At 46.4% G+C, this 72089-nt stretch overlaps 1 protein-coding gene across 2 annotated transcripts; it reads left to right on the top strand.

Moving 5' to 3' along the window:
- The first annotated feature begins 17378 nt into the window (after positions 1–17378).
- MFN1 (mitofusin 1) lies at positions 17379–62313 on the top strand. 2 transcript variants are annotated; one of them, XM_069727271.1, is made up of 18 exons: positions 17379–17449; positions 23737–23856; positions 33682–33817; positions 34765–34927; positions 35806–35930; positions 36236–36344; positions 36718–36825; positions 36974–37127; positions 39824–39891; positions 44026–44147; positions 45968–46094; positions 51837–51941; positions 54976–55078; positions 55438–55664; positions 55744–55896; positions 56407–56603; positions 56747–56881; positions 61073–62313. In XM_069727271.1, the coding sequence occupies exons 2-18, from the start codon at positions 23742–23744 to the stop codon at positions 61140–61142; spliced, it is 2217 nt and encodes a 738-aa protein (XP_069583372.1). In that variant the 5' UTR covers positions 17379–17449; positions 23737–23741; the 3' UTR covers positions 61143–62313. The 2 variants fall into 2 exon arrangements, with proteins under 2 accessions (XP_069583372.1, XP_069583374.1); XM_069727273.1 differs by having other exon boundaries at positions 17421–17449; positions 23740–23856.
- Positions 62314–72089: the final 9776 nt, after the last annotated feature.

Here is a 72089-nt window from a genome sequence, read left to right as displayed (position 1 = left end):
GCTCTTTTTCTCCCGTTTTGATTTTGTGGTTTCATACCTTCCGGGATCTAAGAATGTGAAGGCTGATGCCCTGTCAAGGAGTTTTGTGCCTGATTCTCCGGGTGTTCCGGAGCCGGCGGGTATTCTTAAAGAGGGGGTAATTTTGTCTGCCATCTCCCCTGATTTGCGGTGCGTGCTGCAGAAGTTTCAGGCTGATAGACCTGACCGTTGTCCTACGGAGAAACTGTTTGTCCCTGATGGATGGACTAGTAGAGTTATCTCTGAGGTTCATTGTTCGGTGTTGGCTGGTCATCCTGGAATCTTTGGTACCAGAGATTTGGTGGCTAGATCCTTTTGGTGGCCTTCTTTGTCACGGGATGTGCGTTCTTTTGTGCAGTCCTGTGGGACTTGTGCTCGGGCTAAGCCCTGCTGTTCTCGTGCCAGTGGGTTGCTTTTGCCCTTGCCGGTCCCGAAGAGGCCCTGGACGCATATATCCATGGACTTTATTTCTGATCTCCCTGTTTCTCAAAGGATGTCGGTCATTTGGATGGTTTGTGATCGCTTCTCTAAGATGGTCCATTTGGTACACTTGTCTAAATTGCTTTGCTCCTCTGATTTGGTGCCATTGTTTTTCCAGCATGTGGTTCGTTTGCATGGCATTCCGGAGAACATCGTCTCGGACAGAGGTTCCCAGTTTGTTTCGAGGTTTTGGCGGTCCTTTTGTGCTAAGATGGGCATTGATTTGTCTTTTTCTTCGGCTTTCCATCCTCAGACTAATGGCCAAACCAAACGAACTAATCAGACTTTGGAAACATATCTGAGATGCTTTGTTTCTGCTGATCAGGATGATTGGGTGTCCTTCTTGCCTTTGGCTGAGTTCGCCCTTAATAATCGGGCCAGCTCGGCTACTTTAGTTTCTCCTTTTTTCTGTAATTCTGGTTTCCATCCTCGTTTCTCTTCAGGGCAGGTTGAGCCTTCGGACTGTCCTGGTGTGGATACGGTGGTGGACAGGTTGCAGCAGATTTGGACTCATGTGGTGGACAATTTGACATTGTCCCAGGAGAAGGCTCAACGTTTCGCTAACCGCCGGCGCTGTGTTGGTCCCCGACTTCGTGTTGGGGATTTGGTTTGGTTGTCATCTCGTCATGTTCCTATGAAGGTTTCCTCTCCTAAGTTTAAGCCTCGTTTCATTGGGCCATATAAGATTTCTGAAGTTCTTAATCCTGTGTCATTTCGTTTGGACCTTCCAGCTTCTTTTGCCATCCATAATGTGTTCCATAGGTCGTTGTTGCGGAGATACGTGGCGCCTATGGTTCCCTCCGTTGATCCTCCTGCCCCGGTGTTGGTCGAGGGGGAGTTGGAGTATGTGGTGGAGAAGATTTTGGATTCTCGTGTTTCGAGACGGAAACTCCAGTACCTGGTCAAGCGGAAGGGTTATGGTCAGGAAGATAATTCCTGGGTTTTTTCCTCTGATGTTCATGCTGCCGATCTAGTTCGTGCCTTTCATTTGGCTCATCCTGATCGGCCTGGGGGCTCTGGTGAGGGTTCGGTGACCCCTCCTCAAGGGGGGGGTAATGTTGTGAATTCTGTTGTCGAACTCCCTCCTGTGGTCGTGAATGGTACTTCGGCGAGTTCTGTCCATGGACACCCTCTGGTGGCTGTGAGTGAAGCTGCTGCTTCTGAGGTTCCTTACACAGGTGACGTGGTTTATCCTTTGGTTGGCTGCTCTATTTAACTCCACTCAGATCGTTACTCCATGCCAGCTGTCAATGTTCCTGCATTGGTTCAGTTCGCTCTTGGATCTTTCTGGTGACCTGTCTACTCCAGCAGAAGCTAAGTTCCTGATAGTTATTATTTGTTCATTGTTTCCTTGTCCAGCTGGTTATCATGATTTTGTCTTGCTTGCTGGAAGCTCTGGGATGCAGAGTGGCACCTCCGCACCGTGAGTCGGTGCGGAGGTCTTTTTGCACACTCTGCGTGGTCTTTTGTAGTTTTTGTGCTGACCGCAAAGATACCTTTCCTATCCTCTGTCTGTTTAGTAAGTTTGGCCTCCCTTTGCTGAAACCCGTTTCATTTCTGCGTTTGTGACTTTCATCTTTACTCACAGTCAATATATGTGGGGGGCTGCCTTTTCCTTTAGGGAATTTCTCTGAGGCAAGGTAGGCTATATTTTCTAGCTCTAGGGCTAGCTAGCTCTTAGGCTGTGAAGAGGCGTCTAGGGAGTGTCAGGAACGCTCCACGGCTATTTCTAGTTGTTGTGATAGGATTAGGGCTTGCGGTCAGCAGAGCTCCCACATCCCAGAGCTTGTCCTGTGTGAGTTTAACTATCAGGTCGTGCCGGGTGCTCCTAACCACCAGGTCCATAACACACATACCCTTATAGCCTGGGAAGCTGCATGGGTATTACCACCTTCCCAGGCTATAAACATCGGCCCCAGCCGTCGACTTTCCCTCTGCTGGTTGCGAAAATTGCATGGGAGCCATTTATTTTCCCCAAAAAGAATATTTTATTAATTACATACATGTCCCATAATTTGCACACACTGTACTAATTGGATTGATCACTGACATCTATATACAGTATCTACCCATTATGCATCTATTTACTGTAAGTAAACCATGTCTTATACCCTGTCGGATCCCGCAGTGATTTTACAGAAGCCGACAGATGCATTACCGGCTAATCTTCTATCTTCCTTTGCAAAATAAATACATATATATGTGTGTCACTGACGTATATATATATATATATATATATATATATATATATATATATATATATTCTATGTGTATATATCTATTCTATTCTAACCTGTCATTCTGTGATTAAAGGGAACCTGTCACCCCCAAAATCGAAGATGATCTAAGCCCACCAGCATCAGGGGCTTATCTACAGCATTTTGGAATGCTGTAGATAAGCCCCCGATGTATCCTGAAAGATGAGAAAAAGAGGTTAGATTATACTCACCTGGGCGGGTGGTCCGATCCGATGGGCGTCACGGTCCAGTCCGACAACTCCCATCTTCTTACGATGACGTCCTCTTCTTATCTTCACGCTCAGGCGCAGGCGTACTTTGTCTGCCCTTTCGAGGGCAGAGCAAAGTACTGCGTTCGCAGGTGCCGGGCCTCTCTGACCAGACAAAGTATGCCGGAGCCGCAGCGTGAAGACAAGAAGAGGACGTCATCATAAGAAGATGGGAGGCCCTGGACCGGACCGCGACGCCCATTGAACCGGACCGCACTGGACCTTCCCTGGGTGAGTATAATCTAACCTCTTTTTCTCATCTTTCAGGATACATCGTGGGCTTATCTACAGCATTACAGAGTGCTGTGGATAAGCCCCTGATGCCGGTGGGCTTATATCATCTTCGATTTTGGGGGTGACAAGTTCCCTTTAGGCCGGCGTCACACTAGCGAGTTTTACGGACGTATGAGAGGTGCAGAAAATACGGATTGCATACGGTACAATAATTCTCTATGGCCCAGCTCCTATCTACCGTATTTTACTGATCCGTATTATACGGTCTTCTACCGCCGTAGAAAATCGCAACATGCTGCGTTTGTCAGCGTATTGTGCAAAAAAAAAATCGCCAATGAAAGTCTATGGGGCGAGAAAAATACGGATTACACATGGACCAGCAGTGTGACTTGCGAGAAATACGCAGCGGTGTTCTATAGAAAAGCCGGCAATTCAGTGCGGTGTACAGTAAAATCACACTGACAGGTTAGAATAGAATAGCTAAAATAAATGTCTACACTTAGTATAGGGGTATATATATATATATATATTATATATATATATGTCAGTGAGACATCTATATACAGTATATATTTATTAATATTTCATACAGAGCTAGATAGCAGAAAAGCCGGTAATTCAATTGACGGCTTTTCCTATCTCCTTCTCAAACTCGACATGATATGAGACATGGTTTACATACAGTAAACCATCTCATATCCCTTCTTTTATTGCATATTCCTCTTTAGTAATGTAAGAAGTGTCTTGGTGTAAAATTTGGTGTGTCTAGCTATTAAATTAAAGGGTTAAATCCCGGAAAAAAATTGGTGTGGGCTCCCGTGCAATTTTCTCCGCCAGAGTGGGAAAGCCAGTGACTGAGGGCAGATATTAATAGCCTGGAGAGGGTCCATGGTTATTGCCCTTCCCCCCCCCCCGGCTAAAAATATGTCTGCCCCCAGCCACCCCAGAAAAGGCACATCTGGAAGATGCGCCTATTCTGGCACTAAACCTCTCTCTTCCCACTCCCTTGTAGTGGTGGGATATGGGGTAATGAAGGGTTAATGTCACCTTGCTATTGTAAGGTGGCATTAAGCCAGATTAATAATGGAGAGGCGTCAATTATGACACCTATCCATTATTAATCCAATAGTACGAAATAGTTAGTAAAACACACACATTATTACAAACTATTTTAATGCAATAAAGACACAGGGTGTTTTAATATTTTATTATACTCTTAATCCACCTGAAGACCCTTGTCACCTGGAACAAAGTTAAAAAAAAAAAAACAATATTCCATACCTTCCGTCATTCAGTCTTGTCCCATGCTGTAAATCCATCTGAAGGGGTTAAATCATTTTACACCCAGGTGCTCTGCTAATGCAGGTGTGCTCCTGGCTGTAAAAACCCCGGGGAATCAATGGAATGCAGGGGAATGTACTGTAGTTACCTCGAGTTGCGGTGATGCGCCCTCTGCTGGATGTCCTCATATGAACTCGAGCATGGGAAAATATTTTGAAAAGTTCTCAGGCTCGAGTTTATATGAGTTCATCCAGCAGAGGGTGCATCACCGCGACTCGTGGTAACTACAGTACAACTATATGACCATAACCCTTCCACTTGACCAGGTACTGGAGTTTCCGTCTCGAAATACGAGAATCCAAAATCTTCTCCACCACATACTCCAACTCCCCCTCGACCAACACCGGGGCAGGAGGATCAACGGAGGGAACCATAGGCGCCACGTATCTCCGCAATAACGACTTATGGAACACATTATGGATGGCAAAAGAAGCTGGAAGGGCCAAACGAAATGACACAGGATTGAGAACTTCAGAAATCTTATACGGACCAATGAAATGAGGCTTAAACTTAGGAGAGGAAACCTTCATAGGAACATAACGAGACGACAACCAAACCAAATCCCCAACACGAAGTCGGGGACCAACCCAGCGCCGGCGGTTAGCGAAACGTTGAGCCTTCTCCTGGGACAATGTCAAATTGTCCACCACATGAGTCCAAATCTGCTGCAACCTGTCCACCACAGAATCCACACCAGGACAGTTCGAAGGCTCAACCTGCCCTGAAGAGAAACGAGGATGGAAACCAGAATTACAGAAAAAAGGCGAAACCAAAGTAGCCGAGCTGGCCCGATTATTAAGGGCGAACTCAGCCAAAGGCAAGAAGGACACCCAATCATCCTGATCAGCAGAAACAAAGCATCTCAGATATGTTTCCAAAGTCTGATTAGTTCGTTCGGTTTGGCCATTAGTCTGAGGATGGAAAGCTGAAGAAAAAGACAAATCAATGCCCATCTTAGCACAAAAGGACCGCCAAAACCTCGAAACAAACTGGGAACCTCTGTCCGAGACGATGTTCTCCGGAATGCCATGCAAACGAACCACATGCTGGAAAAACAATGGCACCAAATCAGAGGAGGAAGGCAATTTAGACAAGGGTACCAAATGGACCATCTTAGAGAAGCGATCACAAACCACCCAAATGAACGACATCCTTTGAGAGACAGGGAGATCTGAAATAAAATCCATGGAAATATGCGTCCAGGGCCTCTTCGGGACCGGCAAGGGCAAAAGCAACCCACTGGCACGAGAAAAGCAGGGCTTAGCCCGAGCACAAGTCCCACAGGACTGCACAAAAGAACGCACATCCCATGACAAAGAAGGCCACCAAAAGGATCTAGCCACCAAATCTCTGGTACCAAAGATTCCAGGATGACCAGCCAACACCGAACAATGAACCTCAGAGATAACTCTACTAGTCCATCCATCAGGGACAAACAGTTTCTCCGCTGGACAACGGTCAGGTCTATCAGCCTGAAACTTCTGCAGCACCCGCCGCAAATCAGGGGAGATGGCAGACAAAATTACCCCCTCTTTGAGAATACCCGCCGGCTCAGGAACACCCGGAGAATCAGGCACAAAACTCCTTGACAGGGCATCAGCCTTCACATTCTTAGAGCCCGGAAGGTACGAAACCACTAAATCAAAACGGGAGAAAAACAGCGACCATCGAGCCTGTCTAGGATTCAACCGTTTGGCAGACTCAAGATAAGTGAAATTCTTGTGATCCGTCAAGACCACCACGCGATGCTTGGCTACTTCAAGCCAATGTCGCCACTCCTCGAATGCCCACTTCATGGCCAACAACTCTCGATTGCCAACATCATAATTGCGCTCAGCAGGCGAGAATTTTCTAGAAAAGAAGGCACATGGTTTCATCACCGAGCCATCAGAACTTCTTTGCGACAAAACAGCCCCTGCTCCAATCTCAGAAGCATCAACCTCGACCTGAAACGGGAGCGAAACATCTGGCCGACGCAACACAGGGGCAGAAGAAAAAAAACGACGCTTCAACTCCTGAAAAGCCTCTACAGCCGCAGAAGACCAATTGACCACATCAGCACCTTTCTTGGTCAAATCAGTCAAAGGTTTAGCAACGCTAGAAAAATTAGTGATGAAGCGATGGTAAAAATTAGCAAAGCCCAGGAACTTCTGCAGGCTCTTCACAGATGTCGGCTGAGTCCAATCATAAATGGCCTGAACTTTAACAGGGTCCATCTCGATAGTAGAAGGGGAAAAAATGAAACCCAAAAATGAAACCTTCTGAACTCCAAAGAGACATTTTGACCCCTTCACAAACAAGGAATTTGCACGAAGGACCTGGAACACCATTCTGACCTGCTTCACATGAGACTCCCAATCATCCGAAAAGACCAAAATATCATCCAAATATACAATCATGAATCTATCCAGGTACTTTCGGAAGATGTCATGCATAAAGGACTGAAACACAGATGGAGCATTAGAAAGCCCGAATGGCTTAACCAGGTATTCAAAATGGCCCTCGGGCGTATTAAATGCTGTTTTCCAGTCATCGCCCTGTTTAATTCGCACAAAATTATACGCCCCTCGAAGATCTATCTTGGTGAACCAACTAGCCCCCTTAATCCGAGCAAACAAATCAGACAGCAGCGGCAAAGGGTACTGAAATTTGACCGTGATCTTATTAAGAAGGCGGTAATCAATACAAGGTCTCAAAGAACCATCCTTCTTGGCCACAAAAAAGAACCCTGCTCCCAAAATTTTTTTTTGTTAGGGAGTTATATGGGTTAAAAGTTGACCAGCAATTTCTCATTTTTACAACACCATTTTTTTTTAGGGACCACATCACATTTGAAGTCATTTTGAGGGGTCTATATGATAGAAAATAATGAAGTGTGACACCATTCTAAAAACTACACCCCTCAAGGTTCTCAAAACCACATTCAAGAAGTTTATTAACCCTTTACGTGCTTCACAGGAACTGAAACAATGTGGAAGGAAAAAATGAACATTTAACTTTTTTTTGCAAACATCTTAATTCAGAACCATTTTTTTTATTTTCACAAGTGTAAAAACAGAAATGTAACCATAAATTTTGTTATGCAATTTCTCCTGAATACGACAATACCCCATATGTGGGGGTAAACCACTGTTAGGGCGCACCGCAGAACTTAGAAGTGAAGGAGCGCCGTTTGACTTTTTCAATGCAGAATTGGCTGGAATTGAGATCGGACGCCATGTCACGTTTAGAGAGCCCCTGATGTGCCTAAACAGTGGAAACTCCCCACAAGTGACACCATTTTGGAAACTAGACCCCTTAAGGAACTTATCTAGATGTGTGGTGAGCACTTTGAACCCCCAAGTGCTTCACAGAAGTTTATAACGTAGAGCCGTGAAAATAAAAAATCGCTTTTGTTTACACAAAAATGATCTTTTCGCCCACAAATTCTTATTTTCACAAGGGTAACAGGAGAAATTAGACCACAAAAGTTGTTGTGCGATTTCTCCGGAATACGTCGATACCCCATATGTGAGGGTAAACCACTGTTTAGGCGCACCGCAGAGCTTGGAAGTGAAGGAGCGCCGTTTTACTTTTTCAATGTTGAATTGGCTGGAATTGAGATTGGACGCCATGTCGCGTTTGGAGAGCCCCTGATGTGCCTAAACAGTGGAAACCCCCCACAAGTGACACCATTTTGGAAACTAGACCCCTTAAGGAACTTATCTAGATGTGTGGCGAGCACTTTGAACCCCCATGTGCTTCACAGAAGTTTATAACGTAGAGCCGTGAAAAAAAAAAATCGCATTTTTTCTACAAAAATGATCTTTTGGCCCACAAATTTTTATTTTCACAAGGGTAACAGGAGAAATTAGACCACAAAAGTTGTTGTGCAATTTCTCCTGAGTACGCTGATACCCAATATGTGGGGGTAAACAACTGTTAGGGCGCACCGCAGAGCTTGGAAGAGAAGGAGTGCCGTTTAACTTTTTCAATGTAGAATTGGCTGGAATTGAGATTGGACGCCATGTCGCGTTTGGAGAGCCCCTGATGTGCCTAAACAGTGGAAACCCCCCACAAGTGACACCATTTTGGAAACTAGACCCCTTAAGGAACTTATCTAGATGTGTGGCGAGCACTTTGAACCCCCATGTGCTTCACAGAAGTTTATAACGTAGAGCCGTGAAAAAAAAAAATTGCATTTTTTCTACAAAAATGATCTTTTTGCCCACAAATTTTTATTTTCACAAGGGTAACAGGAGAAATTAGACCACTAAAGTTGTTGTGCAATTTCTCCTGAGTATGTCGATACCCAATATGTGGGGGTAAACCACTGTTTGGGCGCACCGCAGAGCTTGGAAGAGAAAGAGTGCCATTTTACTTTTTCAATGTAGAATTGGCTGGAATTGAGATCGGACGCCATGTCGCGTGTGGAGAGCCCCTGATGTGCCTAAACAGTAGAAATCCCCCACAAGTGACCCCATTTTGGAAACTAGACCCCCCATGGAACTTATCTAGATGTGTGGTGAGAACCTTGAATGCCCAAGTGCTTCACAGAAGTTTATAATGCAGAGCCGTGAAAATAAAAAATATTTTTTTTTCCACAAAAAAGATTTTTTAGCCACCAAATTTTTATTTTCACAAGGGTAACAAGAGAAATTGGACCCCAAAAGTTGTTGTCCAATTTGTCCTGAGTATGCTGGTACCCCATATGTGTGGGTAAACCACTGTTTGGGCGCACGGCAGAGCTCGGAAGGAAGGAGCGCCGTTTTGGAATGCAGACTTTGATAGAATGGTCTGCGGGTATTATGTTGCGTTTGCAGAGCCCCTGATGTACCTAACCAGTAGAAACCCTCCACAAGTGACCCCATTTTGGAAACTAGAACCCCCAAGGAACTTATCTAGATTTGTGGTGAGAACTTTGAATGCCCAAGTGCTTCACAGAAGTTTAGAATGCAGAGTCGTGAAAATAAAAAGTATTTTTTTTTTCACAAAAAAGATTTTGTAGCCCCCAAGTTTTTATTTTCACAAGGGTAACAAGAGAAATTGGACCCCAGAAGTTGTTGTCCAATTTATCCCGAGTACGCTGATGCCCCATATGTGGGGGTAACCCACTGTTTGGGCGCACGGCAGAGCTCAGAAGGGAGGGAGCACCATTTGACTTTTTGAGCGCAAAATTGGCTGTCGTGTTTGGAGACCCCCTGATGTACCTAAACAGTGGAAACCCCCCAATTCTAGCTCCAACCCTAACCCCAACACACCCCTAACCCTAATCCCAACCTGATCCATAATCCTAATCACTAACGCTAACCATAATCACAACCCTTACCCCAAAACAACCCTAATGTCAACCCTAACCATAACCCTAATCAAAACCCTAAATCCAACACACCCCTAATCCTAATCTCAACCCTAACCTCAAACCTAACCCTAATCCCAATACACCCCTAATCACAACCCTAACCTTAACCCTAATCCCAAACCTAACCCTAATCCCAAGCGTAACCCTAATGCCAACCCTAACCCTAATACCAACCCTAATCCAAACCCTAACCCTAATCCCAGCTCTAACCCTAACTTTAGCCCCAACCCTAGCCCTAACTTTAGCCCCAACCTTAACCCTAGCCCTAGGGCTACTTTCACACTTGCGTCGTTTGGCATTCCGTCGCAATCCGTCGTTTTGGACAAGAAACGGATCCTGCAAATGTGCCCGCAGGATGCGTTTTTTGCCCATAGACTTGTATTGCCGACGGATCGTGACGGATGGCCACACGTCGCGTCCGTCGTGCACTGGATCAGTTGTGTTTTGGCGGGGCGTCGGCACAAAAAAAACGTTCAATGAAACGTTTTTTTGTACGTCGCATCCGCCATTTCTGACCGCGCATGCGTGGCCGTAACTCCGCCCCCTCCTCCCCAGGACATAGATTGGGCAGCGGATGTGTTGAAAAACTACAGCTGCTGCCCACGTTGTGCACAATTTTCACAACGTGCGTCGGTATGTCGGGCCGACGCATTGCGACGGCCCCGTACCGACGTAAGTGTGAAAGAAGCCTAACCCTAAGTTTAGCCCCAACCCTAACCCTAAATTTAGCCCCAACCCTAACCCTAAATTTAGCCCCAACCCTAGCCCTAGCCCTAACCCTACCCCTACCCCTAACCCTACCCCTAACCCTAACCCTACCCCTACCCCTACCCCTAACCCTACCCCTAACCCTACCCCTACCCCTAACCCTACCCCTAACCCTACCCCTAACCCTACCCCTAACCCTACCCCTAACCCTAATTTTAGCCCCAACTGCTGTTCTCCTGCCGGCCGGCAGATGGAGACAGATGGCGGGCGCACTGGGCATGCGTCCGCCATGTTCTGCTGCCGGCGGCCAGGAGGAGCAGCAAGAGGACCCAGGGACCTAGGTGAGTATGCTAGGGTCCCCGAATCCCCCTATTTCTCTGTCCTCTGATGTGCGATCACATCAGAGGACAGAGAATTGCACTTTACTTTTTTTTTTTTTTTTTTTTTGCGGTCGCCGGTAAACAGTTAATTACCGGCGATCGCAAAACAGGGGTCGGTAATACCGACCCCGATCATGCTCTTTGGGGTCTCGGCTACCCCCGGCAGCCGAGACCCCAAAGATTCTCCCGGTGCCGGCCGGCGGGCGCACTGCGCATGCGCCCGCCATTTTGAAGATGGCGGCGCCCACCGGGAGACACGAGGAGCATCGGGGGAGCTAGGTGAGTATTGGGGGGCCACCTGGGACCCCTTTTCTCTGTCCTCCGATGTGCGATCACATCGGAGGACAGAGAAATTAAAAAGAGATCGCTTTTTTTTTTTTTTTTGCGATCGCCGGTAAACGGTTAATTACCGGCGATCGCAAATGCGGGGTGGGTTAAAAACCCCCCGAATCATGTTCTCCGAGGGTAGCCGAGACCCCGGAGAAAATCGGCCTCTGGGGGGCGCTATGGACTTTTTCCACAGCGCCGTTAATTAACGGCGCTGTGGTTTAAGTACCCTTAGCGGCCGACGTTAAAAGGCGTATCGGCGGTCGCTAAGGGGTTAAACAAAACAATTCAGATGTAGTTGAAGTACAGACTTTCAGCTTTCATTTGAGGGTATCCACATTAAAATTGGATGAAGGGTTTAGGAGTTTCAGCTCCTTAACATGTGCCACCCCTGTTTTTAAAGGGACCAAAAGTAATTGGACAGATTCAATAATTTTAAATAAAATGTTCATTTTTAGTACTTGGTTGAAAACCCTTTGTTGGCAATGACTGCCTGAAGTCTTGAACTCATGGACATCACCAGACGCTGTGTTTCCTCCTTTTTGATGCTCTGCCAGGCCTACACTGTGGTAGTTTTCAGTTACTGTTTGTTTGTGGGCCTTTCTGTCTGAAGTTTAGTCTTTAACAAGTGAAATGCATGCTCAATTGGGTTGAGATGAGATGACTGACTTGGCCATTCCAGAATATTCCACTTCTTTGCTTTAATAAACTCCTGGGTTGCTTTGGCTTTATGTTTTGGGTCATTGTCCATCTGTAGTATGAAACAACGACCAATCAGTTTGGCTGCATTTGGCTGGATCTGAGCACACAGTATGTCTCCGAATACCTCAGAATTAATTCGGCTGCTCCTGTCCTGTGTCACATCATTAATAAACACTAGTGACCCAGGGCCACTGGCAGCCATGCAAGCCCAAGCCATCACACCGCCTCCGCCGTGTTTTACAGATGATGTGGTGTGCTTTGGATCATGAGCTGTACCACGCCTTCGCCATACTTTTCTCTTTCCACCATTCTGGTAGAGGTTGATCTTGGTTTCATTTGTCCTAAGAATGTTATTCCAGAACTGTGCTGGCTTTTTTAGATGTTTTTTAGCAGAGTCCAGTCTAGCCTTTTTCTTCTTGATGCTTATGAGTGACTCGCACCGTGCAGTGAACCCTCTGTATTTACTTTCATGCAGTCTTCTCTTTACGGTAGATTTGGATATTGATACACCTACCTCCTGGAGAGTGTTGTTCACTTGGTTGGCTGTTGTGAAGGGGTTTCTCTTCACCATGGAGATTATTCTGCAATCATCCACCACTGTTATCTTCCGTGGGCACCCAGGTCTTTTTGCATTGATGAGTTCACCAGTGCTTTCTTTCTTTCTCAGGATGTACCAAATTGTAGATTTTGCCACTCCTAATATTGTAGCAATTTCTCGGATGGGTTTTTTCTGTTTTCGCAGCTTAAGGATGGTTTGTTTCACCTATATGGAGAGCTCCTTTGACCTCATGTTTACTTCACAGCAAAACCTTCCAAATGCAAGCACCACAACTCAAATCAACTCCAGACCTTTTATCTGCTAAATTGAGAATGACATAACGAAGGGATTGCCCACACCTGTCCATGAAATAGCCTTGGAGTCAATTGTCCAATTACTTTTGGTCCCTTTAAAAAACAGGGTGGCACATGTTAAGGAGCTGAAACTCCTAAACCCTTCATCCAATTTTAATGTGGATACCCTTAAATGAAAGCTAAAAGTCTCAACTTCAGCTGCATCTGAATTGCTTTGTCTAAAATTCATTGTGGTAATTTCTATAACCAAAATTAGAAAAATGTTGTCTCTGTCCAAATATATATGGACCTAACTGTAAATTTAACAGTCGGCTCTTAGGAAACTTACTACCAGGAATCAAATTAATAGCACAATCGCAATCCCTATGAGGAGGTAGGGCACTGGATTTGGGCTCATCAAATACATCCCGGTAATCTGACAAACACTCAGGGACTTCAGAAGGAGTGGAAGGCGAAATTGACAGCAATGGAACATCACCATGTACCCCCTGACAACCCCAGCCGGACACAGACATAGATTTCCAATCCAATACTGGATTATGGACCTGTAGCCATGGCAACCCCAAAACGACCACATCATGTAGATTATGCAACACCAAAAAGCGAATATCCTCCTGATGTGCAGAAGCCATGCACATGGTCAATTGAGTCCAGTACTGAGGCTTATTCTTGGCCAAAGGCGTAGCATCAATTCCTCTCAATGGAATAGGATACTGCAAGGGCTCCAAGAAAAAACCACAGCGCCTGGCAAACTCCAAGTCCATCAAATTCAGGGCAGCACCTGAATCCACAAATGCCATAACAGAATAGGACGACAGAGAGCAAATCAGAGTAACGGACAAAAGAAATTTAGACTGTACCGTACCAATAGTGGCAGACCTAGCGAACCGCTTAGTGCGCTTAGGACAATCGGAGATAGCATGAGTGGAATCACCACAGTAAAAACACAGCCCATTCCGACGTCTGTGTTCTTGCCGTTCAGCTCTGGTCAAAGTCCTATCACATTGCATAGGCTCAGGCCTATACTCAGAGAATACCGCCAAATGGTGCACAGCTTTGCGCTCACGCAAGCGCCGATCGATCTGAATGGCCAAGGACATAGACTCATTCAGACCAGCAGGCGTGGGAAATCCCACCATGACATCCATAAGGGCTTCAGAAAGACCCTTTCTGAAAATTGCCGCCAGGGCACACTCATTCCACTGAGTAAGCACAGACCACTTTCTAAACTTCTGACAATATACCTCCGCTTCATCCTGACCCTGACACAAAGCCAGCAAGATATTCTTTGCCTGATCCACTGAATTTGGTTCATCATAAAGCAATCCAAGAGCCAGAAAAAATGCATCTACATCACGCAATGCAGGATCTCCTGGCGCAAGGGAAAATGCCCAGTCTTGAGGGTCACCACGCAACAAAGAAATAATGATTTTTACTTGTTGAACGGGGTCACCAGAGGAGCGGGGTTTCAAAGCTAGAAACAGTTTACAATTATTTTTGAAATTCAGGAACTTAGATCTATCCCCAGAAAACAAATCAGGAATTGGAATTCTAGGCTCTAACATCGGATTCTGAACCACAAAATCTTGAATGTTTTGTACCCTTGCAGTGAGATGATCCACACAAGAGGACAGACCTTGAATGTCCATATCTACACCTGTGTCCTGAACCACCCAGAGGTTAAGGGGAAAAGAAAGACAAAACACACTGCAGAGAAAAAAAATGGTCTCAGAACTTCTCTTATCCCTCTATTGAGATGCATTAATACTTTGGGCCAGCTGTACTGTTATGGACCTGGTGGTTAGGAGCACCTGGAACGACCTGATGGTTAAACTAACACAGGGCAAGCTCTGGGAAGTGGGAGCTCTGCTGACCGCAATCCCTAATCCTATCACACAACTAGAAATAGCCGTGGAGCGTACCTAACATTGCCTAGACGCCTCTTCACAGCCTAAGAGCTAACTAGCCCTAGAGATAGAAAATAAAGCCTACCTTGCCTCAGAGAAATTCCCCAAAGGAAAAGGCAGCCCCCCACATATATTGACTGTGAGTTAAGATGAAAGTCACAAACACAGAAATGAAACAGGTTTCAGCAAAGGGAGGCCAGACTTACTAAACAGACTGAGGATAGAAAAGGTAACTTTGCGGTCAGCACAAAGAACTACAAAAGACCACGCAGAGTGTGCAAAAAGACCTCCGCACCGACTCACGGTGCGGAGGTGCCACTCTGCATCCCAGAGCTTCCAGCTAGCAAGACAAAATCATGAAAGCAAGCTGGACAAGGAAACAACGAACAAATAATTAACTAGCAGGGACTTAGCTTCTGCTGGAGTAGACAGGTCACCAGAAAGATCCAAGAGCGAACTGAACCAGTACAAGAACATTGACAGCTGGCATGGAGTAACGATCTGAGTGGAGTTAAATAGAGCAGCCAGCCAAGGAATAAACTACGTCACCTGTGGAAGGAACCTCAGAAGCAGCAGCTCCACTCACAGCCACCAGAGGGAGTCCATGGACAGAACTCGCCGAAGTACCATTCATGACCACAGGAGGGATTTCGATAACAGAATCCACAACAGGGGACGCAGGATGGGCGCAGCACATACCAGGATGGGGACGCAGGATGGGTGCAGCACATGACAGGATGGGGACGTAGGATGGGTGCAGCACATACCAGGATGGGGACGCAGGATGGGTGCAGCACATGACAGGATGGGGACGCAGGATGGGGACGCAGGATGGGTGCAGCACATACCAGGATGGGGACGCAGGATGGGTGCAGCACATGACAGGATGGGGAGGCAGGATGGGTGCAGCACATACCAGGATGGGGACGCAGGATGGGTGCAGCACATGACAGGATGGGGACGCAGGATGGGGACGCAGGATGGGTGCAGCACATGACAGGATGGGTGCAGCACATGACAGGATGGGGGCGCAGGATGGGTGCAACACATGACAGGATGGGGACGCAGGATGGGTGCAGCACATACCAGGATGGGGACGCAGGATGGGTGCAGCACATGACAGGATGGGGACGCAGGATGGGTGCAGCACATACCAGGATGGGGACGCAGGATGGGTGCAGCACATGACAGGATGGGGACGCAGGATGGGGACGCAGGATGGGTGCAGCACATGACAGGATGGGGACGCAGGATGGGTGCAGCACATGACAGGATGGGTGCAGCACATGACAGGATGGGGACGCAGGATGGGTGCAGCACATGACAGGATGGGGACGCAGGATGGGTGCAGCACATACCAGGATGGGGAGGCAGGATTGGTGCAGCACATGACAGGATGGGGGCGCAGGATGGGTGCAGCACATGACAGGATGGGGACGCAGGATGGGTGCAGCACATGACAGGATGGGGGCGCAGGATGGGTGCAGCACATGACAGAATGGGGATTCAGGATGGGTGCAGCACATGACAGGATGGGGGCGCAGGATGGGTGCAGCACATACCAGGATGGGGACGCAGGATGGGTGCAGCACATACCAGGATGGGGACGCAGGATGGGTGCAGCACATGACAGGATGGGGGCGCAGGATGGGTGCAGCACATGACAGGATGGGGGCGCAGGATGGGTGCAGCACATGACAGGATGGGGATGCAGGATGGGTGCAGCACATGACAGGATGGGGATGCAGGATGGAGCAGCACATACCAGGATGGAGACCATATACCAATATAAATGCTTGCCACCCGGGCGTAGAACGGGTTCAATAGCTAGTTAATATATAAACATATATGTGTCTGATATATATATACATATATATATATATACAGTATGTTTTATTGATTATTTGAGCCCATGGATCCATTGTATGTACGTTTTGCAAACCTGCGAGAAAATCTTGCAGTACGGATGCCATATGGATTACATACGGAGATTTACATGCGCAAAATACGCTGACACACCCTGCCTACGGATGACATACGGATCACTATTTTGAGAAAATTTCTGCGTATTACGGCTGCAAAAAACTGACCATATTTCCCTATGCTGAGTGTGACGCCGGCCTTAAATTGTACACGGCAGATGATTTGCCGGCTTTTAATCTATTAAATATATATATGTGTGTGTTTTGTATGTAAAAACTCATGTTAAAATCGCATTGCATACTGATGACATACATAGATGCAAGGAAATCGCATCATCACATTGCAAATGGATTACACACGGATGACCATACGGAGAACACTGGTGCGACTCTCGGCCAAGAGAACGTGACGCGGGTCTAAGGGACAATTCTGCATCACTGACTCTGTCTCCACAAAGGGGGCACTTGGGATATAGATACTATGCACAGGCAGAGCCCAGTGTTACTATGGAAACACCACTGTGTGACAGAGCCCGCTAGACTTCGTGTCTCTACTGCAGACAGGAAGTCACTGTTTTGCCTGCTCTAGGAACAGACTCGGTTTCCCTGGGAAGTGACGTAGGGCACGCCCCCAGCTCTGATTGGCTGCGGGCGGGTCAGGTTACCAGGGTCATCACACCGGCCGGGGAGAACTGCAGCTCCTGAACTCCGGCACAGCAGCGGAGGACGAGGTAGGGGCGTGCGGGAGCCTGTGTTCCACTCGTGAGCGGGTCACCCGCGGGGTCTCCTCATTGCTGTGTCTAGTGTTGTCATGAATCAGTGCAGCATTACACTGTCGGTGCAGTACTACCCGCTTATCACACCCTCCACATGCACGGACAGTCGGGGCGCACTGGGGGTTGGTTTCACTTCACTGCTAGTTACAGACTATTATTTGCTGCTGCTTGATTACTAGTAAGTGATGGATGCCCCACCACTGCTGACCCTTCACCCCTCTCCGAGCCCAACCACCCTTGACATTTCACCCCTCTTCCATCCCCTACCCTGCTGACCTTTCATCCCTATTCCATTCCCCCTCCGCTGACCTTTCATCCCTATTCCATTCCCCCTCCGCTGACCTTTCACCCCTATTCCATTCCCCCTCCGCTGACCTTTCATCCCTATTCCATTCCCCCCGCCGCCCCTGCTGACCTTTCATCCCTATCCCAGTTTGCCCCCGCTGACCTTTCATCCCTATTGCATTCCCCCCGCTGACCTTTCATCCCTATTGCATTCCCCTCCGCTGACCTTTCATCCCTATTGCATTCCCCCCGCTGACCTTTCATCCCTATCCCAGTCCCCCGCTGACCTTTCATCCCTATCCCAGTCCCCCGCCCCCGCTGACCTTTCATCCCTATCCCAGTCGCCGCCCCCGCTGACCTTTCATCCCTGTTCCAGTCCCCCCGCTGACCTTTCACCTCTCCCAGACCTTCCCCTCCCCTGCTGACCTTTCACCCTTCCATCTATCCTGCCTTATTCTGCATTTTTAGCAGCAGATTTTGTTCCAGAATTAAAGATTTAAAACCCAGTGACTGCAATAAGAGGCGACATGACCGATCTTGAGGCTAAAAACCTCCCAAACGACTAAGAGTAGCTGTTCTCGCCCCTCTTTTCCTGGAGTCGTTCTATAAGAAGCTTCTGAATAATATAATGTACTGTTATATCTATCAGTATTTGTGTAACTAACAAAGGAGATTTCCATAAAAGTAACATTCTGGAAGCTTCTGATTGCCGGGGTATCTGACTGCTGTGACCACCTGTGTGGCAGGTGAATGAAGGGGATGCACATGCTCAGTCTGCTCCATTCATTGTCTATGAGACTGGGGGATATGGCAGATCCAGCGACAATAGAGCGGAGGAGGAGGATGTGCATGTCCTCTCCATTCCGGGGATCACTAGTGGTCACTAGGGTGAGGCATAACTTGGTATTCTGTGTAAATATTACCTGTGGGCACCATGGTGGCTCAGTGGTTAGCACTGCAGCCTGGCAGCACTGGGTGTCACTAGACTGCTTCCTGCCTTCGCCTCTGCTGTTACTTTCATTTTCTATACCTCTTATAGTTTGTGGTAAAACTGAAACAGAGTTCCCTCAGTGGGATATTCCACTACAGGTCACTTCTATAATAATAATATATAATCATTTTTATTTCTATGGCGCCATAATCTTAGTCCTGGGCAACCCTTTTAATTATTATGGTTGATTTGTGCATATATAGTTAGATATCACCCACCACTGAGACCAGTGATTGGCTGCAGTGGTCATGTGCTGTAGTGACGGGATTGCTGTAGCCCACCAACTCAGACCGGAGGCTGCAGCGGAGAACAAGGGGTTGTATGTAAGACTTTATTTGTTGTTTTTAACACTTGGAAGCCTTTGGCGTTTAAGTTTTTTTTCCCCCTTGGAAAACCCCTATAGCATTAATTATTTTAGACCGTAATCACACAATGTCATCGCTCTGCGTTTTTTTTTTTTGCCTCAAATCTTGCCAAACTTAGGAGAAAAATGCAACTTGTGAATGTGGCCCGACAGTAAGCACTATGCGTTCTGATGGCGTTTTCCTGGTATCAGTCCGCCAGATAATGAAATGTGACTGCCCTGATTAAACCCTGTGGCAGCAGACGTTACACATGGGATTTTAGCCTTGTGTGGAGGTGCTTGTCCATGAAAATCATATGAAGCTGTCGCCGTACAGGTCCTGTGCTGATGTCACTGGAGACAGATGTGAGGTGTAGTGGAAGACGCAGTGGAAGTTGGTAATTTATAATGCACCACGTCCTTCAGCACTTGGCGCCCTGCTCTCCTGCTTTCTGGTTCAGCTGTGGTTACTCCTGTCGTAGATGCTGGTACCTCTCAATAAGTGACGGGCGCAAATCAAGGTTTCAGAAACCGGTGACAAATGTGGCATGCTGTGGCACATTTAGCACCCCAATCTACTACCGTTGTTTGTCTGTAGAGATGGTATTTGAGTTGGAACATGTCAATGTGGCTACACAGCTGAATAGGGTGAATGCAACAGTCGTCTTCTGGTATCTCAATTTTATTGAGATGATCCTACATGGAAAAAAATTGTGTATATAATTTGTGTCTCACCCATGACAGCACCACAATTTCTTGTGAAATTCTCAATGAGTTTGATTTCACATGACCCTCTTCCCATTGAAAAAAAATAGTTGGATCCAAAATGGCCGACTTCAAAATGGCCGCCATTGTCACCACTCATCTTGAAAAGTTTTCCCCCTCCCGTATACTAATGTGCCACAAACAGGAAGTTGATATCACCAACCATTCCCATTTTATTCAGGTGTATCCATATAAATGGCCCACCCTGTACAATCGATACAAAAATTCCTACAAAGGACAAGCCTGAAAACAGATATGCCAATGCACAAATACGTTATTCCAAAAGTTCTACATGTGGTCTGAGATATCTTTGGTCTTATCAGCCCTATTCCCAAAATCCCATCAGTTCTTTTACTGGCCAATAACCCTCCAGGTTTTTAGAGCCAAGCTCATGAACTATCACAATACATCTGTGTGGTGTCACATATTCTTGCCTCTTCACAGTGGAAATCTTCATCCCTCAGCGTTGGTGGTCGTCAAGTGTAACCCATGTGATGACTTCCGGAAAAATAAATGCCTTCCGTACAGACTTGATAGAGCTTCTTCTCAAAACTTGGTAGCCTTGCAGGGTGGATTTGATTTAAATCTAACTGATTTAAATCACGATTTAAATCACGATTTAAATCACTAGTCAGGCTTGATTTAAATCAGTGATTTAAATCAAAGTTTCTACCTAACTGAATTTGACTCCACAGAGGTCCCAGCCTCTTCTTCACGGCAAAAATGTTACAACATGAACAGAGTTGAGAAAAAGACCTTAATCCTATTGTTCTACAAACCTATGAATACAGAATCAACCCCTTCAGTGCCAAGTCCAAGAAGTTAGACAATATGTTTCTGATTGTTTGGAGTGGAATAGATCTGCACAACACAAGAAGAATGTGAATCTAAGTGTGAGGAGGAGGAAGGGCAAGCAGACAAGAAAATTAAAGTGAAACTTTGAGCACAATACTGCAGCTTAGCCACAGACAGACAAGTCTGGATCTGTTTGTGTGTACGATCTGAGGTTTATTACATTCTTTCCTTATAATGGCAGCAGGCCGTAAAAGAGACCCAGTTTGGGAATATTTTAATGAAGCTCCTTCGCCTATCGGTAAGGCAGGCATGCGTGCAAAATGCAAACGATGCAACAAAGAGATGCAAGGCCTGGTGGCGTGAATGAGGCAACATCATGAGAAGTGCGGTGATGAAGATGAGTCACCGCACCGCACTCTGCGGAGTCAAATTCAGTTTTGAGAACTGCGTAAGTAAAGCGAGCGTCTGTGATAATATAGGAGAGAAACTGCCCACTAATCCTACAGAAACCTCTGGAAGAGCATGGCATTGTGAATGTTACACATATACAGCCTTTATTCTACTGAGTTAAACAACTCAGCTTTATCTAATGAGGGAAGAACCTTTTGGATGGTAAAATATTTTCCTCAAAAAGCAGTTTATTGAAAAAAATCCGATTTAAATAAAAAAAAATCCTATATTTTTTTTTTTTTTTTTTAAACATTGATTTTTATCCACCCTGTAGCCTTGTGTGGATTTCATTGATGTGCTTGGTCTCCGTAATTCTCTTCACTCCTGACTCCCAGATTATACTTCCCTCCGCTCTTTTAGGCCATTTTTTCCCTTCCCCTTTGGTTATCTTTTGTATGAAGAGAATATTGTACTCTATTTTCTACAAAATGGTTAAAATTCTATTAGGTTATCATAAAAAGAGAAATCCCCCTCATGCAATAATGACCCTCCCACCCCCTTATAGCTCTTGGTAGATGGGGAGGGGAAAATTGTAGGGTAAGGGGATTATTGAACAAGGAACACTTGTCCCATGGTAATCCAATGTGTTCCCCCTCCTGAGGGTCTGGGGCGTCTGAGGAAACTAAATCCACAAAGGCCGTATGAGCATGTCCACAGCTTTTAGCACACTGACTATGGTGGTCTACATCTGGTGATCCGTGGCCTCTAGAGTACTTTTTTGAATAGTATACAGCGCTGTTGTATTTCTCTAGCGCAATCTGTAGATCCACGTACATTCTTTATCAGTCAGCACTAAGGGGTAACACTTCTTGTGGAGAGCGGCGAGGCTGCGTAGGGAGACTAATAGGCCATGCAATACTGCTATAGGAATTGAAATATGTTAATAGATTCTTCAGAGATACAGGGTAAGAACCATATGACTTAGAATAAAAAAAACCAAACCAGAAATTCACTTTTCAGACACATGCTTCGGGGGGGGGGGGGGGGGGGGGGTTTGCCCCTCATCAGTGCAAAGCAGGTGTACAGTTTACATCATTCATCACGATATTCATCATTCCCAGGCCAACTTCAAACATCTGAGTGAAAACGGTTAGCCTATGGTGTCCTGCTATAATTGCATAGAAACCTGTTCTGAGGGTATGTGCATACGTCAGGACTTCTTGCAGAAATTTCCTGAAGAAAACCGGAAATTTTCTGCAAGAAATCCGCATTTTTTTTTTTTGCGTTTTTTTTTCCCGTGTTTTTTTTTTTTTTTTTTTTTTTTTTTTTTTGCATTTTGCAAGCGAAATTAGCTTGCAGAATGCTAAAGTTTTCCAAGCGATCTGTAGCATCGCTTGGAAAACTGACTGACAGGTTGGTCACACTTGTCAAACATAGTGTTTGACAAGTCTGACCAACTTTTTACTATAGATGCTGCCCATGCAGCATCTATAGTAAAAGATAGAATGTTAAAAAATAATTAAAAAAAAATGGTTATACTTACCTGCAAATAGCCGATCTCCTCAGTGGTGTCCGTTCCTATAGATGGTGTGTGTGTGTGTGTGTGTGTGTGTGTGTGTGTGTGTGTGTGTGTGTGTGCAGGACCTTCGATGACGTCGCGGTCACGCGACCAATCACAAGATGGCGACGTCATCGCAGGTCCTTCACACAGAGCATCTATAGGAACGGAAGCGGCAGCATGCACCGCTGAGAGGCAGGAAGACACCGGGGCCATCAGAAGGTGAGTATATCACTATTTTTTATTTTAATTCTTTTTTTTTTTTTACCAATTATATGGTGCCCAGTCCGTGGAGGAGAGTCTCCTCTCCTCCACCCTGGGTACCAACCGCACATAATCTGCTTACTTTCCGCATGGTGTGCACAGCCCCATACGGAAAGTAAGCAAATCAATGCATTCCTAGGTGTGCGGAATCCCCGCAATTCCGCAAATTTAATGAACATGTTGCTTTTTTTCCCGCAATGCGATTTTTTTCGCGGAAAAAAATGCAACATTTGCACTAGAAATGCGGAATACACTGTAAATAATAGGATGCATATGTAAGGGTTTTTTTTGCGTTTTTATAGCAAAAACACACGAAAAATACTGAACGTGTGCACATGGCCTGACACAAGGCGATGCTCTCAATCGGATGGTATGTAAATGTGCGGATTAGTCTCATGATTGCGTAGGGGTTAGGGCATCTGTGTAGTGTATGATATGTGACAAGGTTACATTCAGTTGTAAGTTTAGTTGTAGTAGCAGAAGCCTCCATCTATGTCTTAGCTATTCGCACATTGACAACAGCTCGGAAATGTACAGCCGCAGATGTGACAGACACTGTGTGCGACCTTCATTCTCAAGGACAGAAATGCTCCATGTAAGTAGTAAACAGTGTCGTGTGCCAGAGCCATCGCAGTACCCAGATTTCAGTCTGGGGAATCATTTTTGGGGCTGATTTTCAGTAGTGTAATATGGAAACCATAACAACTTATTCAGAAGATCTGTAATTCGGCGAGACCCTAAAACTCTTAGACCTTCCCCGGCACCATGTGTAAATGTCAGTGTATGTATAATACAAGGACGGTTTTTAATGATTTTAAGCAATGGCCATTTTTACTTTTTGCTTTGCGTAGAAGACATGGAAGAGAAGGGCGTCTCTCCCTTGAAGCACTTTGTGCAAGCGAAGAAAGCGATCACCTCCATCTTCGACCAGCTGGTAGAGTACATCAGTGATGGCGTGATATTCGTAGAAGGTGAGCGGTTTTTCTAATACTTGATTTAACTTTGATTTCTGGAATCGTTTTGTATACTTTTAGTCAGTTTTCAGTGTCTGACCCTTCTCTATGTGGCATTTTTACTAAAGGGAATGATAAGCACCTGTGACGTATAGTGGAAGGGACCCATGGGATTGTGTTGCCCTCCCCCAACTTCTGTCACTCTGTTCTGTGTAGGTTTCAGCTCACTTTTCACCCCTTCCCTCTCTTCTTTCTGTCTCTTTAAGGGGTTATAAGGTTTTATTATGAGTTTTAGGTTTCTTCACAGGGCCATGTGAATGAAATTCTGCCTGTCAACAAGATTCTCATTGGCTGTGCTAAATTTAGCAGGCTGAATTGCAGGTATTTAACCCCCTACGCTCTGGCTACCTGGGCACTTTACCTCAGGATCAAGTAGAAGAGCATTGTCTCGCCCTCCCGCCCCCTTTTTAATTCTTAATAATAATTGTATTTCTCATGGTGGTTATCTGTGGTCGGTCAACTAGGTGGACATTTTGTTTTTTATAAGTTTTAATGTTATTTATTGGTATTGAATTTTATTGAATGTTAATGAAGTAATTAATAATAATCTTTGGTAACCCAAAATAAACACCGCAGCCTTTTACTGCCAAATTCTGTATTGTGTTCTAGTCTTTCTTTCATTGTTTTGGTGGGTTGGCAGCTACGTTCCCATGGTATATCAGATGCTTAGAGAATATGGCTGCTGCCTGCCATGCTGGAAAGAGTACAAAGGTTAAAACGCAGGGACCACCTTGCACCCACTAGCACTAGAGATCCTGACAGAGGGACAGTGCTGCATACAGTAGGCCAGATATATTAGAAATTGTGCAATCTGAGGCCAAGTAGGTCTTTATTGCAACCAAACACCACCATGAAGACCATGGCGATCTCCACACAAGTCAGGGATAAAGTTGATAAGTACCAGTCGGGGTTGGGTTTAACCCCCTAGTGACAGAGCCAATTTGGTACTTAATGACCAAGCCGATTTTTGCAATTCTGACCACTGTCACTTTTATGAGGTTATAACTCTGGAACGCTTCAACGGATCCCGCTGATTCTGAGATTGTTTTTTCGTGACATATTGTACTTCATGTTAGTGGTAACATTTCTTCGATATTACTTGCGATTATTTATTAAAAAAACGGAAATATGGCGAAAATTTTGCAAATTTAGCAATTTTCAAAATTTGAATTTTTATTCCCTTACATCAAAGAGATATGTCACACAAAATGGTCAATAAATAACATTTCCCATATGTCTACTTTACATCACAATTTTGGAATAAAATTTTTTTTTTATTAGGGAGTTATAAGGGTTAAAATTTGACCAGCAATTTTTTATTTTTACAGCAAAATTTACAAAACCATTTTTTTTTAGGGACCACCTCACATTTGAAGTCAGTTTGAGGGGTCTATGTGGCAGAAAATGCCCAAAATTGACACCATTCTAAAAACTGCACCCCTCAAGGTGCGCAAAACCACATTCAAGAAGTTTATTAACCCTTCAGTTGCTGCACAGGAACTGAAGCAATGTGGAAGGAAAAAATGAACATTTTACTTTTTTTCACAAACATTTTACTTCAGAACCAATTTTTTTTATTTTCACAAGTGTAAAAAATACAAATGAACCACATAATTTGTTGTGCAATTTGTCCGGAGAATGCCGATACCCCATATGTGGGGAAGGACCACTGTTTGGGTGCACAGTAGAGCTCAGAAGGGAAGGAGCGCCATTTGGCTTTTTCAACATAGAATTCCCTGGAATTGAGATCGGACACCATGTCGCGTTTGGAGAGCCGCTGATGTGCCTAAACAGTGGAAACCCCCCACAAGTGACACTATTTTGGAAACTAGACCTCCTAAGGAACTTATCTAGGTGTGTGGTCAACACTTTGAACACCCAAGTGCTTCACACAAGTTTATAACGTAGAGCCGAAAAAATTAAAAATCATTTTTTTTCACAAAAATGATCTTTTCACCCCCAATTTTTTATTTTCCCAAGGGTAGCAAGACAAATTGGACCCCAAAAGTTGTTGTGCAATTTGTCCTGAGTATGTCGATACCCCGTATGTGGGGGTAAACCTCTGTTTGGGAGCACTGCGGAGCTTGGAAGGGAAGGAGCGCCGTTTGAATTTTTAATCTCTTAATTGTGAGAGCGGACGCCATTTTGGGTTTGTAGATGTGCCTAACAGCAGAAACCCCCCACAACTGACCCCGTTTTGGAAACTACACCCCTCAAAGATTTTAATCAGGGGTATATTGAGCAATTTGAACCCACATGTATGACACAGAGTTTGATAACATTAGGTCGTCATATTGAAAAAATTCATTTTTTTCCACGAGAATCTTGTTTTAGACCTGAATGTCTCACTTTTTCAGAAATAACATCAAAAAGTGGACCCCACAATTCGTTACCCACTTTATTATGAGCGCAGCGATATCCCATATGTAGTCAAAAAGTTCTGTTTGGACAAATGGCAGGGCTTGGACAGAAAGGGGCACAATGTGACAAATTTGGCTTTATTTGAAATTGAAGATCCAGGACCCATTCAAAGCTTCTAGAGACATTGAGCAAAAAAGAAAATCCTTCCAGGAATTATTACTCACAGAGGGAGGCATGCTCCTAAAACACAATGGCTGACTATAAAATTGGTCTTGCTAACAAAACAGTTGTCCCGCATTTGCGTATATTGTAGCAGGAAGAATAAACTGTACTGGAATGAAGGGCAAAATGTGTAGGAAAATGCAGCCAACTATGTGGCAAAGCGGAGTTTGTTTCAAAGATGAAAGAACACCATCAGGGCTAGAATGGCAGACACTTTCAGAGACTGGCCGTACAACGTCCTTTTAGCTCCATCAATCCCTATATGAGAGACGAATGTGCCAATAGATGTGGTACACCATAGCAAGCTCCCACCCGCCAAGGTCAGAACCGCTATATGCACAAAACAACCAGTTCTCTATAGAAAGTATTGTCTTGTACCAGAGGTTCGGCAAGAACCATAAAGTAAAGCCCATAGTGTATAAGTACGGAACTTCCTAATTTTTTTAGAAATCCTACAATAAAATGATCATGCCCCTATCATCAACATAAATATAAGTAATATAAATGGAAACCAAAGTTTTGTGTAGCAAGAGTCATAAAGCAGTCAAAGTTAGATAAATGGTCAAAAATGTTTGTGAGTAATCAAGTCCTAGAATTCATTTTCAGATGATTTCACTTTTCAAGATCATTTCTGGGGTCCACATTCTAACGCTTATTGACATAGGTACGTGGACGAGAATTTGTTGGAATAGTAGTTTGGTATGGGATTGATCGAGTCGTAGAATTTTCAGATGACCTGACTTTGCAAGAACATTTGTGGGGTCCACACTCTAGAGCGTACAGACGTGGGTACGTGGACGAGAATTTGTTGGGATAGTAGTTTGGTATGGGATTGATCAAGTTCTGGAATTAATTGTGAAATGGGGTAAAATGGGATCTACTAATTTAAAATATTATTTATCAATTGTTCCAAATTGTACTACTGGGGCCACTAAGCAGAAAATAAAAATTATTGAAAAAAAGCAAACTAATAATTGTAGGTGGTGTGGTAGGTCTCAAAACAGGGGGAGATACAAAGGCCTGGTTGGGATGGGCATGTGGGGCAATAAAATCGGGAATCACTCCGCCTGCCATGCTTTCTGCAAACTCGGCACCTTTTTTGAGGATACCTTTGGGTGGGAGTGACAGGGACAGGGTGAGGAAAATGGCGTTCTGACAGTCTCCGGGAATCCTCAGAGTCGAAGGCTTCCCCCGGTGCCATGGACTCAAATATGAGGCTCTCTACTACTTTTTCCTGAAAGTGCAGGAAAGTTAGCGGTCCTTGAGATTTTTTATATAGGACAAAGCTGTTGTAGGTGGCAGTCTGAATTAGATAGATTCCCACCTTTTTATACCACGCCCTGGTCTTCCTCTTGACCAGGTATGGTTGCAGAACCTGGTCTGACAGGTCTACGCCACCCATATGTCTGTTATAGTCTGTGACGCAGACTGGTTTTTCTTTGTCCCTGGTGGCACCCCTCTCTCTGACCGTCACAGTGGTGTCCGTATGCAGTGTGGAAAGCATATAGACGTCCTTCCTGTCTTTCCACTTCACTGCAAGAAGTTGGTCGCTTGCAAGTGAAAATGACGCCCCCCTCTCCAAACGTCTGGACACCAACTGTGACGGAAACCCCACTCTGTTTTTCCTCACTGTCCCACAGGCCCCTGTATTTGCAGCATGGAGGGATTTGTATAGGGGGATACTCGTGTAATAGTTATCGGTATACACGTGGTACCCTTGATTGAGAAAGGGCGTCATTAGCTCCCAGACAATTTTGCCTGGGATACCAATTGTCTGGGGGCAGTTTGGGGGGTTTATTTGGCGGTCCCTACCTTCATAAATTAGGAAGGTGGACGTGTACCCTGATGAGCTCTCGCAAGCTTTATATAATTTTACGCCGTATTTGGCTCTCTTGGAGGGAATAAATTGGCGGAATAACAGACGGCCCTTGTAGCTCATCAAGGACTCGTCGACTGCCATATTTTGCTCTGGGGTATAGGAATTTAGAAAGGAAGTTTTTAGGAGGGAAATTAGGGGTCTTAATTTATTTAGCCGATCGTAGTTGGGGTCAGTTCTTGGGAGAGCTTGGGAATTGTCACTGAAGTGGAGGAATCTCATCAGGGCTTCGTAACGGGCTCGGGACATGATGGCTGCAAATACAGGGGTGCAGTGGACAGCTTTTGTTGCCCAGTAAGAGCGGAGAGTGGGTTTTTTTACTATACCCATATTCAGGGTGAGGCCTAAGAATTTTTTTTATTTCAGGGACATTTGTGGGGATCCAGGAACGGGAATGAAAGGCAGTGGGTTTTTGGGAAATATATTGCCGGGCATATAGATTTGTTTGGTGGACGATTAATTGCAGGACTTCGGGGCTAATGAAAATTTCAAAAAAATCAATGGGGGTAAAATTGGCGACATCTACTTTTATTCCAGGGACTGCAGAAAAAGGGGGAATTTGAGGGGAAAATGAGGTGTCATTATACCACAGCGGTGGGGGGACTGCGGTACTTGGTCCTGCCTCTGAAGCTTCAGCAGTGACGACCGACTCCGCTACCACCGGGCTGGGGGATCCCGTGGAGGAAGAGTCATCATCACTGTCTGAAAACTGCTCAACTTCAGGGGCAGAATCTGTTTCGCTGCCGGAGCAAAGCAGGCTGTAAGCTTGCTCCGCGCTAAAAGTTATGCGGGCCATTTTATCTAATTCCTCCCCTAACCCTAACAAAAATTTTTTTAAAAAAATTATAATTTTTTTTTTTCTTTTTTTTTTTTATAATCCTCTGCTGATGATGCAGGGATTACGGAGAACGGGGGTGGGTAAATTGGATGCTGGCGGAGGCAGATATTATGTTTTTTGTAACTGACAGGGCAGCACTTGAACTGTAGTCTCTCTCTCTTCTCTCCTAGAACAACTACAAGGAGAGAAGAGAAAGGTACAGCCCAAGTGCTGCCATGTTTATCAAATATTAGGGGTTTTGATCACTGTAATTGGACATATTACAGTAATCAAAACCCAGCAGCCAATGAGAAAATTCTCATAGGTTGCTGGGTCTCTTCTGGCAGATCATGGCAGGCGCACTGCGCATGCGCCCGCCATTTTCTTCCAGCAGAGAAGAAGGGGGGCCAGGAGCCATGGGCTGAGGACCGGGTACCACGGACTGAGGACCGGGGACAGGAGCAGGCGGTATGGTGGGGGGCTCGGGGGCTCTATTTCTCTCCCTTCTGATGTGCGATCACATCAGAGGGGAGAGAAATGCAAAGCATTTTTTTTTTTTTCACAAACTATTTGCAGCGATCGCAACCCCGGGGGTCTGTAAAGACCCCCTGGATTGCGATCGCTCCAGGGGTCGGTAAAAACCGACCCCAATACACCGGGGGAAGCTAGGTTTTGGCGGGCGCATCTGCGCTTGCGCCCGCCATTTTAGAGCCCGCACCGGAAGGAGGAGGGTCGGGGACCGGGGGGGGGCACCTTCACCGGTACATTAGGTACCGTGGGGGGCTCGGGGGACCCCATTTCTCTCCCTTCTAATATCCGATCACATTAGAGGGGAGAGAAACACAACGCAAATCGCGTTTTTTTTTTTTGCGATCGCCGGTAAACGGTTAATTACCGGCGATCGCAAATGCGTGGTGGGTAAAAAAAACCCCGAATCATGTTCTCTGGGGTCTCGGCTACCCCCGGCAGCCGAGACCCCGGAGAAATTCGGCCTCTGGGGGGCGCTATACACTTTTTCCACAGCGCCGTTAATTAACGGCGCTGTGGTTTAAGTACCCTTAGCGGCCGCCGTTAAAAGGCGTATCGGCGGTCGCCAAGGGGTTAAAAAAAAAAAATCTGAACCTCTGATGATCCCCTGTAGCACCATCAAATCTATTATCATCAAATAGAAAGAACATGGTTACCACAACAAACCTGCCAAGAGAGGGCCGCCCACCAAACCTCTCAGCCCGGGCAAGGAGGGCATTAATCATAGAGGCAGCATAGAGACCAAAGGTAACTCTGAAGGAGCTGCAGAATTCCCCAGCAGAGACTGAAGTATCTGTCCATGCGACCACAATAAGCCGTAAACTCCATGGAGGTGGCCGTCATGGAAGAGTGGGCAGAAAAATGCTTTTATTTACACACACAAGTTGTAAGGGTTGTTTTGAGTTTGCCAAAAGATATGTGGAAGACTTCCCATATGTATGGAGGAAAGTGCTGTGATCAAATGAAACCAAAATTTAACTTTTTGGCCACCAAAGTAAACGATATGTCTGATGCCAAACCAACACGGCTCATCACCCTAAGAACACCATCCCCACAGTGAAACATGATGGTGGCAGCATTATGCTGTGAGTTGTTTTTTGGCAGCAGGGACAAGAAAGTGGTCCGAGTCAAGGTAAAGATGGATGGTGTGAAATACAGGGATATTCTTGAGCAAAACTTGTTTGTCTCAGTGATTTGAGACTGGGACGGAGGTTCATCTTTCAGTAAGACAATTACCCAAAGCATACTGCTAAAGCAAGGCTCGAGTGGTTTAAGGGGAAAGGTGTACCGTATTTTTCGGACTATAAGACGCACCGGACCATAAGACGCACCCCAAATTTGGGGTGAAAATTGCAGAAAAAAAGATTTTTTTATAACATGGGGGTCCGTCTTATTGTCCTAATTTACAGTATCTTATGGCGGTGGCAGAGCAGGGTCACAGGAAGCAAGGTGTCGGCAGAGGTGGGGTGATGCTGGGATGAGAAGGTGCTGGGATCAGGAGGTGCTGGGATCAGGAGGTGCTGGGATCAGGAGGTGCTGGGATCAGGAGGTGCTGGGATCAGGAGGTGCAGTGAGAGGTATGGCGTGAGAGGGGTCCCTGGCGTACCATGCAGGCTTACCTAGCTGGCAGAGGTGCGGTGGCAGAGGTCCGGTGGCAGAGGTGCGGTGGCGGGGGTGTGGTTGCAGAGGAGGCGCAGTAAGCGGGGTCCCTTTCCCCGGTATGGTGATGCAGCAGGCCCGGTATGCAGCAGAGCCGGGTGAATCCTCTTGTTATCGGTGGGCGCGGCCATCTTCCTGAGGCCGCGCGTGTGCAGATGAAGCGCTCTGCTCCCGGGGCTTCAGGAAAATGGCCGCGGGAGGCCGCGCGTGCGCAGATGGAGATCGCGGCGGCCATTTTCCTGAAGCCCCGGGAAGCAGAGCGCTCCATCTGCGCACGCGCGGCCTCCGGAAAATGGCCGCCACCACCGATAACAAGAGGATTCACCCGGCTCTGCTGCATACCGGGCCTGCTGCATCACCATACCGGGGAAAGGGACCCCGCTTACTGCGCCTCCTCTGCCGCCACACCCCCGCAACCGCACCTCTGCCACCGGACCTCTGCCACCGCACCTCTGCCACCTAGGTAAGCCTGCATTGCGACTATTAGACGCACCCCCCATTTTCCCCCCTTTTTTTGGGGGAAAAAGTGCGTCTTTTGGTCCGAAAAATACGGTAAATGTTTTGCATTAATCCAATTAGATAATCTGTGGTCACATGTGAAGATTGCTGTTCACCAGAGGAAACCATCTAAGGCTAGGGTCACATTGCGTTAGTGCAATCCGTTTAGCGCTAGCAGATTGCGCTAACGCAATGTTTACCAGGCCGCATTCCGGGGTCGCGGTAACGTCCCCGCTCTCGCAGATCCCCGATCTGCGAGAGCGGGGAAAGGACCGCGGGCGCGCCTCGGACGCTGCAAGCAACGTCCGCGGCGCGCCACAAAACGCCGGCGCGTCGCTAGCGCGTGCCGAACATGGCACGCGCTAGTGCTGCGCGTTCCCATTGCCGTGAATGGGCGCGCTAACGGACGCGTTGCACGGCGTTAATTTTGCCGTGCAACGCTGTCCGTTAGCGCGTTCCCATTAACGCAATGGGAACCTAGCCTAACTTGGAGTTGATTCATTTTTGCCTTGAAAAATAGGCAAAAATCCCAGTAGCAAGATGTGGAAAGCTCATACAGACTTGCCCAACGTGACTTGCAGCTGTAATTGCCACAAAAGGGGGCTCTATAAAGTTCTGACTTTAGGGGGTGAATAGCTATGCACACCGAAATTTCCAGCTATTTTGTCCTATCTGTTTGCTTCACAATAAAAAAAAAAAAAAGTCAAATGTTCACAGTGGTAGGCATGTTCTTTACATGAACTGATGAAAACCCTCAAGCAAACAGTGAAATTCCAGGTTGTGAGGTAGCAGAACACAAAAATTGCCAAGGGGGGTGAACACTTTCGCCAGCCACTGTAAAGACTGAATGTACAAAGATTTTTTTTTTTCTTGACCGAATCCTGTTTTGGGATAAAAAAAAAATAAATATATATATATATATATATGAAATTACTGCATGAAAACTCTAGGGTTTCTTGGGGTCAGTTGTGCTAGGAAAACTAGGAGTTTTCCCACAAAGTACACTTTAATTAATGAATAGATCTTGGAATAAAAATAAGTTCCACAATTTGATGTGTTAAAGAATTGTCCCTGTGCTGAGGTAATTTTATAAGTGTGCCTTTGCTGTGTACTGTGTAATGGCGGTGTCAGACCGTACAGGAACATGGTCTGATTATACCACAGATCCTGGGCAGAGGAGGAAGCAAGAGTATACAGACATGAAAATACAGGATCGCAGCTAATTCTTTCTATGAGGTAAAACATGGAAATGTTTTACTTCACAGAAATAATCATCTGTGATCCCATACTGTCCTGTCTGTATACTCTTTTGCATCCTCCCCTGCTCAGGAGCTGTGGTTTGTGCTGACCATATTCCTTTACAGTCAGACACATCCATTAAACGGGGGCACATTTATAAGATTATCTCAGCACAGGAACATTTTTTTTTAATACATGCAATTGTAGAACTTGTTATTCCAATATCTATTGATTTAAAATGTACTTTGTTCCTGGGACAACCCGTCTATAGGAACACTTCAGGCACAGTTCATATTTTTTTGGGTGCTCTTTGAACCCCTGAGCCAAACAATGTCCATCAGAACTTGCCTCAAAGCAAGGGTTGTTCCTCTAAGCAGGTCATACTAGTTCCCCCTCATCCACTTATTGAACTGGAGAATGTCTGACTGCATCGCATCGGTGGTCCCATCTAGGGTCCAGCCTCACAGATTTTGTGTAATCTTTTGACATAAACTGTTTTGTTGTACTGTTTTGTTGTTGTTTGTTTGTTTGTTTGTTTTTTGTACAAATTTTCAAAATGTGCAACTTTTCTTTTCTTACATAGAAACTTATCGAAATCCAGAATTAAGAAACATAACAACTGAAGATGACCTAAGGGAGATACAGAGCTACAAAAGAAAGCTGGCTGGAATTGGCGAAGTTCTGTCACGGAGACACATGAAGGTGGCATTTTTTGGAAGGTATTTCTGAAATGTTTAAACATGAATATTAAAGGTGTGTTAAAAAATGAGGCATTTCCAAGTAAGTAAAATATTTTAAATGTCTACTTTAATAAGAGGCTAAAGGACATAGACACCTTTTTTTTAATTTAACATGTATTTTTGGCTGAAAATCCTTTTTGCAATCGGATTTCAAAATTTTACACCGTTTGGCTTTTACAGGCTTTCTGACCATCGCTGGCTGCTAAGTTAATGGAGAATCTGTAAATTTGCTTGTTCTGATGGGGAATTTACCGTATATACTCGAGTATAAGCCGAGATTTTCAGCCCATTTTTGGGGGCTGAAAGTCCCCCTCTCTGCTTATACTCGAGTCATACCCAGGGGTCGGCAGGGGAGGGGGAGCGGGGGCTGTCTAATTATACTCACCTGCTCCTGACGTGGTCCCTGCTTCCCCGGCGCCGCAGCTTCTTCCTGTACTGAGCGGTCACATGGTACCGCTCATTACAGTAATGAATATTCGGCTCCACCTCCCATAGGGGTGGAGCCGCATATTCATTACTGTAATGAGCGGTAACGGTGACAGCTCAGTACAACAAGAAGCCTGTCTGTGACTTGGCGTAATAAAATGTCATTTTGTCTACATACTATATAAAAGTGTATAAAAAAAATATGTAAATGTATAACAATTCAACTCTACTTCCCCCCATATATAATTTAATAAAAGCATATTTGATATCACCATGTGCAGAAACTTGAAATTTATCAAAACAAGGATATAAAAAGAAAACGGAAGTGTAAAAATAAAGACATCATGCACTTGTCAGTGGCTCATAGTTCTGATGATGGACAGGGATGACCATGATACTGTGCCCAAAATGACAGTTTCATGATCCGCTTGTATATGATATTGTATATCTGTGTCAGTGATATGATATGAGAATTGCTTAATCGTTGCCTGGTATTTCAGAACTAGCAGCGGGAAGAGCACGGTGATAAACTCCATGTTGTGGGACAAGGTCTTGCCGAGCGGCATAGGACACACCACCAACTGCTTCCTGAGTGTGGAGGGGACGGATGGAGACAAAGCTTATCTGATGACCGACGGCTCCGAGGAGAAAAAGAGCGTGAAGGTGACTGTGCGATGGGATGCAATGAAAAACAAAACTACCGTGAACACACAATGATTCTTTAAACACACAATGACTCTTAAAATCAGTTTCGTCAGTGACTATTTAATTTCCTAATGATTGTGTTTTTGTGCCTAAAAATCTGTTCCAATGTGTCTGGCACTGCCTGTTCTCATGTGAAGGCTGACAATAAGATGGCTTAGTGATACAATTGTATAAGGGCATTTAGTGTTCTTTTCTCAAGTGAGGCTGTTTAGTCCTAAATTGAGAAAATAATCTGTTAACTACAGGGTGCATACATTATATATTTGTCAACTTTAGTTAAAAAAAATTCTATTTTACCGACCCATGAATGTAACCTTGATGTAGCCATATGAGATGCTCCATGACTGACACCAATGGAGCGTGATGGACCCTGCTGCATATAAACATGTCAGTCAGGTTTTCACGATGGTGTCCAGCCTCTAACACTAGGCATACAATAGTTTTCTCTAGGTTCTTTCCTTTCAGCCGGCCATACTATTAGTTCCCCTCATCCACTTATTGATTTGGAGACGTTCTGCTGACATCACTTGGTAATGACTAGCATAGCGGTGGTCCCATCTAGGCCCAGTCTTACACGCTCTGTGATCTTTGACAGGTTTTTTTTTCTTTTCTTATAAAGTTTTATTAACTCTTTTATGGCTGTTAAAACAAAATAGTGATTTGTCAGGACGTGCGCTCATGGTCACATGGTTCAGTTATGACGTTTTCTTGCCACGTGTGAATACGCATTTATACGGTGTTGATGTAAACTAGCCACCACCTGTCTTACAGTAAGGCCATAAATCTGCTTTATAGGATTTCTTGTGCATAGAGCTAACAATCCTTTCCCTGTGCAGACAGTGAACCAGCTGGCTCATGCCCTGCATATGGATAGAGATTTGGAGGCCGGTTGTCTTGTCCACGTCTTCTGGCCCAAAGCAAAATGTGCACTTCTCAGAGACGACTTAGTTCTTGTGGACAGGTGAGACTTCATGGGAAAATGTGATTCTGGCTCTTTTCACTATTTTGTTGCATAATCTTATAAATCCCGTATCCAGAAAGCACATGGTGTTATTTAGCCGTGGTAAGAATATAATAGCTGGATACTGTCTGCGATACCGCTGTCTTGTCACCTTTACTACAACTGTCGGGTGCTTGACATCAGTGTATGAGTTATGTTACCATGTGTGATGTAGGAGCTGCCCTATGTGCGTTACACGACCCCATGTACACACACTATAGGGTCAGGCTATGCTTTCTCAGATGAGTGTACTGTCTATTTTGCAGCCCAGGAACAGATGTGACTACAGAGCTGGACAGCTGGATTGACAAGTTTTGCCTTGATGCTGATGTTTTTGTTCTGGTGGCCAATTCCGAGTCTACACTTATGAACACGGTAATGCAGGAGTACAAATGTCAAATCTCTCTTTTTTTGTTGTTGTTGTTTTAAACCATCTATCTACAAATTAGGAAAATAATCACTGTTCAATTACTGGTGAAATGATCTGGAAGGAGTTTGTATGTTCTCGTGTTAGCGTGGGTTTCCTCCAAGTTCTCCGGTCTCCTCCCACACTCCAAACACATAATGATAGGGAATTTATATTGTGAACCCCACTGGGGAGAGCAATGATTGTGTCAGTAAAAGTGCTGCGGAATTAATGGTGCTATATAAGCAAGTAAATGAAATAAATAATTGACAATATCTATCTAAATCAGCCACTGCCCGACATTCTAGAGATCTTTACATGAACTTATCTTTTCTGTTTTAGGAAAAGCATTTCTTTCATAAGGTGAATGAGAGACTTTCTAAGCCGAATATCTTTATCTTAAATAATCGCTGGGACGCGTCCGCATCTGAGCCGGAGTACATGGAGGATGTAAGTTGTGGCCTTGTAGTATATGGGGCATGTGTGTGCCCCTTCTCCCAGGAGTCCTGTAGGAATCGTGCTTCTTCTAGCGTCACTGTACTGGGAATGGACAGATGGCGGCTGTGCTGACATTGTGCTCTGATCTCCATACGAGCAGGTGCGGAAACAACACACTGAGCGCTGCCAGTCATTCTTGGTGGATGAATTGAAAGTGGTCGATCATTCAGAGGCACAGAATCGCATATTTTTTGTTTCTGCCAAAGAAGTTCTGAATGCCAGGATGCACAAGGCGCAGGGGATGCCGGAGGCAGGTGGGTAGTTTCCAGAGGTCTGACAAGCATGTTTTTTCCATCACTTAGTAATTATAACCAATATTTTACTGATTGGTGGGGATGAGCAAATCGACCCTTGTTCAGCAGCTTTGTTAGTATGTGGCCGGGGGCCCTGCAAACCTATTCTTGCCTACCGGAATCACTAGCACCTCTTCTGAATAGTAGGCCTTGTGCGATGTAATACATGCGTCCTGCCGAAATGGTGATTCCAGGCTTACTAATGGGCACTGGGGACTCCGGCAGGTAGCAGGGCTCCCTTCTGACAGCCACGGACTACTGATATGGGCTGCTGCTGGACAGTTGTCTTGTGAATCTATTCACTCATCTCTATAGAATGGCAGTCATCCCTATGACAAATTCAAGCAAAGCAACGTCCTTGTCACTTTTTACTTCTGTCTGTCGTCTACACACAATTATGTAAATTGTTCACAGAAATCTTTTTCTCATACATCAGGAGGAGCATGGTGGAGGTCTAAAGATAGAGACCCCAATCATTTGATAAAACCGTATTTGGACTTATTACAGGGGTTGGCTGGGCTTGGAATACTTTGTGACTGTAAACTAGGGAATCCTGACAGTGGGCAGTGCGCACTCGGTCACGGTTCTGCGGTGCGGGCAGTTGGTCCTGTGATGTATGCAGTTTGCTTACTGGCAGGCACCTGACTGTATGTGATTTTTGTGCTTGTGGTCTTGAGTGTGTGGGTGCAAATCTCATGTGTAGTCAAGTGACCGCCCACCAGGTAATCGAGACAGCATACAAACTGGCAGTGTGCAGGTACATAGTGACTGTAGACTTTTGTCCGGACAACCCCTTTAAACACTTTCTGAAGCCACATCTATTAGTCAATAGACATAACAGCTACCTTATTAAAAGCACTTTGAAATACTCCGGTCACATGCAAACTAAAGCCTAAGTGCCCACAGGGCACAACTCTGACATCTTAGGATCCCGGTCAAATTTTGTTAAAGGAACACTAAACCCAGAAATGAATGGCATATATTACTATCTGTTTACATGTGTACATACATATATATCCACACACTGTATGGCCAAACGTGCGTAATCACTGAATTCAGGTTTGTCATTCAGTCCCACTACCACAGGTGTATGCCATATGTATAACATACCGCCCCTAGCCAGGCAGTCTATACTAACCTTTGTGATAGAATGGTCTCCCTAATGATCTAACTGCAAGCAGCGTAGTAATATAATCGCAGGCGCAGGTGGAACAACTTGGTTCATGACATGTATTTTTTCTTTCCTAAGAATTCCACCATCAACTGACTGGTATTATTGAAAAATGGAAGTGCTTAAAACTCACAGCAACTCTGCCACGAGTACCGTAAGGGTGGGATTACCGAAGAGTGAGGGGCATAAAATCATCAATACTCTGCCGATTTCCAAACCGCTTCTGACACTAAAATCAGCATAATTGTTCCCAGAACTTCACAGAAATAGGTTTCCATTGCTGAGCAGCTGCTAGAAAGCCTAACATCACTAAGCACAATACTAAGCATTGATAGCTAATTTTCTACGCTCTGTACAAGTTGATGTAGCTTCAGCCATTTCGGTAAATGGTCCAGCAGCAGGATTGAATAGGCCACGATCTAGTTATGCCAGGTGAACACTTAGGCGTTTTGCACACAAGTCTTGATGGTCAGTCTGCTGGAAGAAGCATGCACCTCCTAATAAATGTGGCACATCTTTCAGCTGCTATTTGCAACCAGGGGCTGAAGTACATCTGTCCTTATTTGACACTTGCATAAATTATGATGAATTTGCAGTAGATGCAGTTTTCAAGTAGTTGGAGGAGCTGGCCAAGACGACGTTAAAAATGCCAAAAAGCAGCAAATTTTTTGTGCCGTGTCCAAAACACAGCGTTTTTGCACCAGAAAACTGATAAATCAGAACCTTACAGCACCACTCCGTTTTCACTTTTTGCAGCGCTGGAGTAATGTTTCTAATCTAAGGTCCCTGACCCTAGTCTTGCTTATCTGCCGCCGTCTTCAACTTCTGTTGGCACCGTTCCGTTCGGTGTTCAGCAGTTTGTGACCTACCGGCTCGTTTCAGTGTTTGTAAGTCTATGTTGGCCATGTTCTGGCTCTCATAAACTTGCATTGAGAGCTTATGACCGTTGCTTGTGACTTCCGACCAGTCAGAAGCTGCGGTCACAAGATGATGCCGCTGGACTGGAGCGACACAAATAAAAGGTGAAGACGGCAGCGGGTAAGTATAAAACTACTAACGGGGATATTAGATTACAAGCACCACTCCGGTGCTGAAAAAAATGCTGGCGTCATGCTTTAAGCCTCCTTTGCATACAATTTGGGGGGTTGAAAGTACTTTTTATGCAGCGCTCTGATTAACTAATGGATTTAGAAAGCTGTCTTCATGTCACTAATGATTGTGAAGATGGTTTTTAGGGGATAATCCTACTGACAAGTTACCATGAGCGACACTGATCAGCCATAGACAATAATGTCTGTGGCTTGTCAGAAGATGGCGTTTTGTAAATATGTTAATAACATTGATCACCTACGCATCAGGGCCGCTCTCACACAGTGACTGCAGACTTGGCGATTTGGACCGAACAGCCCATTTAAATGTTTTATAAAGTCTCTTGACAAAACCAGAGTGTTTTCATATCTTTTTCATGTTTTTTTTTGTTCTCTAGGTGGAGCTCTTGCTGAGGGATTTCAGATAAGGTTCTTGGAGTTCCAGAGATTTGAAAAGCTGTTTGAGGTGAAGTGTTACCCCCTTAGTATGAAACTTTTCTATAATGGGGTCCTTCGACCATTCTGGTTATTTAGTGGGGGTGAACGTAGTAGCGCACTTCTCGTGCCTCCTAGTTTAGGCCAGAAGTGTACGGGTACGGCAGTCAGTCACCATAAAGGACTGATGGTGTCTGGTCACTTTGTGGACTATTACATGCATCTCATTTTCTGGAGGGGATTGTCTGTAGTCTAGATGAACCTGTGTATTCGTCATATGCTTCCTGTGGTTACTAACCTCTCTCCTGTTCTAGTTCTTTCTCTTTGTCCGTTCCTCTCTAATCTAGCTCTAGCAGTGTGTGCTAACCTTTCAGCCTGTTGTTCATCATTGCTGACCCCTAGATTCACTTCTTTGGGGGACAATAACCCCTTTCATTTACTTTTCTGTATTCTTAACCATTTAATTTTGTTATAATTAGTTTTCTTATCTTTTACACCTAGACAGACATTAACCAGTCCTTAACATTGAAATTGCAACACCAAGAGGGAAAAGTCTTGGAATTCTGGAATTCACATGATCGATAGACGTGTTATGCAAATGATGATAAACATGTTAAAATCACTAACCTCTTTTATTCTGTACAGAGTATGAGCACAACACCCAAAATCCTTACATGCCTTGGCTGCTATCTGAGTGGTTATTAATGGTTATTCTGCCACACTGTATACACTTGGGAAAATCGGCAAGATACACAACTGTTGGCTGTCCATCCAATTGCCGACCAATGATTTCCCAGATGTCCTCAATGGGAGACAAGTCTAGAAACACTGCAGGCTATAGCATGGCATCATGTGTAGGTAATGCATACTGCTCTGAGTAGCACCAGCAACATGCGCCCAACATTGTGTTGTATTAGAGTATCTTTTATTATTATTATTAAATGGCTTCTTTAGACATTTTTATGATCCCTCATGAAGGCATCTTCATAGCATTGGTCTGGAGACCATATTGGTTTCCTCTGGCTATCACTGCATCCAAGATAAAAATGGGACTCGTCACTGGAGAGGATAGACCTCCATTGCCTTCTTTTTCTGAACTACGATATCCTTGGTGAGTGAAGATGTGAGGTCAAAGTAACACCTGTAGCTAGACATCTGGCTTATACCCCAATGTCAAAAAAACACCTTCTGATAGTTTATTTAGACACTGATACCAAAAGCTTGATATGTGATGTCCAGTTTCACTTATAGTATAGAGTGGATCATTATGCTCCAGTCTTCAAATTTGTCAAGACCATGTGGGCAACACCAAGAGGAGACTTTGACGAGGGAACATCATGCTTGTCTTACTCCTAGGAATATGGTGTGGGATGGCATAATGTATTGTATACCAACCCCTCTAGTCTTTATTCAAGGTACACTAGCAGCTTGATTTCACATTGATTTGGTGATGGATCTGGTGCTACCATTTCTCCACAGTGTCCCTAGAGCTGTTTTTGCTCATGACAATGCCAAGGCACATGATTACTGCAAGCAGCCTGTGTGACCTAAACGTGCTATCATGGCCTGCAACATATAGACTTTTACAAAGGTAGCTGCCAGCAGTGGAACTTGATGATTTGCATGGACAAGTGCATTCAGTGTGGCAATACTTTCCTCAGACAACCATTAATAACCTCATTAATAGCAGCCAAGGCATGTAAGTTCGTGTTTTTCTGCACTTAGCACTCTGTCGATGTGGAATAAATTGAGATGTACTGAAAGTTTGGTTTCCATTTTTTCATCCATTGAATATCATTAACATGTCTATCCGTCTTGATTTCCATAGTCCACGACTTTTCCTTCTTGGTGTTGTAATTTCAATATTGATGGGTGTAATTACAGATCTGTCCATTACCTAGATTAGGGGTTCACATCACATTTTGGTCCAAGGACCACATTGCCATACTGAACCAATCCCAAGGGCAGCAGAAAAATTTAAGGGGGTACTTATATGAGTACATCACTAGAACCACCATCAGTACATTAATACATCACCGCAACCAAGTTTTCAGTACTTAAGGAAGATTTAGAGAGTTTCTGCTCCAAAGAAAATCAGTATGAATACTCACTAACAAACAGTTTTTGCAGCATAAACTTACCAAATCCTGCTCATAATCTCAAATCTCGTTTTGAGGATTTCTAAATTTTAACATGGCCATGAAGCACGATATGGATAGCTACATGTACAAGATCAAAACCACCATCAGTACATGTATGCAGTGTCAGAACCACCATCAGTACATGAATGCCACACCAGAACCACCATCAGTACATGAATTCCACACCAGAACTACAATCAGTAAAGGTTTACATAACCAAGCTTAGTACAGTGATCAATTGTAATGTCAGATCAGCCCCATATATTTTTATATTGCTTAAACCCACAATTCCCAGTATGTCCTTAACAATTATAAGGAGATCTTGAACGTTGTCACCAGCCATCATCAGTCTGTGCACCATACACTGAAGAGACGTAGTCAGTATCACAAATACATGTTTGCATCCAGGTAAGCTTATAGCTGATATCTCCTCTGATTCAAGTCGTTCCCATCACTTTTGTATCATTGTAGTACAGACGCCATGATGAGATTTTACACCCAGAGCTGGTCTCTGCAAACGACTCTCTTCTCTGTCTTCAGTAGCACATCCTTACAAGGTGCTTTTAGAAATAAAAGTATCTTTTTACTGCCCCATAAATATAAATATCTCCCATGCTGCGCCCATAAATAAAGAATTGCCCCTCACTGTGTTTCCTATACAAAAATATCACCCTCACACTTCCCTTCGCCATACTGTCTCCCCATACCACCCCTCTCCATAATGTCCCCCCAAATTGCAACTTTCCATAATCTCGCCTACACTGCATCTTTGCATAGTTTCCCCCACCATGCACTATACTAAGATCCCATTAACAACCCCCCTAACTGCCCTATAATGTCCCTCATTTCCTCATTACCCCGTAATGTCCCCCTTAATGTTGTTCAGGTCTTGCACTACACACACACCTAAGGAGAGCCCCTTCACTCAACGACTGTTATTCAGAGTCAAAAATACCTGGCTGTAAACAACCAGCAGGCATCTTATACCTGCTGCCCGAACCACAGGCGTCATGTATTGGCTGTCAGGTTCTCTCTAAGTGGGAAGGATAATATTTGAGCATGCAAATACTTCGCTCAGCTGCCATCCATATAGTTTATCTGGGAGGCTGTGACCCGTAATCCCCCTCACCCACCCATACACCTTATAGTCGGCAGAACCTTCTGACCATCTAATGGGTGTAGGGGCCTCCTGCCCGCTCCTTGGTTCTCCAGATATGTCTAGCAGCGCAGTGCTCCGCGTTTCCCATAGAGAACACATGAGATCTTGGCCAAGCGTTCATACATATGGAGTTGAGGTGTACGGGGGCCAATTAGGTAATTTTGAACATATAAATCCGGCTTGAGAGAGAAGTCGGTAGAACTATATGGCTGCCATGGGCACTAACTGCATGTATTCTAGTCTTGGAAACAATCCGAGCATTGCTCCTTACCATTATAGAATATGCAGAGGACTAAAAGTGCAAACCGTTTTTGTACTCCTGTCGTGATCAGTGCTGTGGGGAACATTCAATAGGAGGTGTGCCCCTGATTCTCCGATGTCAGGTGCTCCAGCGTACATCTATGTAGTAATCCATGTGTCCATTACTGATGAATAAACACTTCATCATTCACACTTGGACGTGACCCATCCTCACAAAGCAACAATCACTTTTCAAAAAGTTGGTGGAATTGGCATTAAAATGTGAAGAGTCGCAGCTCAGGGATGATTGTTTCTGATGATTTTCCTTTTTACCCCTCCTCTTCCGTCACCATGTGATTCATTCATCCTCTGTTACCGCCGCCGCTCCTGCGCTTTTGTACTAATACACATTACTGTGCCATGCAGTGGAGGAGGAGGCCGGAGCCTGCTGCCTCATCATACTTCATGTTTCTGTTGGATTTTGCCATGCTTTCTTTTGCTTTTGAGTTTAATTCAAGCAGCAACCAGTCCTTTCCTCGGGCACCGGCTGGTGCCGTCTGCCGTGTGCTATTCCTGCCTGCTTTGGATGGCATCACAGTAATGTGTTGTGACTTGGGCCCCACAGGAGTGTATCTCGCAGTCAGCAGTGAAAACTAAGTTTGAGCAGCACACTATCAGAGCTACGCAAATCACAGACACTGTGAAAGCCATAATGGATGCCATTAACGTGGAGGCCGCTGATAAGAGGTAGGCACATCTGCTTTTCGATTCTCTATGTACCAAACAAGGAGCAGGCTTAAAAGGTTCAGCTCCAAAAGATGAGGCGATCATCACACACTGCCTATGGGGTCCCCACTCCTCCTCTGTTATATTGTCATATTAATGTGGAGCCCCTGAAATTGTAATATCTTTTTCTGATGTTTAGAATGCCATAGCCAGCAAAATCCATGTACAGTCTAGTCTTTACATCTAAACTAGTAAATTTAGTAGTTTTTTTCTAAAATGGTTCACACTATAAGGCTTTGTGCACACGATGCGGATTTTGCTGTGGATCCGCAGCGGATTTGACCGCTGCGGATCCGCAGCAGTTTTCCATGCGGTGTATAGTACAATGTAACTCTATGGAAAACAAAATCCGCAGTGCACACGATGCAGAAAAATCCGCGCGGATTCACTGCGGAAAAAAAGGAGCATGTCACTTCTTTCTGCGGATTCCGCAGCGGATTTCAACTTGCACCAATAGGAAAGTGCAGTTGAAAACCCGCAGAGGAATCCGCAGAAGAAACTGCACACAAATCCGCAGTGAAAACCGCAGCGGTTTTGCACTGCGGATTTTCCAAATCCGTGGCGGAAAAATCCGCGACAAAATCCGCATCGTGTGCACATACCCTAATGGTTTTATGATACCAACATTTGATATGATATCACGGCCTGGTACTGATGTTTCTAGAACGGACCGGGGGCACTATATGCAGAAGGGTAACACAAAACTGGTTGAGTCGTAAATGGTAGATTTTGTAAATGGGATGGTCTACACTGGGTACCACAAAGATCTGCGGCAGACCTCGTTTTTTTTTAAATATTCTCTTTATTAATGACCTTCGGTACAGGATTCAGAGTGAAGTGTCTGTCTTTGCCGATGGTGCAAAGCTTTGTAGGATAATAAAAACTGAGCGAGATTGTATATTACAGATTGTTCTGTATGAGATGCCTACATTGGCAAACACTTGGCAAATGAGGTTTAATGTAGATAAATGTAGAGTAATGCACCTAGGACGGAGTAATCCTATTGCTTCATACACATTACATGGGAGTGTAGTTGGGACTACAGAACACGAGCAGGACTTGGGTATTCTCATTACCTGTAAACTGAGCAGCATACTCAATGTCAAGCAGCAGCCGCAAGAGGAAACAAAATTGTAGGTTGTATAAAAACAGATAGAAAATCCTGTGATCCCAACTTGTTACCTCTCTATAAATCGCTTCTGAGGCCACATCTACAATATGGGATCCGGTTTAGGGCTCCACATTGTAATAGGTTATTCAGAAATTAGTCAGTTCAAAGGGAGGCAACTAGAATATTACAAGGGATGGAAGGTCTCTCATATGGTGAGAGGTTGGAAAAGTTGGACTTGTTTAGCTTGAAAAAAAAAATTTCTCAGAGGCGATCTCATTTATATGTTTAAATACTGGCACGTGGCTTATTCCTTACAAAGGACATTTTGTACGCGTGGAGGAAAGGGTTCTTTACAGTTAGAGTCAGACTGTGGAATGCCGACCACAAGAGGGAGTAGTGACTGATACAACGACAGAATTGAAAAAAGATCTATGTATCTAGAGACATGGTATTGAGGGCATAAATAATTTTGAAAGGCCGATATTGATGAGCATTTGTCTTTTTTCAACTCATAACTACGAACATCTAACCATTCAAATTGAGTAGGAATTCACTGTCAAAATCAGAGTATTTAGTTTCATTAGTGTACTGTAGACTTTTAGTATTTTAGCCATATACAATGCAATTTTATGTAGGCTTTATTGGTAAAAGTGGATATTCCCATTTCCAGGGTGAATGCAATAGAGAACCGAGAATACCAGGTGGACAGGCTGGAGTTTATACAAAGTCAGATGCAGATCCTTTCTGAAGATGTCCAGAAAAGAATCATCTATATCACTGACGTAGTGAACAAGCAGGTGAGGCTTGCCTGGCTTCCATGTACGAGCAGCTGTCCTGCACCTGTCTACCCTAGTACAGTGGTGGCCGGCCGCTAGGTGCCCCACTCTTCAAATATAGTGCAGCCAAAAACGCACATTTAGAATTGTGTAAAATGAAAAAAAGCTGGTGTCACCCATAAAAGATCCAAACTGCAGGTCCAGATGCTCCTACTCCCACTAGTCACTGAACGAGGCAGATCATTCTATACATTCCTTGTCTGAGAGGAAAGGGCAAACCGCTCACATTTCTTGGCCTGTGCTCCTACACCTTCCCCTTATACACACATTGAGATGGAATACACTTTTCAAAGTTCTCTTACATGTTCTGTCCGGAGACCCCAACCGACCACTCAGAATACTATATAGCAGTCCAGACCGCAGTGTCCTGAGGGAGCGCCATAATGTGGTACGGAGACCCCCACACCGATCACTCAGAATACTATATAGCAGTCCTGACCGCAGTGTCCTGAGGGAGCTCCGTAATGTGGTACTGAGACCCCCACACCGACCACTCAGAATACCATATAGCAGTCCTGACCGCAGTGTCCTGAGGGAGCGCTGTAATGTGGTACTGAGACCCCCACACCGACCACTCAGAATACCGTATAGCAGTCCTGACATCAGTGTCCTGAGGGAGCTCCGTAATGTGGTACTGAGACCCCCACACCGACCACTCAGAATACCATATAGCAGTCCTGACCGCAGTGTCCTGAGGGAGCGCTGTAATGTGGTACTGAGACCCCCACACCGACCACTCAGAATACCGTATAGCAGTCCTGACATCAGTGTCCTGAGGGAGCTCCGTAATGTGGTACTGAGACCCCCACACCGACCACTCAGAATACCATATAGCAGTCCTGACCGCAGTGTCCTGAGGGAGCGCTGTAATGTGGTACTGAGACCCCCACACCGACCACTCAGAATACCGTATAGCAGTCCTGACATCAGTGTCCTGAGGGAGCTCCGTAATGTGGTACTGAGACCCCCACACCGACCACTCAGAATACCATATAGCAGTCCTGGCCGCAGTGTCCTGAGGGAGCGCTGTAATGTGGTACTGAGACCCCCACACCGACCACTCAGAATACCGTATAGCAGTCCTGACATCAGTGTCCTGAGGGAGCGCTGTAATGTGGTACTGAGACCCCCACACCGACCACTCAGAATACCGTATAGCAGTCCTGACATCAGTGTCCTGAGGGAGCGCCGTAATGTGGTACTGAGACCCCCACACCGATCACTCAGAATACCATATAGCAGTCCTGACCGCAGTGTCCTGAGGGAGCTCCGTAATGTGGTACTGAGACCCCCACACCGACCACTCAGAATACCGTATAGCAGTCCTGACATCAGTGTCCTGAGGGAGCGCCGTAATGTGGTACTGAGACCCCCACACCGATCACTCAGAATACCATATAGCAGTCCTGACCGCAGTGTCCTGAGGGAGCTCCGTAATGTGGTACTGAGACCCCCACACCGACCACTCAGAATACCGTATAGCAGTCCTGACCGCAGTGTCCTGAGGGGAGCGCAGTAATTTGGTACTGAGACCCCCACACCGATCACTCAGAATACCATATAGCAGTCCTGACCGCAGTGTCCTGAGGGAGCGACGTAATGTGGTACTGAGACCCCCACACCGACCACTCAGAATACCATATAGCAGTCCTGACCGCAGTGTCCTGAGGGAGCGCTGTAATGTGGTACTGAGACCCCCACACCGATCACTCAGAATACCATATAGCAGTCCTGACTGCAGTGTCCTGAGGGAGCACCGTAATGTGGTACTGAGACCCCCACACCGACCACTCAGAATACCGTATAGCAGTCCTGACATCAGTGTCCTGAGGGAGCGCCGTAATGTGGTACTGAGACCCCCACACCGATCACTCAGAATACCATATAGCAGTCCTGACCGCAGTGTCCTGAGGGAGCTCCGTAATGTGGTACTGAGACCCCCACACCGACCACTCAGAATACCGTATAGCAGTCCTGACATCAGTGTCCTGAGGGAGCGCCGTAATGTGGTACTGAGACCCCCACACCGATCACTCAGAATACCATATAGCAGTCCTGACCGCAGTGTCCTGAGGGAGCTCCGTAATGTGGTACTGAGACCCCCACACCGACCACTCAGAATACCGTATAGCAGTCCTGACCGCAGTGTCCTGAGGGGAGCGCAGTAATGTGGTACTGAGACCCCCACACCGATCACTCAGAATACCATATAGCAGTCCTGACCGCAGTGTCCTGAGGGAGCGACGTAATGTGGTACTGAGACCCCCACACCGACCACTCAGAATACCATATAGCAGTCCTGACCGCAGTGTCCTGAGGGAGCGCTGTAATGTGGTACTGAGACCCCCACACCGATCACTCAGAATACCATATAGCAGTCCTGACTGCAGTGTCCTGAGGGAGCACCGTAATGTGGTACTGAGACCCCCACACCGATCACTCAGAATACCATATAGCAGTCCTGACTGCAGTGTCCTGAGGGATCGCCGTAATGTGGTACTGAGACCCCCACACCGATCACTCAGAATACTATATAGCAGTCCTGACTGCAGTGTCCTGAGGGAGCGCCGTAATGTGGTACTGAGACCCCCACACCGATCACTCAGAATACCATATAGCAGTCCTGACCGCAGTGTCCTGAGGGAGCTCCGTAATGTGGTACTGAGACCCCCACACCGATCACTCAGAATACCGTATAGCAGTCCTGACCGCAGTGTCCTGAGGGAGCTCCGTAATGTGGTACTGAGACCCCCACACCGACCACTCAGAATACCGTATAGCAGTCCTGACCGCAGTGTCCTGAGGAAGCTCCGTAATGTGGTACTGAGACCCCCACACCGACCACTCAGAATACCGTATAGCAGTCCTGACCGCAGTGTCCTGAGGGAGCTCCGTAATGTGGTACTGAAACCCCCACACCGACCACTCAGAATACCATATAGCAGTCCTGAGGGAGCTCCGTAATGTGGTACTGAGACCCCCACACCGATCACTCAGAATACCGTATAGCAGTCCTGACATCAGTGTCCTGAGGGAGCTCCGTAATGTGGTACTGAGACCCCCACACCGACCACTCAGAATACCGTATAGCAGTCCTGACATCAGTGTCCTGAGGGAGCGCCGTAATGTGGTACTGAGACCCCCACACCGACCACTCAGAATACCATATAGCAGTCCTGACCGCAGTGTCCTGAGGGAGCACTGTAATGTGGTACTGAGACCCCCACACCGACCACTCAGAATACCATATAGCAGTCCTGACCGCAGTGTCCTGAGGGAGCTCCGTAATGTGGTACTGAAACCCCCACACCGACCACTCAGAATACCATATAGCAGTCCTGACCGCAGTGTCCTGAGGGAGCTCCGTAATGTGGTACTGAGACCCCCACACCGATCACTCAGAATACCATATAGCAGTCCTGACCGCAGTGTCCTGAGGGAGCTCCGTAATGTGGTACGGAGACCCCCACACCGATCACTCAGAATGCTATATAGCAGTCCTGAGGGAGCTCCGTAATGTGGTACTGAGACCCCCACACCGATCAATCAGAATACCATATAGCAGTCCTGACTGCAGTGTCCTGAGGGAGCGCTGTAATGTGGTACTGAGACCCCCACACCGACCACTCAGAATACCGTATAGCAGTCCTGACATCAGTGTCCTGAGGGAGTGCAGTAAAGTGGTACTGAGACCCCCACACCGATCACTCAGAATACCGTATAGCAGTCCTGACATCAGTGTCCTGAGGGAGCGCCGTAATGTGGTACTGAGACCCCCACACCGATCACTCAGAATACCATATAGCAGTCCTGACCGCAGTGTCCTGAGGGGAGCGCTGTAATGTGGTACTGAGACCCCCACACCGACCACTCAGAATACCATATAGCAGTCCTGACTGCAGTGTCCTGAGGGAGCTCCGTAATGTGGTACTGAGACCCCCACACCGACCACTCAGAATACCATATAGCAGTCCTGACCGCAGTGTCCTGAGGGAGCTCCGTAATGTGGTACTGAGACCCCCACACCGATCACTCAGAATACCATATAGCAGTCCTGACCGCAGTGCCCTGAGGGAGCGCCGTAATGTGGTACTGAGACCCCCACACCGATCACTCAGAATACCGTATAGCAGTCCTGACCGCAGTGTCCTGAGGGAGCTCCGTAATGTGGTACCGAGACCCCCACACCGACCACTCAGAATACCATATAGCAGTCCTGACCGCAGTGTCCTGAGGGAGCGACGTAATGTGGTACTGAGACCCCCACACCGACCACTCAGAATACCGTATAGCAGTCCTGACCGCAGTGTCCTGAGGGAGCTCCGTAATGTGGTACTGAGACCCCCACACCGATCACTCAGAATACCATATAGCAGTCCTGACCGCAGTGTCCTGAGGGAGCTCCGTAATGTGGTACGGAGACCCCCACACCGATCACTCAGAATGCTATATAGCAGTCCTGAGGGAGCTCCGTAATGTGGTACTGAGACCCCCACACCGATCACTCAGAATACCATATAGCAGTCCTGACTGCAGTGTCCTGAGGGAGCGCTGTAATGTGGTACTGAGACCCCCACACCGACCACTCAGAATACCGTATAGCAGTCCTGACATCAGTGTCCTGAGGGAGTGCAGTAAAGTGGTACTGAGACCCCCACACCGATCACTCAGAATACCGTATAGCAGTCCTGACATCAGTGTCCTGAGGGAGCGCCGTAATGTGGTACTGAGACCCCCACACCGATCACTCAGAATACCATATAGCAGTCCTGACTGCAGTGTCCTGAGGGAGCTCCGTAATGTGGTACTGAGACCCCCACACTGACCACTCAGAATACCATATAGCAGTCCTGACCGCAGTGTCCTGAGGGAGCTCCGTAATGTGGTACTGAGACCCCCACACCGATCACTCAGAATACCATATAGCAGTCCTGACCGCAGTGCCCTGAGGGAGCGCCGTAATGTGGTACTGAGACCCCCACACCGATCACTCAGAATACCATATAGCAGTCCTGACTGCAGTGTCCTGAGGGAGCTCCGTAATGTGGTACTGAGACCCCCACACCGATCACTCAGAATACCATATAGCAGTCCTGACCGCAGTGTCCTGAGGGGAGCGCTGTAATGTGGTACTGAGACCCCCACACCGACCACTCAGAATACCATATAGCAGTCCTGACTGCAGTGTCCTGAGGGAGCGCTGTAATGTGGTACTGAGACCCCCACACCGATCACTCAGAATACCATATAGCAGTCCTGACCGCAGTGCCCTGAGGGAGCGCCGTAATGTGGTACTGAGACCCCCCACTGAGCACTCCGATACCTTTTACTCCAGCGTGACCACAAGCCCAGAGCGGTGTGTGGGCTCAGACTTGCTGTAGAGCCAGTCCCCCTTTCTGTGTGCATTCTTGTTGGACCTGAGCACTTCTGAATAGTAGTTTGGGAAAAATGTATGTGTCCATTGAAGGAGGAGGAATACACAGAACGATGTCTCCCTAACACCAGTAGTCCATGGATCCCTGCCCTTTCATGGATGTGAGATGGATATACATTTCATACACATAGACAAGCTCATTGAATTACCCCCATCCCTCCCCCCCCACCCCACCGTTCCAGCAGTTTTCTCTTATAATGGCGCTCAGTGTACAATTGGTGTAACTCAGCTGTGGATCGGATGCCTGATGCCTCATTTCATGCCGGCAGGTTTCGGAAGCCATGATGGATGAGATTTGCCACCTATCCCTTCTAGTGGACAAGTTTGATGGAGACTTCCACCCATTACCACAGTTTCTGAAGCATTATAAGAATGTAAGTGACCATCCCCGCACATACATGGATCTGTGCTGTATGCTGTGCACATTGCGTCTGAGGCAGACCGTCAGTATATACCGTGGGAAAGCTCCCAGCATATACACGTCTCTCTATGACTGGGGGGCGCCATCTTCAAGCCGGTATACAATACACACTTTCCTATAGAGACCACTCCTGTACACTACATGTTCTGGAATGGATCCCTATGGGTGACGTTGGCCCCCAGATGCCCACACAGTGCCATTATTAGGACGTATATGTCAGGATTATAGAACCAAGGCCACCTTTTTTTTGTATGCCAGTCTTAATGAAGGGAGTGTTGGAGTAAGTTGTGCTAAATCAAAGAGAATCTGTCAGCAGGTTTTTGCCACCCCATGTGACAGCAACCTGATGTAGAGACCCTTATTTCAGTGATGTGTCAATTATTGACTGCTTGCTATAGATTTTATAAAATTGCTGCTATATTCCCGGGAGATTATCAATAGAGGACTTCAACCACTGGCAAATATTATGGAATCACCGGCCTTGGAGGATGTTCATTCAGTTGTTTAATTTTGTAGAAAAAAAGCAGATCACAGACACTGCACAAAGCTAAAGTAATTTCAAATGGCAACTTTCTGGTTGTAAGAAACACTAAAAGAAATCAAGAACAAAAAATATGGTAGTCAGTAATGGATACTTTTTTAACCAAGCATAGGGTAAAAATTATGGAATCACTCAATTCTGAGGAAAAAAATTATGAAAAACAAACAACAAAAACCACTCCAAAACATCACTAGTATTTTGTTGCACCACCTCTGGCTTTTATAACAGCTTGCAGTCTCTGAGGCATGGACTTAATGAGTGTCAAACAGCACTCTTCATCAATCTGGCTCCAACTTTCTCTGATTGCCGTTGCCAGATCAGCTTTGCAGGTTGGAGCCTTGTCATGGACCATTTTCTTCAACTTCCACCAAAGATTTTCAATTGGATTGAGATCCGGACTATTTGCAGGCCACGACATTGACCTTATGTGTCTTTTTTTTTCAAGGAATGTTTTCACAATTTTTGCTCTATGGCAGGATGCATTGTCATCTTGAAAAATGATTTAGTAACATAGTTAGTAAGGCCGAAAAAAGACATTTGTCCATCCAGTTCAGCCTATATTCCATCATAATAAATCCCCAGATCTACGTCCTTCTACAGAACCTAATATAGTAACATCCCCAAACATCCTTTCAATTGATGGGATAAGAAAAGTGTCCAAAATATCAACAATACTTGTGCATTTATTGAAGATGTAATAACGGCCATCTCCCCAGTGCCTTTACCTGACATGCAGCCCCATATCATCAATGACTGTGGAAATGTGCATGTTATCTTCAGGCAGTCATATTTATAAATCTCATTGGAATGGCACAAAACAAAAGTTCCAGCATCATCACCTTGCCCAATGCAGATTCGCGATTCATCACTGATAATGACTTTCATCCAGTCATCCACAGTCCAGGATGGCATTTCCATAGCCCATTGTAACCTTGTTTTTTTCTGTTTAGGTGTTAATGATGGCTTGCATTTAGCTTTTCTGTATGTAAATCCCATTATCTTTAGGCAGTTTCTTACAGTTCGGTCACAGACGTTGCCTCCAGTTTCTACCCATTCATTTCTCATTTGTTGTGTAGTTTCCTGTTTTGGAGACATATTGCTTTACGTTTCTGGTCTTGACGCTTTGATGTCTTCCTTGGTCTACCAGTATGTTTGCCTTTAACATCCTTCTCATGTTGTTTGTACAGTATTTGGTCCAGATTTTAGACACAGCTGACTGTGAACAACCAACATCTTTTGTAACATTTTGTGATGATTTACCCTCTTTTAAGAGTTTGATAATCCTCTCCTTTGTTTCAATTGACATCTCTCGTGTTGGAGCCATGATTCATGTCAGACCACTTGGTGCAACAGCTCTCCAAGGTGTGATCACTCCTTTTTAAATGCAGACTAACGGGCAGATCGAATTTGATGCAGGTGTTATTTTGGGGTATGAAAATTTACAGGGTGATTCCATAATTTTTTCCTCAGAATTGAGTGATTCCATAATTTTTTCCCTATGCTTGGTTAAAAAAGTATCCATTACTGACTACCATATTTTTTGTTCTTGATTTCTTTCAGTGTTTCTTAAAGCCAGACAGTTGCCATTTGAAATGACTTTAGTTTTGTGCCATGTCTGTGATCTGCTTTTTTTCTACAAAATTAAACAACTGAATGAACATCCTCCAAGGCTGGTGATTCCATAATTTTTGCCAGGTGTTGTAGTAACCTCCTTCCATGTAGTCCCCCATATTGATGAGCTCTGTATAACCGTGCTCCAACCACTGATTGGATGCTTTCTGCCTATGCACAGTGTACACAGAACGCTGCCAATCAGTGGTGTGGGCCGGTGTATACAGAGCTCAGCATTCTGAGAGCTGTTAGAGAAAGCAGTGATTTTATCAAAAAGACAACACACCACTCCGGCGTAAGTGATAAGTCACTGGAATCAGGGTCTCTGCCTGCTGCTCTCGGGGTAGCAAATACCTGGGGCAGATTTCCCCTATTGTGCCTCTTACTGAATTTGATGCATCTTGCAACTGTCATGTGATTTTGTTAGAAATGTGACCCCAACCAGGGGCTAGCATAGATTTCAAGCATAACTGCAAGTTGCACAAATATTTAGTGCCGTTTCATGGAGTTTACCATCTGATCACAGACCCTGATTCAGCATGGGGGTCTGCCAAAGTGGACCGAAAGCCTTCTATGGTTGTTCAGCTGAAATTGTCATTGTGTGGATGCCGTCCCCCGGTCTGTAGGGAGAGCCCAGGCCGCCATGCACATTCTGCTGAGACTTCCCAGGCAGGAGATATGGCTCCCTATGATCTTACAGTACAGGTCCATGGAGATAGTGCAGAAGGATTGTCTGAGGTGAAAAGTGACCTCTTATGTCTGCTCATTGTGAGGATGTGACATTGATTTCCACCTTGGACCTTTACGATTTCTCATTCCGCTCTTGAATCTTTAGGAACTGAATGCGCACATCGAGAAAGGCATGGGCCGGAAGCTGGCAGACCGCTGCTCTGCTGCCGTCAACTCCTCCATATATAAAGCCCAAGAGGACATCATAGGTAACCTGCCGCTGTCAGTCACCTGTCTGTACAGCAGTACGCCATTTTCTAAAGTCTGGTGGTCTGACCTGAAGTCTGTCACTTTGTATAAATTGTTTACCTTGTGATGGTCTGTCAGGAGGATTGATATAGAGATCAGTGAGGGTCATAACACCGGCACCCCGGCACCTCCACAAAACGTCTGACGAAAGGGAAGCCATGATCTGAACATGACCCGTTGTTTACACAGCAGTTTTTTTCTATCACCAAATCTGTATTAGTTCCAGGTCTTTAGCGTTGCGGGGTCTCCGGCATTGCGGGGTCTGGTCTGTCAGCGCCTTTTTTAGCTGCATTCAATAGCTTTCACTGTTTTAATACAGAAAACTTAAAACCTCTGCTGCCATCTGCTGTCCAAAGTGAATATAGCTCGTGCTTGCCGTGCAAGAAGTTCGATCTCAGCTATAACTTAAACTGTGAGAAGTTGTGCTGTGATTTCCAGGAAGACATCGCGTTTCGCTTTTCTCTTGGTTGGACGTCACTTGTTAATCGTTATTTAGGAGCTAAAAATGCTCGTATGTTGCTAGGACTCGCAGAACCAGTTTTTCAGGTATGTCCAGTTTTGGCTGTCCTCATACATTTTTGAGTAGGAAATCCTTCTTTGTACTTAATTCATTTTTTAATTTCAGATACCTCGACCCGTAACCACCCCCACCACATCATGCAACCCTGCCAACACGTCCGATGCTTTATCACAAGATGAGCTAATGGTTTCCGTGATGTCTGGATTGGCATCGGTGACATCACGGGGATCTATGGGGGTCCTGATCGTTGGAGGGGTGGTAAGTGACACATTAAAGGCACAAGTCACAGGACAGTTTAGTATTAAAAGGGGTTCTCCATTATCTTTGATAAATACTCTGGTGATGATAGTAGTCTATGTCAACCGGATATAATCCTGCACATAGAGCACAAAACTGCTGGGGTCTGTGATTGGCTGCAGCGGTTATCACGTCATTACAGGATAAGTCCATTTAGACTACAGAGGTTTGGAAGGAATTTCATCCCGTTGTCCCTCGTTCCTTAGTTGTTACTCAGTGCAGTCACCTGTTTTATGTAACAAAATTCCACATTACACATGCATAGATTTACATCTGACTTGCAATAATCCATGAAGAATAGTTTCAGAAACGAAAACATTGACTTTCTTTAAACTTTTATCTTTTTCGGCATGAACTTTATAATGGGAGCCAAAGATGTTGATTTCTTCAGTGCAGTGTCCCACCCACACACGGTTAATGATTAACCCTTCCAGCCGAAGGTGGTACATGCGTGTAATGTGTCCTCTGCAGGTCTGGAGAGCGGTGGGCTGGAAGCTGATCGCCTGCTCAGTTCTAGCATATGGAAGCTTGTACTTGTACGAGCGGCTGACGTGGACCACAAGGGCGAAGGAACGGGCTTTCAAACAGCAGTTTGTGAACTATGCTGCCCAGAAGCTGCAGCTGATCGTCAGCATCACCAGTGCAAACTGCAGCCACCAAGTGCAGAAGTGAGTGCAGTGGGGCAGGTGCCTGTACTACGAGGGCTTCTCTGTGCGATGGGTCCCGAGAGCGGCCTCCTGAACCTCTGATCTGCCACTGTTGGGTTACCGTAGACAGCATGTTCTCACGTGTTGGAATTGATCTTTCCTAGGGAGCTTGATAACATCTTTACCAGACTCTGTCAGCAAGTGGATGTGACCCAAAGGGATCTACTGGAATCGATCAACAAGCAGTCTGAGGAAATACAACAGCTCGAGCTAGTTCACAGCCAAGCCAAGGTCCTCAGGTATTGCTTTCTCCATTAGTGACCCAGCCCTTCTCGAACTGAAGCCAAGCGCTAAACTTTATGATGTGCTATGAAAATCAATTCGCCCAAAGGGGCTGGAGAACAGTGATGATAATCTGTCCTGAGTATGAGATAGCTGAGGGTCCGACACCTGGCGCCCCCCAACAATCAGCTGTGGTGGGATATAAGCAGAGTATGGCCCGTACTTTATCTTCCATGCACTATCCCCCATTGTTAAAGGGAGTCAGTCACCATTAAAATGCAAATTAAACTGCTGAAGCAATACTATAGGGGACTTGGTCCTTATAAAACTTGCACCCGTGAGATACATCTAAAGGTACCGTCACACATAGCGACGCTGCAGCGATACCGACAACGATCCGGATCGCTGCAGCGTCGCTGTTTGGTCGCTGGAGAGCTGTCACACAGACAGCTCTCCAGCGACCAACGATCCCGAGGTCCCCGGTAACCAGGGTAAACATCGGGTAACTAAGCGCAGGGCCGCGCTTAGTAACCCGATGTTTACCCTGGTTACCATCCTAAAAAGTAAAAAAACAAACGCTACATACTTACCTTCCGCTGTCTGTCCTCGGCGCTCTGCTTCTCTGGTCTGGCTGTGAGCGCCGGGCAGCCAGAAAGCAGAGCGGTGACGTCACCGCTCTGCTTTCCGGCTGACCGACGCTCACAGCCAGAGCAGGAGGAGTGCAGAGCACAGCGCTGGAGGACAGAGAGCGGTAGGTAAGTATGTAGTGTTTGTTTTTTTACTTTTAGGATGGTAACCAGGGTAAACATCGGGTTACTAAGCGCGGCCCTGCGCTTAGTTACCCGATGTTTACCCTGGTTACCAGCAAAGACATCGCTGAATCGGTGTCACACACGCCGATTCAGCGATGTCTACGGGGAGTCCAGCGACGAAATAAAGTTCTGGACTTTCTTCCCCGACCAGCGATCTCCCAGCAGGGGCCTGATCGCTGCTGCCTGTCACACTGGACGATATCGCTAGCGAGGACGCTGCAACGTCACGGATCGCTAGCGATATCGTCTAGTGTGACAGTACCTTTAGTAGCAGAGGAATCCATTTTTGTCACATGTAAATGAACGCGATTCCGTCCAAAGTGCTCTGTTACGCCCTCCAACTTGCACATTGAGGGCTTTCGCTGATCTGACAGGGCTTCCTTGCCTGGACCATCCCTGCCTGAGGTCAGTCTGTGTTTCTGAAGGAGCCCACCGATGTGTGCACAGTGTGAGTGCGGGCACGCTTGGATTCCTAGCTCCTGGTTGTAGTAACCACCCACTCCGCTAAAGCGATCAGGAGCAAGGGTTCAGAGCGCGGCCGGTCCCTCACGGTGTGCAGAGCGCAGGAATACGGATCCAGCTCATACAGCGCTAGTCCTGGGCACACGAGCGCTATGAAGATCCTGGAAGAAGCACTCGATGTGTAAACTGGAGGGCGCAATGGTGTACACCAATCTAAACGTTTGATTTTTTTTTTTATATATATATATATATACAGGTCCTTCTCAAAAAATTAGCATATAGTGTTAAATTTCATTATTTACCATAATGTAATGATTACAATTAAACTTTCATATATTATAGATTCATTATCCACCAACTGAAATTTGTCAGGTCTTTTATTGTTTTAATACTGATGATTTTGGCATACAACTCCTGATAACCCAAAAAACCTGTCTCAATAAATTAGCATATTTCACCCATCCAATCAAATAAAAGTGTTTTTTAATAACAAACAAAAAAACCAACAAATAATAATGTTCAGTTATGCACTCAATACTTGGTCGGGAATCCTTTGGCAGAAATGACTGCTTCAATGCGGCGTGGCATGGAGGCAATCAGCCTGTGACACTGCTGAGATGTTATGGAGGCCCAGGATGCTTCAATAGCGGCCTTAAGCTCATCCAGAGTGTTGGGTCTTGCATCTCTCAACTTTCTCTTCACAATATCCCACAGATTCTCTATGGGGTTCAGGTCAGGAGAGTTGGCAGGCCAATTGAGCACAGTAATACCATGGTCAGTAAACCATTTACCAGTGGTTTTGGCACTGTGAGCAGGTGCCAGGTCGTGCTGAAAAATGAAATCTTCCTCTCCATAAAGCATTTCAGCCGATGGAAGCATGAAGTGCTCCAAAATCTCCTGATAGCTAGCTGCATTGACCCTGCCCTTGATGAAACACAGTGGACCAACACCAGCAGCTGACATGGCACCCCACACCATCACTGACTGTGGGTACTTGACACTGGACTTCAGGCATTTTGGCATTTCCTTCTCCCCAGTCTTCCTCCAGACTCTGGCACCTTGATTTCCGAATGACATGCAAAATTTGCTTTCATCAGAAAAAAGTACTTGGGACCACTTAGCAACAGTCCAGTGCTGCTTCTCTGTAGCCCAGGTCAGGCGCCTCTGCCGCTGTTTATGGTTCAAAAGTGGCTTTACCTGGGGAATGCGGCACCTGTAGCCCATTTCCTGCACACGCCTGTGCACGGTGGCTCTGGATGTTTCCACACCAGACTCAGTCCACTGCTTCCTCAGGTTCCCCAAGGTCTGGAATCGGTCCTTCTCCACAATCTTCCTCAGGGTCCGGTCTCCTCTTCTCGTTGTACAGCGTTTTCTGCCACATTGTTTCCTTCCAACAGACTTACCATTGAGGTGCCTTGATACAGCACTCTTGGAACAGCCTATTTGTTGAGAAATTTCTTTCTGGGTCTTAGGGTACCGTCACACTATAACATTTCGATCGCTACGACGGTACGATTCGTGACGTTCCAGCGATATCGTTACGATATCGCTGTGTCTGACACGCAGCAGCGATCAGGGATCCTGCTGAGAATCGTACGTCATAGCAGATCGTATGGAACTTTCTTTCATCGCTGGATCTCCCGCTGTCATCGCTAGATCGGTGTGTGTGACACCGATCTAGCGATGCGATCCAGCGATGCGTTCGCTTGTAACCAGGGTAAACATCGGGTAACTAAGCGCAGGACCGCGCTTAGTTACCCGATGTTTACCCTGGTTACAAGCGTTAAACTAAAAAAAAAACAAACAGCACATACTTACATTCTGGTGTCCGTCAGGTCCCTTGCCCTCTCTGCTTCCCGCACTGTGACTGCCGGCCGTAAAGTGAAAGCAGAGCACAGCGGCTGTGCTTTCACTTTCACTTTACGGCCGGCAATCACTGAGTGCGGGAAGCAGACTGCAAGGGACCTGACAGACACCAGAATGTAAGTATGTGCTGTTTGTTTTTTTTTAGTTTAACGCTTGTAACCAGGGTAAACATCGGGTAACTAAGCGCGGTCCTGCACTTAGTTACCCGATGTTTACCCTGGTTACCCAGGGACCTCGGCATCGTTGGTCGCTGGAGAGCTGTCTGTGTGACAGCTCCCCAGCGACCACACTACGATTTACCTACGATCACGGCCAGGTCATATCGCTGGTCGTGATCGTAGGTAAATCGTATAGTGTGACGGTACCCTTACCCTCTTGCTTGAGGGTGTCAATGATGGCCTTCTTGACATCTGTCAGGTCGCTAGTCTTACCCATGATGGGGGTTTTGAGTAATGAACCAGGCAGGGAGTTTATAAAAGCCTCAGGTATCTTTTGCATGTGTTTAGAGTTAATTAGTTGATTCAGAAGATTAGGGTAATAGGTCGTTTAGAGAACCTTTTCTTGATATGCTAATTTATTGAGACAGGTTTTTTGGGTTATCAGGAGTTGTATGCCAAAATCATCAGTATTAAAACAATAAAAGACCTGACAAATTTCAGTTGGTGGATAATGAATCTATAATATATGAAAGTTTAATTGTAATCATTACATTATGGTAAATAATGAAATTTAACACTATATGCTAATTTTTTGAGAAGGACCTGTAGATGCCATGTCCCTTTATAGAAAAGTTTGAGTGGAATTTTGGAGCCCTGGACAACCAGTATAAGTCCTGGACAACCTTATTAATCCCATCTGGATTAGCTGCTGCACAGCAGAGCATCAATGTCAGACCTATAATTCACTGCACAGATCTTCTCCCATTATCAGGGGACATAGAATAAAATATTCATACCCTGTCCCATTCCCATAATGATGCTTTACATATGTGACAATGGGCGATGTACCTGTGTCTGTCCTGCAAGGATAGAATGTCTCTCTTGATTAATGAGGTTGTTATCTTCATAGGAACAAAGCCGTACACCTTGAAAATGAGCTGGATCACTTTACCAAGATGTTCCTCAGCCAGAGTAAGTGACTGACTGATGTGCAGGACATGTCGGGCCGATCCATGCAGCTGAAGATTGGTCTGTAGCACCTCCTCATCTGGCAGAACTTTCTAGGAGTTGTGGAGGACCAAGCCTGCACTTACGTGAGCTGATGGCGTTACCTCCTGCCGGACATAACCACACTGGCTATAGACCTCAGTCTCTTGCAGAGAAGTCGGGTCATATTCACTTTTTTGCTACCAGAATATATTTCTTCATTGTTTTGTAAAGACATTATTTGCATAAATGGAGATTTAGGAGAATATCAAGGTTTCATTTAAATATTTATTTTAATATATTCAATGAGAGATGAGCAAAACGTTATATTCATTGTACCAAGCACGCGGTAAAGGAAGGAAGGATGATGGGGAACCCTCACCCCACCTTTTTTTTTTCCTACCACTCTGGGTCACTCAGGTAGAACGGCTTAAATGTGCTGTTCCTAAACTCAAGCTTGTATCAGGTTAGGGCAATGGTGGTTCCCACTGATAGGATATATTAGATGAATGTTCAGTCTGTGGACACAAGAAAAATTCTGATGTCTCTATAGGAAATGCTGCAGTCCCTTTCTGTTAGTGGAGTTCTCCTTTAAATACTGTAGAACTGAGCTGTAAATATGACAGATGGTAGTATGTATGAGTCTGCGCCTGTCTGTCAGCAGCAGATTGCCATCCCACCTTCCTATGTAAAGGGTTATGTCTAGTGATGAGCCAGCGTGCTTGGATAAGGTGTTATCTGAGTATGCTCAGGTGCTGAGTGACTTTGGCGCACGAGTAATATGTACGCATCCCCGCGGCTGCATGTCTCACTGCTGTTTGACCGCTGCAACACGTGACACGTGACAATTGTCTAACATACAGGCCATCCCCACATGTGTCAGCTGGGAGACAGGCAGCTACAGGGACACGTACATATTACTCGAGCGCGCTGAAGACACTCAGCACCCGATAATGCTCAGATAACACCTTATCCGAGTACGCTCGCTCATCACCAGTAATATCTTGTCGGTAGCATGTAAAGAAAAGCTGCCTATTACAAGGGCTCTTCACCGTTATCACACGTTTACAGGTTTCCTACGCTTGCTGACACGGAACAATGATTTTCTATACGTCTACTAATGTATATAGCGGTTTGTGACAAATAAAAGTTTTGTATTTCTCACTAGTCATCACTGTGGATTTATTCACTCCTTACACAGGGCGGTCAGTATATGTGCAGATTTAGGGAAAAAGCTCGTCAAACCTTCTGCATCTGCCTTGGACATCATTGAGGGGTCCCTGATGGTTCATGAACTGGAACACTATCATTAATATATTTTTTTAATAGAATGTGTGTAGTGGAAAAAAACTGGGGCACCATCAAACATGATAATTCATGTGTTCAACCCGCATCGGGCCAAATTACAAACAGTACAAAAAGGAGAGCAAAAAAAAACATGCATATCAGCAGGGATCAACATGTAAAGTCACAAAATGTTATTAATGTCAATTAACCACACAACACATTATTTAAAAACGTTTAAAACCACAAAAAATACAAACTTTACACCCAAAATAAGGGGCAGGGGGCATGGGTACGGTTAGCTACTAAAAGCCTCCCAATCACATTTCCTAGGTCATTATAAGGTAAGTGCTCCAAATAATATACCAGTGAACATTGCCTCAAATAGTCCAATTACACTGGGAAGAAAGTTGTTACCTTAATCCCAGACAACATATGATTGGTACCCAATATAAATGGAAATGATGTGAGACACACCAAGGGAAAAACCTGATGCAACCCTAGGTATATTAAGTAAGTCAGATACAGTGAATACCTTAACAATAAATATATCTAGCAAATGTAAGCTAAATTAGCAGGCACAAAAATCATTCTCAACACTCAACTGGGACACATAATGGACATGCTCACAGAGTACACACGTGTTTCTTGGGGATATAGAATCAGGAACCGGATCCCATGCAACCCACCCGATGCGTGTCGCCACCTCAGTGACTTCATCGGGGCAAATGGTATGGTTAACTGATCACTGTCGCAGTATTTGTACACTCACAGATTACAGGATTCGTCACAGCTGACAAGCAGACCTCGCCGAAGCCAAACGCTGCCATGTCATCGATGTTAGAATACCGGAAGTATCTGCCACCGCACATGGGCATGAATCGCCATGGAGATGGAACGGCGTCTGCTGCAATGCGCATGCGCAGCAAATAACACTACACAGCGAGACTTCCTTAAATGGACACACGCATGTTGCTAAGAGACAGACAGAACGGATGCGCATGCACCGTCAATCAGCGCTCCTTAAGCCAGAGTTTGGGGACGTTATAATCGCCCAGCTTATTCCTAGCAAGACACACAATCATGCTGCATGCTATTTAGGGAGATCAAAGATCTTTCTATATCACAGCAATTGAGAAACAACAATATATAAAAATCCTAGAAGGTCCACTAATAGAGTAGAAAGAATGAGCATGGACAAAATTGCTGGGACCTATAAGCCACCACTGATTTTCAAGGAGCCATACGGAGAAATTATTACAAATTGGCATATTTGTTGTTACCATCATGGGCATATAATTTCAGCAGTTGTCAAAATACAATAAATCACACAAAGATGTTATTTTTTGTTATAGTTATCACTATATAAACCTTAAGTTAAGGGTTACATAGTTACACCAGTTAAGACTGGTATCACAGGAATATTAGGCAATAATACAACCATTACGTTGGGGATTTTTTGTTACACTGAACGCCAATGAGCATCAATAGTGTCCCAAGGTGTACAGTCCCATTAATTACCAGGCTCTACAAAGATTGTATATCCATAAAGGTATTCAAAAACCCCTAGTTAACCACATGTATGGATAACGGCAATAAGGTGTACTAAAATTTAGCACTTTCTCTTATTACCTCCATAGGTACACAGTTCCAGCAGTTGTCAAAATGCAATAAGTCATACACGAAGGTTAATTTTTCATATGTTATTGATATCATCATGTACACATTGATTACAACTGTTCAAAAAGGAGTATATATTCCTAGAAGGTCAAAAATGACCACCTCTTTATATTGGGTACCAATCAACCTAATAGCCAATAAATATAGCCAAAGCTGGACATCCTCATTCCCAATAGGGCATTAAAAAAAAATTAAAGTTGCTTGTAATAGCCTGTGAATAAAAGTTCTTCATTCAATCCTACAGGTGCAAGGCTCTGTAAATAATATATCAATTTGGATTCACACCTCAGTAACTGGTTAGTGACATTACCACCTCTAATATTGACATTGATGCCTTCAAGTCCCATAATTCTTAGACCTCTGGTACTACTTTTGTGAACATTTAGAAAATGTGCCACCACACAAGTTGTCTTTCCTTTTTTCCGGTCCTGTTTCTCTGTCGAAATATTGGAGATGTGTTGCTGGCTTCTTCTCCTCAGCTCTTGAGTTGTTTGGCCCACATATAGCTTTGGGCAGTCGCAGATAATCGCATAGTCAAGATTTCTTGATCTGCAATTAAAATAAGATTTAGATTGTATCGGAGAGGGTACTGTAGCAATAGAGACCCCATCCCATGCGATCATAAACTGGCAGACGTTGCAACCCCCACAGGGTTAAGTGCCGAGATCTTATTACCAGCCTTAAGTTTCACCCTCGGACGTGGGTAATGGCTATGGCAAAGTTGGTCCTTCAAATTACGTGCTCTTCTAGCCACTATTTTGGGAGTTGATGTAATATGTGAGGAAAGTCTTGGTTCACTCAATAGGGTATTCCAATTTTTTGTCAAAAGTTTGTAGATATCTGACCACTGGTTATTATAAGTGGTGATAAGAGACAGAAGATGACTTTGTTCACGAACCTGTTTCCTGAGGAGACTTGGCCTATCCACCTGTTTGGCTTCTTGGAATGCCCTTGAAACAATCTTGCGTGGATATTGTCTGCTAATGAAACGAGTGGTTAGGTCTTTAGCCATTGTCTGGAACTCATCTGGTGAACTACAATTTCTACGTAGTCTGAAGAACTGACCTTTCGGTATCCTGTTCCTCATGTGTGCTGGATGGAAACTGGAGTAGTGTAGCAAGTTGTTCGTTGCTGTAGATTTACAGTACAAACATGAGGAAATACGATTCTCCTTAACAGATAGTCTGATGTCCAAAAAGTCAACAGAGATCTCGGAGATGGTCGAAGTAAGCCTGATTTCTTTATCGCCTCTCATTGGGGGACACAGGAACCATGGGTGTATGCTGCTGCCACTAGGAGGCTGACACTATGCAAATAAAAAAGTTAGCTCCTCCTCTGCGGTGTACACCCCACCGACTGGCATTATACTCTTCAGTTTAGCTTAGTGTCAGTAGGAGGTGGACACGGGTCTTTCATTAGACCCTTATCTACCTCAATGTGCGTCGTTTTTCTTTCAGGTTTCCGGATGGGATACAGGGTGAGCAGTCACACCTGTAGTCCCACATTATGGACTATGAGTACGGCGTGTACTGCCACCCCGTATCCTCATAGATCCTTCTCCAGGACCAAGATCCTAGCACACCAGCGTGCTTAGAAGTCCGGTCCTGGCTCCGTCCCCCACCCACTCGCCCACCAGAGCCTGTCGGTTGTGGAGACGAGGACGTCCATCAGCTCCCTGGACGTCTCATCCCCCTTTTAAGGTTAGTACCGGCGTGGGATGTTTGAGGTAAGTATTCCGGCGCCGCGGTTTCCCATTCCTAGATATTCCTGGGGGTCTTACTAGGGGCTCCCGTATCCCGGGTCGCTGCTTGCACGGATTCCGCAGCACGACCTGAGCTTGCAGTTCCTGACCCCCGGCTGTTCCTTCTCTTACGGACGTGGGGCCGTTATAGGCTACCACGCCGTTTTCCTACCAGTGGGCACACAGGCCTTTCAGTAGGGGCCACATCTTCTCCCCGCGGCGCACTGCCTCTGCGCCGCGGTTTTCCAGGGCACACAGGCGCTGCGGCCCTGTCGGGCCGGCGCGCTGCAGTTTTTCTGCCGGGGGCTCACCGGCGCTGCGGCCCTGTCAGGTCGGCGCGCCGCGATTTCTGGGGCCTCTCCGGCGCTGCGGCCCTTACAGACCGGCTTCTTCCTGCGGCGCGCTGCTCTGGCGCCGCAGGGGGCTTCTCGGCTGCGGTTTTTCTAGCGGCGCAGCCTGGTAGGCTGCTGCACCGCCTGTGTTTCTGGCGGCGCTCCTTTCCGGCGCATCTTTCCGGCTCCGCGGTTACCTCCTCGGCCGCCGGCTACTACTTTAGGCCCCGGCTTCTTCCGGGGCCTACTTCCGGTTTGCGCGCTCCCTCTCTTCCGGTCTGCGGGTGGGCTTCTTTTCCCGCCCGACATATTCTGTCCTGCCCACCGGCGCCTCCGTGGCTGGCTCCGCCCACTTCCTCCAGGGATTAGTCACTCTCTGGTGTGCACTCTGCAGCAGCAGCAGCAGCACCTGCTCATCCCCGCACGTGTTTTTTTTTTTCTGTGAGCTCAGCGATCTGCGCAGAATACGGCCCCTCAGGACAGGAGTTCTCATCTGACAAGTGGGACATCTTCAGGACCGGGTCCGTGAGTAGCTGCACTGCAGACTGACACCCCCCTCTGCCCACTGTCCCCTAACCACTGGCATCTTCAGGGACCTCAAAATGTCTAACTCTAAAGGAGGCCGCTCTCGTCCTCCTACTTCTTCCTCTTCTGCCTTAGTCACATACTTTGCATGTTCGTCCTGTAACAGCAAACTTCCCTCAGGTCAGTCCTCCCCGCTGTGTCAGTCTTGCAGCAACCCGATTGTTCCCACCGCCCAGGATCCACCGGCTGTTCCGCCCGAGAGTGATCCCCCCATCCCAGGCTGGGCCGCCTCTCTGTCTCAATCAGTGGCCGATTTAACTCGGGTATCTCAAACCCTGGTGTCCGCGCTGGATCGGTTACCTCTGCAGACCCCTGCCGTGGCCAGCGGGTCGCAGGAACCGCCGCCCGAGCCCTCCTTGATAAGCCACAAAAGGTCCAGACAGGAACGTCGGTCTGAGTCCTCTTCGCGCTCCATCTCGCCACTCGGCCCTCCCCTGCGGTCGGCGTCCCCTCGACCCTCCTCCCCTGAGTCAGGCGAGGCACTCTCTGATGCGCCCTCGGAGGATATTTCGGAGCTGGATTCTAACCAAATCGCCACCATGAGGGAGATGGTCCAGAACCTCATTGTGGCAGTAAACCAATCTTGTGGCATCAAGGATCCCTCTACGGAACCCGCAGATCGGGCGGTTTCGTTTAGACGGGCCAAACCACCTTCAAAATTTTTTGCTCCTCATCCTGAATTCGAGGAAATCATGTCCAGAGAGAGAGAGAACCCCACTAGGCGATTTCAGAGGGGAAAACGCCTGGGTGTGTTATATCCCTTTTCTCCAGAACTTACCGCCAATTGGACGGCCTCTCCCTCGGTGGATCCACCTGTGTCCAGGCTGTCCACCAACACGGTGCTTCCCCTGTCCGGCGGAGCATCTCTGAAGGACTCTAACGATAGGACTATAGAATCCTTTGCGAAGTCAGCTTTTGAAGCGGCTGCAGCGGCTATTTGCCCAGCCTTTGCTTCCACTTGGGTTTCTAAAATCCATCTCCAAATGGGCTAGAGAGCTCCGTCGAGGTATCCTGGACGGGGCGCCCCCCGTGCAACTAGCGGAGCTTGCCAACCAGATTTCCCACGCCGGTGAATACCTGGTCTCTGCCTCCCTGGATGTCGCGTCTTGTGCGGCTCAGGCCTCCAGCAATGCTGTTGCCATCCGCCGCACCGTTTGGCTCAAGGCCTGGCAGGCGGACTTATCTTCTAAAAAGTCCCTCACCGGTCTGCCCTTCCAGGGCTCTCGTCTCTTTGGTTCCCAGCTGGATCAAATTATTAAGGACGCCACCGGGGGTACAAGTTCTCTTCTCCCCCAGGCTAAGCCTCGTCGCCCTCCTCCTAGACGGCAGTTTCGCCCTTTTCGGCCTTTTCGTCGCTTCGCTGCGTCGAACTCCTTTTCCCAGCAGCAACAGAGGCCACAGGCACGTCAAGAGAAGAAGGCGGTGTCCTTTAGACCTACTCCGTCCTGGCGTCCTCGCTATTCACAGGGTAGATCCTCCAGGCCCAGGACTGGAAGATCCACCTCCGCATGACTCTTGTCAAGACTCCAGCCCAACTCCCAGATTGGGCGGCCGTCTTCTCCTTTTCAGGGACGTCTGGGTTTCAGCAGTAGAGGACGCTTGGGTCAAGGAAGTTGTATCCTCGGGATACAAGATAGAGTTCGCTTCCAGACCCCGGGATCGTTTCTTCCAATCCCGTCCTCCAAGAGATCCCGCTCTTGTTCCGGGCTTCTTCGCAGCCATCGCTTCTCTGCTCAAATCCCGGGTAATCGTTCCCGTTCCAGAAAAGGAACGGTACACCGGTTTCTATTCGAACCTCTTTGTGGTACCGAAAAAAGACGGCAAGGTTCGTCCCATTCTGGACCTCAAATTGCTGAACAGGAGAGTTCGCCTGAGACACTTCAGGATGGAATCCCTTCGTTCAGTAATTGCTTCCATGGAGGCCCAGGAATTTCTATGCTCTATAGATATCCAGGACGCCTACCTTCATGTTCCGATATTTCCCGGACACCACCGTTTCCTGCGCTTCGCAGTGCAACAAGATCATTTTCAGTTCATCGCCCTGCCGTTCGGTCTCGCAACCGCGCCAAGGGTGTTCACGAAGATCATGGCGGCGCTGATGGCCATCTTGAGAGTCAGAGGCTTGGTCCTTTTTCCATACCTCGACGACATCCTCATCAAGGCTCCGTCCTTTGCTCAGGCCCACGAAAGCCTGTCCATTGTTCTCGACACCTTAGCCCGTTTCGGGTGGCTGGTCAACCGGAAGAAGTCCTGCCTTATTCCTTCTCAGCGCATCATCTTTCTGGGCATGCTTTTCGACACTCGTCAGAGCAGAGTCTTCCTTCCCAAAGACAAGAGATCCTCTCTTTGTCGGGACATACTCTTGCTCCAGGGTCCTCGGCCTTCCTCCCTCCGTTCGGCCATGAAGGTCCTGGGGAGGATGGTAGCTACATTGGAAGCGATTCCCTTCGCCCAATTTCATTCGCGACCCCTTCAGCAAGCCATTCTGTCTCAGTGGGACAGGTCTGTCTTCTCCCTGGATCGGCCGATCAGACTCTCTTCTCGGGTCAAGCGGTCCCTCAACTGGTGGCTGACGTCATCTCTCATCTCCCAGGGCAGGTCCTTCCTTCCAGTTCACTGGCAGGTGGTGACAACGGACGCCAGCCTGATCGGCTGGGGTGCGGTTTTTCGCCACCTGACGGTTCAGGGCCGTTGGTCGTTGCAGGAATCAACTCTGCCAATCAATGTCCTCGAGATTCGGGCCATCTTTCTGTCCCGCCGCCACTGGGAAAGGATCCTCAGGGGCCTTCCAGTCCGGATCCAGACGGACAACGCCACAGCTGTGGCATATGTCAACCATCAGGGGGGGACCCGGAGCTCCTTGGCCCTTGCCGAGGTATCCAAGATTCTCCTTTGGGCAGAGGCAACGGTTCCGGTGATATCCGCGGTGCATATTCCCGGCGTGGACAACTGGGCCGCCGACTTCCTCAGCCGCGAGGGCCTCGCGGCAGGGGAATGGTCCTTGCATCCGGAGGTCTTCCATCAGATTTGTCTTCGATGGGGGACTCCGGATGTGGATCTCACGGCGTCTCGAATCAACAGGAAGGTTCCGCAGTTCGTCAACCTTCTCGCGGATGCTCCCTGGCGCCTTCCAGACAGGCCCGATCTGCTGTCCCAGGGTCCGATCTGCCACCCGAATTCTCGGTCGCTCAGTTTAACGGCGTGGCTGTTGAGACCGCGGTTCTAAGAGCGTCCGGCCTTTCGGACCGGGTGATTCACACCATGATTCAGGCTCGGAAGCCTTCGTCTTCCAGGATCTACTACCGCACCTGGAAGGCTTACTTCCGTTGGTGCGAGTCCAACCGCGTTCCGCCTATGGTTTTTTCCCTGCCTTCTCTTTTGGCCTTCCTTCAGGCAGGACTGGATTCGGGCCTGGCTCTTAGCTCCCTGAAGGGTCAGGTCTCTGCGCTTTCCATCCTCTTTCAGAAGACCTTGGCCTCTCGGCCACAGGTTAAGACCTTCTTTCAGGGGGTAGCCCACGCCGTCCCGCCGTACAGGGCCCCTGTGGAGGCATGGGACCTAAACCTGGTACTGGACGTTTTGAAGGTTTCTCCCTTTGAACCTCTTAGGGAGATTCCTCTATCAGTTTTATCTTGGAAGGTGGCTTTTCTTGTGGCCATCACGTCCATTCGCCGCGTTTGTGAGCTGGCGGCACTGTCTTGCCGCCCTCCGTTTTTTGGTCATTCACCAGGACAAGGTGGTCTTCCGACCCCCACCTTCCTTTCTTCCTAAGGTGGTTTCCACCTTCCATCTCAACGAGGACATCGTTCTACCTTCCTTTTGTCCAGCTCCGACTCATCCTCTGGAGCGATCGTTGAACAAGCTAGACCCCGTCAGGGCAGTGAGGATTTATCTGGATAGAACATCCTCTTTCCGGAAGACGGATTCCTTTTTCGTCATTCCTGATGGCACGCGCAGAGGCCAGCCGGCTTCTAAAGCGACTATTGCTCGATGGATCAGAATGGCAATTTTGGAGGCTTACCGGGTCAAGAACAGAGTGCCCCCTCCTGGGATTAAGGCTCACTCTACCCGGGCAGTCGGCGCCTCCTGGGCGGTGCACCACAGGGCTTCCGCCCTACAGCTTTGCAAAGCGGCAACTTGGTCTTCCATCCACACGTTCGCCAAATTTTACAAGGTCCATACCTACGCATCGGCGGACGCCAGCCTAGGCAGAAGGATCCTGCAGGCGGCAGTGGTGAGTCCTCTGACCTGATGGAAGTCTGTTTTTCCCGCCCTTGGGACTGCTTTGGGACGTCCCATGGTTCCTGTGTCCCCCAATGAGAGGCGATAAAGAAAACAGGATTTTTGGTTGCTTACCGTAAAATCTGTTTCTTGAAGCCTCCATTGGGGGACACAGCTCCCTCCCAATGTTTTCTGTTATCTGTTCTATGACTGTTCTCACGTTACAGTTCTCAAGTTTGTGGTTATGGTTTTTCAACCTTGTTTCATTATCTCCTACTGCTTTCTCACTAACTGAAGAGTATAATGCCAGTCGGTGGGGTGTACACCGCAGAGGAGGAGCTAACTTTTTTATTTGCATAGTGTCAGCCTCCTAGTGGCAGCAGCATACACCCATGGTTCCTGTGTCCCCCAATGGAGGCTTCAAGAAACAGATTTTACGGTAAGCAACCAAAAATCCTGTTATTCAAGGAGTTCTGATTAAGATCTTCAATAAAATTCCTGCATTCTTCCAGAGACCCTGTCCACAAAAACAGGACATCGTCTATATAGTGTCGCCAGGTGAAAACCTTTATAGAAAACATATCATGTTTGAATACAACATTCTCCTCCCACCACCCTAAAAAACGATTTGCATAAGAGGGCGCACACCGCGCCCCCATAGTGGTGCCGGAGATCTGCCTATAGAATTTCCTGTCGAAAGTGAAGTAATTCTTATCAAGGATAAAATGGAGAAGTTCCAACAAAAACAAATTATGCTCACCATCTCCTTGTTCTTTTTCCAATAAATAAGAAGCCGCCTGGATTCCTTGATGGTGAATAATGCTGGTATATAACGATTCTACATCTAGGCTGACCAGGATGGTGTCTGCTGGGACATTCAAATCCTCAAGATGTGTCATAAGGTGCACTGAATCTCTCACATAGGAATCTAAAGAAAGAGCTAACTGTTGAAGAAAGTGATCTAAATACAATGATAGTTGTTCCATAATACCACCAACACCCGACACTATCGGCCTGCCAGGGGGTTCCTTAAGCGACTTATGCACTTTTGGCAAAATATAAAAGGTTGGAATTATAGGGTGATGAGTAATAAGAAA

This window comes from Ranitomeya imitator, chromosome 5, assembly GCF_032444005.1.
Source record: "Ranitomeya imitator isolate aRanImi1 chromosome 5, aRanImi1.pri, whole genome shotgun sequence".
Lineage (NCBI taxonomy): Eukaryota > Metazoa > Chordata > Amphibia > Anura > Dendrobatidae > Ranitomeya > Ranitomeya imitator.
Note: the sequence above shows the minus strand (reverse complement) of the source record. Positions and strands in the feature narration are given on the sequence as shown.

Bases quoted from the DNA above. Each gene is read 5' to 3' on its own strand.
- MFN1 (XM_069727271.1), top strand. From the start codon at position 23,742: ATGGAAGAGAAGGGCGTCTCTCCCTTGAAGCACTTTGTGCAAGCGAAG. The intron at 23,857-33,681 runs GTGAGCGGTTTT...TTTCTTACATAG, and splicing joins TGGCGTGATATTCGTAGAAG to AAACTTATCGAAATCCAGAA. The intron at 46,095-51,836 runs GTGAGGCTTGCC...TCATGCCGGCAG, and splicing joins CTGACGTAGTGAACAAGCAG to GTTTCGGAAGCCATGATGGA.